The sequence below is a fragment of the Oryza glaberrima genome, chromosome 4 (assembly GCF_000147395.1).
Source record: "Oryza glaberrima chromosome 4, OglaRS2, whole genome shotgun sequence".
NCBI lineage: Eukaryota > Viridiplantae > Streptophyta > Magnoliopsida > Poales > Poaceae > Oryza > Oryza glaberrima.
Window position 1 is genome coordinate 10,463,473 of NC_068329.1, and position 72,089 is coordinate 10,535,561.

General features: G+C 44.5%; 1 protein-coding gene and 1 pseudogene across 1 annotated transcript; both read right to left on the reverse strand.

Moving 5' to 3' along the window:
• Positions 1–475: 475 nt before the first annotated feature.
• Positions 476–1,612, reverse strand: LOC127770757 (uncharacterized). The gene has a single exon (XM_052296565.1). It carries the CDS (start codon positions 1,610–1,612, stop codon positions 476–478), a length of 1,137 nt encoding a protein of 378 aa, XP_052152525.1.
• A 4,574-nt stretch (positions 1,613–6,186) lies between these two features.
• Positions 6,187–14,870, reverse strand: LOC127771683 (probable LRR receptor-like serine/threonine-protein kinase At1g56130; annotated as a pseudogene).
• Between the last annotated feature and the right edge of the window lie 57,219 nt (positions 14,871–72,089).

The window sequence follows — 72,089 nt, forward strand, 5'->3', positions numbered from 1 at the left end:
GGATGGCGTAGAGTGGGCCGGAACTATTGAATCTGGCGACCACAGTCCTGGTACGAAGATCCTTCACAGTAAAGCCAAAGGGGTCAAACTCAGCAGAGCACCAATTATCAATGACAAAGCGACGAACAGATATGAGGTTCTTAATGATAGCTGGAGAGCAAAGAATATCTTTAAGAGTAAAGGAGCGGTTAGGGTGGTGGAGGTTGGTTTGGCCCATGTAAGTTATTGGTATAGTGGAGCCGTTACCGACAATTATATGTGAGGGGTCATGAGAGGTGGGAGGGTGGGTGAAAGAGAGGGTATTGGTATCCGAAGTCATGTGTGCAGTGGCACCCGTATCCATATATCATTCATTTGTCGGCGGTTGTTGCAGCGTCGTGGTGTTGAAGGAGCCGGCGAGGGAGGCCTGATCCCACTGGGAAGGTGCGCCTGGGAACCATCCCGTGGGCTGGGGAGCAAGAGGGGCCTGGGCGGCCTAGCCCATGGGGACGGGCTGCGCAGGGAAGGGGGCCTGCTGTTGCACCTGGAAGCCATTGGGCGGCCCGGTAAGAGTAGCACCAGCAAAAGGAGACACCGGTCGTGGGCCGAGCACCCCACGGCCCAAGGACCCCGGCCACATTTGTATTGTGCCGGCCCAAGGGTTGTACGGGGAAGGCCAGGCTTGCACCGAGCCGGGCTGAGAGGTAGCAGGCCGTGGTGGCCCAGGTTGTTGTTGAGAGCCACCACCGCCTCCGCTGTTGTTGGTGCCGGAGTTGCCGCCGCCGCCGCCGCGGCGTTGGCGATTCCGGTTGTTGTTGGAGGTGTTGGCGCCGAAGCCTGTAGCATGTGCGGGGTTCGGTGTAGTTGGTTGCTTGCCACCTGACGTGCCGGCGAGGAGGACGGTGGAGGTGTTGGTGTTGCGGCTAGCCTTGGATAGCTCTTCCAGGAGAAGCTGCGAGCGCACGTCGGCGAACGACGGAAAAGGACACTGCATGGTGATAATAGTTTTCAAGTTTTCAAATTTGGCACTCAAACCGTTCAGGGTAGCGAGGACGAGGCCGCGATCGGTCACCGGGTCGCCGAGATCGGCGAGGGAGTCAGCCATGGCCTTCATGCGGCGGCAGTAGTCGTTGACGGAGAGGTCACCTGGATGAAAGGTGCGGAACTCCACGGTGAGATTGAGAGCTCGCTGCTCGCTGTTGCTGCGGAACTGAAGTTCCAGTGCGCGCCACACCGAGCGAGCCGTCGCGTCGTGTGCCATGACCTCCTGGAGAAGGTCCGCCGAGATAGTGCCGTAGAGCCACCCAAGCGCTACGCAGTCCATTTGGAGCCAGGACGCGTTGGCAGGGTGATGAGCATCGGAGAGGACGTGATCGGTTAGATCATACTTGCCGAGAGCGACAAGGAACAGACCACGCCACCGGGTGAAGTTGGCGGCGTTCACGTCGAGGATGATTGGCACCAAGGCTTTGACGTTGAGAACGGAGACAGCCTGGGCGTGGAGAGCCGTGCGAGAGTCGTCGTCGAGCACGGGGGCGCCAGCGCGTCGGGAGGCGCCTGAGCCGGACAGGAAAGAACCGGAGCCGGAGCCGGGCAGGAAGGCGCCGGAGCCGGCCGGGAAACCGCCGGGCATGGCATCCTGGTTGTTGTAGCCGCATGCCGCAGGGCCGCTGTGAAGACGGGCGGCGGCAAACAATGTCTCCAGGGACGGAGGAAGCGAGGTCGTGGTCGGCGGCGACGTGGTGACGGTAGCCGACGACGTCGAGATGAACGCCGAAGTGGAGAGTGACGACGTCGAGGTAGATGCCGCAGAGGAGAGGGACGAAGTGGAGAGTGACGCTGTTGTAGAGCCAGATCGATCGTCGGAGGAGCCGGACGACGTGGGCGCGATGAACGCGGCGACAGTGGTGTAGAGGGCGTCGTAGGCTGCTTTGGACGCGCGGGTAGCGGGGACGTTGGCGACAGCAGTTGCGGTGGCTGGGTCGACGTCGACGTTTTCAGATGGGATGAAGGAGGCGCGTACAGCGTCGGCGACGGCACGGGACGCATCGTCGAGCGCAGCAAGGCGGAGTCAGGAAGAGGAGGCTGCGACGTGGTGTCGCTGGGAGGAGACGACATGGCGTCGCTGGGAGTATTAGGGTTTGGTAGGCGGAAGCGGAAGAAAATCTGATACCATGTGGGAAGATATGACTCAACGCGATAGATTGGATTGATCACGGAGCAATTACATATATAGGCTGCACCCTCCTCTATCCACTCAACTGACTTATAGAAATAGAATCAGGAGAATAGGGAGGAGCGCCGTGAGAGGATATGTATGACATATTACACGCTAACAAAATTCATTCCCAAAATATAAACAACACAATGAGGAAGATCCACAACACCAAGTTCACAGAACAGCCAACAAACTTACCTTGTCTCCCATGCATAGGCAGCCAGCAAATCTATATAAACCACACCAAGGCAGCAGCAGCTCGGCTCCTCTCCATTTCTTCTCCTTCTCCTTACTCGAGCTCTGCCCATTGCCACTCCTCTGTCTCGCGCACAAGCTGCCACCTCTCCGCTTGCTCCGCCGCGGCCTGGGCCTCAGTTGAGGCAAGAGGACAGGGAGGCCGCCACGCCTTTGATCACCCGAGAAGGCGAGAACGACTAACTTTGGACAAACTAAACCCCCCTAACATCTAACCCTTTGTTGTTCTGTTGCACTGACTCACTAACCCGCTGGCTCTTTATTTTCGGTTGCACTAACCTCTGACTCACTAACTCACTGATCCCTTCTATTTTCTGTTTCGCTAACACGCAAACCCCTAATCCTTATCTCGCACTAACCTGCTGACATTTATCCCCTAACGCTGTGTGTTCGCTTGTTGCCGACGATCGAACACGTGGTGTGCAAGGATGAACAGCAAACCGAGGATGAACCGCGAGCCGATCATCGACGCCCGTCGACCACGCACGGTGTGCCGCTACCCGGCTGCCGCAAGGTGGGCATCTCCTCCTTCCCTTCCCTTCCCTGCTCTCCCTCCTAACGTCGTTCCTTAGTGTTGTCGATCGCCTCCTCTCTGTTCTTCCAATCACTTGTCGCTGTCTCGGCGCGGTGCCACCATTGTGCGCACCGTCCCTCCTCCACCGCGCCCGGCCGCCGCCCCGCCGACGCCTGGGACTCGCTCTAGGACGCCGCGGTGTGGCCGCGCCAGGTGCGCAGCATCGCCATCGACACCCCCAACCTCGTCGCCCGACTCCTCCTCTCCCTCACGCCGTCGCGCTAAGCTGCACGCGGCCTAGCCACCGCGCCCAACCGTGCCGCCGCGCTCGGCTGATACTCCGCCCAGCCGCCGCCCTCGCGCGGATCGGCCATCACCAGGGTGCCGCACGACGTCGGCGCCTCGCCAGGCACACATCTCCACTGCCGCCCTTCTCTCTCCATTCTCCATCCCCGCGCCAACGTCGCTCGGCCATACCCGAGCCGAGCCGACGCCGCTGCCCCGAGCTCCCCTGTGCCGGCTCTCCCTTTCATCCTCGCCACCGCCGCTACCAGCGTCGCCATGCCGACCCCCGCGCCACCCCTCCCCCGACGCCGCCGAGCCTCCCCCAGGTCGGTGCCCAGCCGCCGCCTAGCCGGCCATGGTTGTGCCTGCGCCGCCCGCTGCGCCAGGCCGCCACCCCGTCGCCGCGCCGCAGCGCGCCACGCCCAGCCGCCCTCGCCTCTCTGTACGCGCTCGAAGAGGAGAAGAAGCAGAGAAAGGGATGAGACCGAGAGGAGGAGAGAGAGAGAGAGGAAGGAAAAAGGAAAAGAAAAGAAGAAATGGGACCCACCTCCTCTAGACTTTTCCTCTCTGAACTCTCTCTCACTCCAAAAGTCTATTTGCACTTCCCCTACTTCTCTGGCCAAGCCCATGAGGTCGATTCCTTGTACAAGTCTGTGTTGGCCCCCCATGTTACGTTCCTCTTCCACCCAAGCCCCTCTGAAAGTCTAGATCATATCCTCTCCCGAGAAGTCCCCCTTCTTTGTTCTTAAATCCTCCCCAAACTTTGGAAATTCATATCTTGTGACCATAACTCCGTTTGACTCCGTTCAACTTCCACAATCTCTCTAAAATCGAGATATATTTAATGGCACACATAGTTTGTATTGAATGTTGCTTTATTTTATTTCCTTAGGATTGTGTGTGGCTTCTTGGGCCGTTTATCGAGCGTGAATATTCTGGTTATTCTTCGATCGTGGGTATTCTAATCATCTAACTGATGCAGATCTCTCGACGGCATTAGGGACCTATAGCATGGCAAGTCACTACGCTCCCTTCCTTGAACATATTGAGCCTATATTTATAAATGTGTTGCTTGCAAATAAAATTGCATGCTATTTATAAATTGCGTACCTACACTTGAATATCGTCTACCCTTGATATTGTTACCGTTATACACTTTTTTATATCAATTGTTGCCTAAGTCTATTTATTTATACGCAGTCAATTATTGACATTGCTTAGTATTGCTATTGTAGACGTTTGTACACTCCATACTTAGATTATATGGATATGGATGTGAGATCGCTCGATGTGAGTGATTTATGATTTACGGGTGGAGACATGAGCGCCACCTGCCACACACAAACCGTTTGCAAAAACCAAAACTTAATAAAACAAAACTATTTCGACTAGGGCGGCATGAGTAGAATATGAGTGGTTTTGGAAACGGTTAGTCGCTGACCTTGGACATTTAAGGACCGAGTCAGGAAGTTATACAGGAAACGAACCGAGTACGACCGCATTTCTTATGTATGGGCAGACCGACGGACTAGGAAGCTCTCGTGGGGCGACACTCCAGTCATGGTAGGTTCTGTATGAGTACGATGTGGATGAGTGCGGTGTCGGGCGTAAAACCTAAAATACACTCTATAAGTATATATGTAGTAAATATCTCCTAATCCCTAGAGCGCCAGGACTCCCCTCACCATCCGACAGTAGGTAGGTTGGAGTGCAGGGGTGCATGGGGGCTCATAGTCCTTGGAGCGAGTGCCGAAATGCAAGAGCGACTGAAAAGCCGGGCCGTGACAAGTCTCATGTGTTGGGACTAGGCTTATGTATTGTGCAAGCCACGGAGTGCGGAATTAAAAGCGTACATCCACTACAGTGTGAGTAAACCAATCTATTCGAATAGCCGTACTCGCGGTTAATGAGCGCCGGGACCTGTACTACCCTTGACTAGACTCATAGATTTTAATATTGCTTAGTGTAGAAATGGTGAGACATGAGAACCTTGCCCAACCCGTGGGAAGGTTGGTATGATAGAGTTGGTATAAAATGAATGTGAGGGTAAACCAAACCAAGCGAGGCTTGGAGATGTGTATGAACCCTGGATAATTACAACTTCAACATTAACACTGTTTTCGAGTTAAAACTGCTAGGTCATAGGTTTGTGAAATGAATTGTAAAAACTAGCTTTATGCAAATAAACCAAGCCATCCTTGAACCCCGGTGTGCATTAGATTCATTTTGTAGTGGTGGTTTGCTGAGTACGTATGTACTCACCCTTGCTTAATTAAATCTTTTAGAAAGGAGTTGGAGTCGATTATATTCATGCAACGCTGCTGTCAAGTACGTGTCGAAGACGATGGATTAGGGACCCTAGGTTCACCAGACATTGCCTGTGGAGTTCGATGGACCGCCGCCGCTTTGCTTCCGCTGTTTCATTTATTTTACTTGGCATTTTGTAATGTATGTGAGCATGCTTGGTCTATTTTGGGACCCGTTTGGGCTACCCATGTATTATTAATGTAGAAACACCTATAAACAATGTCAGTTGTGATATTATACTGTGCTATGTGTGTACTACTTACTGATCCAGGGAATAGTACTATATGACACATGGGATTACCGGTGTATAAAACCGGGGGTTCCCATAGATTTCAATACAAAGCTTAACCCGTTAAAAAGTGGACAATACATCTACTGCATTGTATAACTATACCATAACAGTGCGCATAAATATTAGGACAAAATTTTACCTAAGCGTTGCACTGGCCATTACAGATTAAGGGTTATCTACTAGCTTCTTTTAAGTAGTAAATAGACCACGGTTATTCACTATTTACAAATTATTAGAAGCAAATTATTATTACCATGAATGAAAGAGTTCAGGATAAGTAATTCCATTATTTGCTCTAACTCACGCCGACACAAAATTATGTTAAAAAAAGGGATCTACAATATTGTCATTTCAACCCAATGTCGATAGCCCGGATAATTTCTACTATAAATTCACCTTCAATGGAGACAAACTTTAGTGATATCTTTTCCCTACTAAACTTAGGGCTGGTAGCTGGATTTTCCCTACGAAACTTAGGTCTGGTAGCTGGATCCTGCATAGCTATTGGAGGTGTTAACGTTGTTGCCACCACCCCTGAGCTGCCACTCAGTGATGTAGCTTGGCTTCGTGACCACTTTAGGCGCATCGACATCTCTAGTCAACATTGCCACGACCCTCGACATTGGTGGTCGCTGGTGCGGTGAGCCCTGAGTGCAGAGAAGTGCAACATTGATGACTCTAAAAGCTTCATCCTTGTCAAAATCCTTTATAGTTGGGTCAACAATTTTGAGCGGCTGATCCTTGTCATACATGCCCCATGCCTTTTGTTGAACATAGTTTCAGTAAACGAATGAAAATACACAATGAATTGATGTTTTCTTATATGGGTTGTTTGTAAACTAGCTTACCCATTCAAGGAGATAGATCTTGTTTTCCTCCAGGGAATTGTTGGTGTTCGGTCGCCCAGCGACAATCTCCAGCATGACCACTCCAAATGCAAAAACATCAGCCTTTTCTGACAAATGGCCTCTCATTGCATACTCTGGAGCTAGATAGCCCCTTAAAAATATAAGACAAGTTAATAGTAGGATTCATATTGATGTTACAATCATAATAAGATCAGTGGTAAAATGTTCTTACAATGTGCCTGCAATTCTAGTGCTCACATGAGTTTGCTTCTCATCATAGAGTTTGGCAAGTCCAAAATCAGAGATCTTTGGGGTGAGGTTAGTGTCAAGTAAGACATTGCTAGCTTTGATGTCCCTATGCACAATGCGCACACTTGACTCCTCATGAAGATAAGTTAGACCCCTTGCTATGCCTAAAATGATCTCGAAGCGTGTTACCCAGTCTAGGTTTAAGCTACTATCACCTTTACAAGAAGAAATAGCCCTATTAATATCGGGAATGCAAATTATAACAAAATGCAGAAAAAGGCAAAATCCTTAACTATTATTCATAAAACAAAAAGATTTATTTGTGAATTAGACAAATATAGTTTTATTAGCGCTGCAGGTGTGCTTGCTATTTTGCAGACGTGAACTCACCAAAGATTGCTTGATCTAGGCTTCCATTTTCAAGGTATTCATAAACCAACAAGGGTGTTTTACTGTCAATACAACATCCATGCAATCTCACAAGATTCCGATGTTGCACGGCCGAAATTGTTGCAACCTCTGTCACAAACTCGCCTGTCCCCTGATGAGATGACCGAGAAAGTTGCTTCACAGCTATAACTCTTTTATCGTGTAGCTTACCCTGCCAAATTTGTTACATGTATATTTTGAGCATGGACAAAATATTGCCAAAATGCAACACTCAAAAGCCAAATCACATTAATTTATATCCAATTGTACATGATTAATTATGGGAAACAATAACCTTATACACCGGCCCGAATCCACCTTCCCCTAGGATATTTTGAGAACTGAAATTGTCGGTGGCTAGCTTGAGCTCAGCATAATTGAAAACATCAGGTTGTCCAACCAAACAGTACAGTTCTGCATGTTATTTTTAGGACAGATGAGAAGATTATTCATTTGACAATTTTGATGTTTGAATTATGTACTAACAAATAATACCTTCTTTTTGATATGCCAATGCCCTCCGCTTCTTTAACAGCGTAAACACTCCAAATAATGCTGCTAATACTAAAACTATTGCACCAATAGATATTCCGGCAATTATACCTACTTTACTTTCGCTTTTTGGTATGCCATTTCGCACAGTAGGAGTAAAATCTACAAAGGAATAATATTATTTCTTGGCAGCTAGTGTAGCACTTCCCGATACTATATATAATGTTTCGCTTACTTGGAGTGACACTCAATGCTGAGATCAATGGCCCATAGATTCCCCCGCCCTTACCAACCCAGAATAGATGGATCTCGAGAAAATTTTTAGACACAGTTACCATGAAACTCCTATTAACAACGCTAAAAGACTTTCCACCTGCCGTCTTCCTTATATCAAAATCCTTTTCTTTCAAAGCACCCTATGTAAATGTCAATAATAGTTTCAGATAAAGAATGATAAGATTCAGTAGAAAAACATTATATAAAATGCACTTGATTGGTACCTGAATATATATGTCAAAAACTCTTTTCCCTAAGCTTAGCCAAGTCTGTGAGTCAGGAAAAGCAATTTCTGCAAATCGAAGCAGCACTGTGTAATTTCCATTCTCAAGTCCAAGGCCGTAATACCTCAGAGATGATGGCGACACCCTTCCAGTTTCAAACAACTTTGAATCAACTACATTGTTAAAATTTTGGGAACTATATATAATGTTCTTTGCATCTGTGGCCCGGAAGTAGTGTCCTACACTGCTGACACCCCATCTTGTTTGACCAGTAACATAATATGTTGCAGCTCCAAGATTTGCAGGATCTGCTTCATAAATGGTATTATCTGATCCTCTCGTTGATGTATTACTACCACAGTCAACCGCAAAAGAATAATCTACGATCACAAAATTGTAACAATCATTAAAATTCCTTAGCTCATATTACTGTCTTTGGTTCAATGAAGATTGAGAAATGTACATTTTGGAGATCCACGGAAACAAGGAGTGTCTTGTTGGAGGCAGTTTAGCCCCCAAGGTAGTGTACTGTGCAAATTTGGATTGAAAATTTAAAGTTGTCAGCAAGCATTCTTATAGTGCAATAGCAAAATTATAAGAATTAGAACTAAATTCTTATAGTGCGCTAGCAAAATTAGAACTAAATGTCACAATTAGTACGTACCTGTTACTGGTGCTACCGAGTAAAAAGTTGTTTGCCACCAAATTCCTTTCACAAAACAGAATATTAGAATATCTATTTTTTTTCTCAGCAACACAGATATCATAATATTACACTTACAATTGTAAATTGTTTTGGCTAGCCCAAGAAGGAATGCTCCCAGTGAGTTGATTGTACGAAAAATCTCTGTAAACATTACAGAATTAGATTATACAGGAGTTAATATATTCCATTATGAAAGTAAGTTGTGCTATAATGCCATGTCGATTGTATTTGACATACATCGCTTTTAAGGAAGAGCTTATACCATCAGGCAACCTTCCTGTAAGGCTATTGTTCCCAAGAAACCTGAATTGGGCACAATTCAAGATGATCGAACATGTTCATCTGCTTAATAGGAGCTTCTATCAACAAATTAATGTAAAAAGAATTTCTTACAAGAACTGTAGATTTCCCAAATTCAGGATGGATTGAGAAACTTCCCCTGTGATATTGTTAAAACTTAGGTCCCTGTACCACATGACAACCATATTACTTGAACATATGGTACAGAACTTGAGTTAATGATTAACAATATCATCAATTGGCACCATAGCCTGTAATTGAAAACTTACAGCAAGCTTAACTTTTCAAACATAGAAAAATCTACTGCTCCGAGATCACCGTATATCTTGCAGTTCCTCAATATTCTGTAACAATGAAATCTAACCGTGGTAACTTGCAACTAGACAATATACTGTAAGCTTTGTAGCTGAAATCATCACATACAAGGTGTTCAGAGAAGTCAGATTACTGATAAGAGCCAATGGAGAGATCCCATTTACAATATCTCCAATCCGCCTGCTCATTTATATTTTTCATAAATTAGTTATCAGCCTTGACATTATCAACCTTCAAGAGTATACAATGTCACCTAAAGAGTATACTTACAAGGTTGTTAATTTGGTCAGATTAGACAAACTTTCTGGGATTGGTCCTTCAAATGAATTTCCTTGGAAAGCACTACAATCTCATAATTTTAGAAAAAGGGCATTCCACATTTTAAAATAAGAAAAAGATATATAAGTTCTATATGTGACCAGTCTTAATAAAATCACTGCGTATGTATATGCCACCTGGACAAGTTACTGTGATGCAGCTTTATTCATTTCTATCTAGCGAGGACTGAAATGTGAAAATGCAATTGTTTATAGAAATTTACTTTGGTCCAACAAAAAGTACATCGAGGTACCAGTACCTCATAGTAATAAGTCGCTTATGATCGTTGGATTTAGCTAGGTAGGATGAGCATTGTTAGATCAAAAAAATCAAAAACGATTTGGTATCGTGAGGTACCGGTATCTCGAGATACTTTTTGTTGGAGTGGAGCAGATCTCTTGTTTATAAGTCTGAATGGAAAGAACATGATATACAGAATAATTTATCTTGCACAAATTCATCTCTCTCAAAAATAGGATAGAACATATGAGATATGTTAATAAGTTAATATTAATAATCTTACATTTCTTCCAAATTAGTCATGCTACCTAAATAATCAGGTATTTTCCCTGTGAATCCATTGTCTGATGCTAGACTGCAAACACACCAAAATGTCATTTATCATGAAAGCATGACGAATATAACAGCTGAGGCTATGCTTTTGACTATACAGGATCTGCAGGTTCTGAAGTTTTGAGAACGTTGAAGGGAACGGACCACTGAATCCAGAACTATCAATGTACCTGTTATTGAAAGTTTATTATTGTCATGTTCAACAATAGATCTGGCCATTCCAAATTTTAATTCTTTTAGAAATAGAAATATGAAGTTAGAAATCAATGGAGTATCTTACAATTGCTTAAGTTTGGTCAAGTTGCCTAGTTCTTCAGGAAGGCCACCTGTGAAATTGTTTAAGCTAATGCCCCTAAATGAAAATAAAATATTTCAAGATAAGAAATTATTATCATCAACTAATAGCAGGAAGGGGCATAGTTTTTCCCGATGTGCCATTTGACCCGCAATATTCATCATTACAATATGTTCAAGTTTTTGCTGTTCGATCAACTTTAGTTGATCATTTGAAACAACACATGAACAGGGAAGTTACATTGACGTGCCTATTACATAATATTTAGTACTGAGTAGTAGTTATGATTTTTTTATTACTTTATTGGTCGAACTTATGCGATTGCCATTTGTTGTACTATATTATATTAGTTCATGGAGTCCAAATATCACTAACTACAAAAAATGCACATACAGGTCAACACTATAGGTGCCAGACCAGCTAAAACTGGTAACTATAGTGTTTTTCCCACCTTCCCAGGCTGAAAACATAGAAAAACTAATACCTTTAAGGAATTATAGGTGCTTGTTCTTGAGAAAAACCGACACGTATAATATAGGTGTCAGTTAATTAAAAAACGACACCTAAAATATATTATAGGTGACGGTCAACACTATAGGTGCCAGACCAGCTAAAACCGGTAACTATAGTGTTTTTCCCACCTCCCCAGACTGAAAACATAAAAAACTAATACCTTTAAGGGACTATAGGTGCTTGTTCTTGAGAAAAACCAACATGTATAATATAGGTGTCAGTTAATTAAAAACTGACACCTAAAATATATTATAGGTGACGGTTTTTCAGTAAAACAAGCCGAGAAGAACCGGTGTGCTTTAACCCACCACACCACCACCCACTAGTCCACTCTCTTCTTCCTCCTCTATTCTTCTTCCTTCTATCTTCCTCTCCACTTCTTCCTTCTCCTCTCCTCCTCCATCCATCACGGAGGCAGCGCGGGAGGAGGGGGCATGGCAGTGGGATAGAGGTGGCCCGTGCTGGATCTGGTAGCGTGGTGGTGCTGGCCCCTCCGGCTGCGGGGATCCAGCAGTGGGGCTGCCGGTTGGAGGTGCGGCGCGGCGACGACAGCCGGTGTGGAGGAGGTGCGATGGCGTCGGCGGCCGGCAGATCCGTCTCTTCCCCTCCCTCCCTCTTTGTGATTTGTTGATATAGATGTGATCTATTGCTAATGTAGATGTGATCTAGATGTGTATTATTTGATCTAGTTGTGTTGTTTTTCTAGGGATTATTGACTAAAGTTCATGGATTTGAGGCAATTTTTAGATATGGGTTTTAGTTGGGATCGGCTTGACGGCTCAATGTATCGAGCTGATTTTTTTTGCTTGTGTGCGCCTAAAAGGAGCTGGTTTTGGAACTGGCACCTTTAACCCCGGGTAATCAGTGCCGCCTTCCTGGTGCCGGTTGGGAAACTGACACCTATGATGTTTTCTGTAGTAGTTTATATACTCCATTTTCTTTCGTATTACCTACTATTCAAGTTTTGTTGCAAGTCAAATATATGTACTCTTGGCTATCAAGTTTTACAAATGAGTACAGTTATATATATATATATATATATGTATATATATATATATATACATATATATATATAGATTCATCATGAGAAATATTGTGACAATATATAATTCATACTCAATTGGTTAAAAAAACAACTTCTTGATATTTTACATAGGACAACGAAAAAATGATGAGTAATTTGGAACAGAAGGAGCAGCTGAAGATTAATCCGCATATGAGAAAATATTTCTTACAATGAAATAAGATTGGTGAGGTTTCCAAGTTCCTTTGGAAGTGGTCCAGATAGTGGATTGAAACCCAATGCCCTTTAAATAATTAAGAATAGTTAAGAAACAAGAACGATCAATGGATGAAACATGATATAGAACATGTAACTCCTACAAGTATTTCATTGAAGTGAATTTTCCGATGAATGATGGAATGAAACCAGTCAAGTAATTATAGTTCAAGTCCCTGAAAACAACATAAAAAAATAGAACCAATTAGCCAATGTAAAAAGGATGTTGCATGGCTGACTAAAATGTACCCTGCTGTTCACAAAGAGAATTTGTGTGATTGAATTTATAGTCTGTGAAAAACCTTGATCTACATAACTTTAGTAGCAGGACTAGTTAAGAAGAAAAAGACTTAGATACCATACAAGTTCTCTAGACGGGTGAGATTCTGTAGCTCTGAAGGTATTTGACCAACCACGTCCAACTTATTTACCCTCCTGCATAACAACAGACAAGTAATACCTATAAAAAAATGTGCTTGGGCTATTAGGTGTTGCCCAAAGAGAGTGTGCGTACAGTTTTGTAATGTGGCATAGTGTGTTGTTGCTGAAAGTGCAATCGCATTTGATGAATGGGTTGATGTTGGGATAGTAATCCCAGTCGTTTTTGTCAGCGGCGAAACCGCTGCAGAGATCACCGCTAACATTCCACTCCGATGATGCCTCCTTGCCCCATCGCCTCATGATCGTGTTCAGGGCCACCGCTGCATTCATGGATGATGTTTACTAATTAACTCGCCACTAATAATCATATGGATGATAGTTAGGCCATTAATGAAATCAAATTCCTCTAACTCTTCCACAATAGAAACCGGCACCTATACATGTATCATTCCCTAATAGCATCCCCAGCTTATGCAAATTTCATCCTCCATATTCCCATTTGATGGCCAATATTTTCCTTTTGATTCCAATAGATCATTTATATTACATTCTTCATGTACCAACATCCTATATTTTATTAATATCTTTCAACTACCATACATTTATATTAACTTACTCACCTTTACCACTCCCAAAAATCAAAAATAGACAATGTATGGGAAGAACTGTTGAGAAATTTCATAATTCAACCTCTAAAAAAAACTTCCTCACCTTTCTCTCTCTTATATATCCAATGCTGAGAGCCTGAGAGGATGGGAAGGACATACGAGGAGGGCTGACCACCGACGGGTGGTTCAAGGGGGGGGGGGAGTAACAGCATGTGCGACGGGGAGAGAACTGGCTTGGCGGCATGGGCGGAGGAGCGGCGCGAGCAGGCGCGCAGAGGGTCGGCACAGGTGGCGCGGGGAGAAGTCGCAAGCGGAGGAGCAGTGAGGACGGCAGGGGAGATGCCACAGGCGTCTGCCTACTGAGAGGGGTCTATAGGAGGAGGGGGAGGGCAGAGTCAGATATGTGGGCGCGTGGCGCTTTGGCCGACGGTGGGTGCAGGGTAGGCGCTTGTGACCGATGATGGGAGCTGCCAGCTCATATGACCATGGGCTAGCACACAGGGGCGACGCTCAGGACCGACCGACTAAGGTGGCCACCAGCGCATCCTCTCTCTCTTCTCTACATTCATTCCTTCACCCCTCCATAGCTCGATCCGATGAGGGTGGGAGAACCAGATGGGAGCAACAGTTGTGGGATTGCATGAGGAGAGAGAAACACCATATCCGGCGTTTCTCTCTACGGGATAGTGCATGAGCTATCTTTGGATGCCCAGATGGCGTATCCGCTACAGAGGTGGATTTTCTTCCACCATACACTATTTCATGTAAGGAGGACGGGAGAGAGTATCTACTGGGGATGCTTTAACAGGTGTTCTGTAGTAGTGCGAGGGACATCATATATCGAGGACAACCACAAATTACTACTCCTGCAATCTAGCTATATACATGGAGGAAAACCGAGAGACATTTAACTATTCGTCACTTTTAGGCGTGGCATTAAACAATTTATCATTGTACCCATATGCTATTGATAATTTATTAAATTTCACATCTTAAATATGTAAATGTCAAAAAACGAAAGAAGATAGACATACGTGGTGCGTCAATACACACCGTACATGATTGCTGGCTTGCTTACCTTCGACTGGATCAGTTTTTGGTGCTTGTTGATCCTGAGCTGCTGCAACCCGCCATGACCATACAAACAACAGACACCACACGGAATGGCGAATGACACCTCTGGAAGAACGCATCTCTCTCTCTCTCTGCTGAAACAACACTGCGTGGCTTTGTTTTTTCTTTTTAACACTGCGTGGCTTGTTAAAGACGTACACGACCTCCTATATATTCGTATAATATTTAGAGTATATGCACGTGAAAAATACCGGTCAACTAATTGCACGCGCTGGTTAACCAGACCCGTCACTATTGATAACGATATATAGAGCATGTGTTTAACCCTCCACAATCAATTTAAGGGACTATTTAAAAACTGCCGCAAGTAAAAGCTTTCAAATCTACAATTATACTTCCATTATACCTATACTATAACTATATAATATATATTAAAATAAAATATACAACTTTATATCTAACTTATATTGATATTACAATGCCTTTAGAGTGCACTTATACATTGTAGTTACACTATAAAGATACTATAGTTATACATTATAGTTTTTTGCCCAAAAAATTTGTGACAGTTTTTTTAGCAATTCGGTCAGAAGGCCTTGCAAATTTAAATCCATGCTTTGATAAATCTGACTTATCAAAGACAAAAATAATTGGAAAACAGCTCTAAAACTATAGTGACAGCTATCAATAATCTTGAATCTCAGCATTAGCATTGTTTTGTTCATTTTTTGTCCAACGCGTCGTGTATAGTTAGATCTTAGTCATGCATATGGTTTCAAGTTTTACACCGTTCGTCGACCCACCATTGTTTTGACTGCCTGCAGCCGAAGGAAAACCTTGCCGTGGAAAGGAAAAAGTCTACAAGCAAGCAATCAAGCACAAAGGAGATGGGAACGAAGTCATTGCAGCTCTTATCACCACACATGAGAAACTGTGAAACCATGTGTGGTTTTGATTCATTGTGATGGAAAATTGGCAAGTGCTGGAAGTGGTGGAAATGTGTACGTGGACTAATGTGTGTCAGGTTACGATATCTATACCTAAACAACGGTTGTTTACATATGTCTATAGGTAATACAAGTCAACCACTACTAAAAAACCCTCATAAGGACCGGCCTTATAGGTGCTGGTTCATTTAAAACAAGCACCTATGGGCATTTTCCCACATCCACACGATGAAAAAAATAAAAAACCGATACCTTTAAACACTATAGGTACCGGTTATATATAACAAACCAGCACCAATACTATAGGTGTCCGTTTTTTAAAATAATTGACGCCTATAATATATTTTAAAGGTGCCGGTTTTTGTAAAAAACCAGCACCTTCAAAACCGAGCCGAGCTGAATAGCCGATCGAGCCACGCGTCCTCATCCAATAAAAACTGCACCTTATGCCCCCATCGAGTGATCTAACCTGTCCTCCTCATTTCCTCCCCCGTCCTATTATCCTCTTGACTTCTCTGTTTCCTTCGCGGGGAGCAACGGCCGGCGGCTGCGCCCGAGGGGCAGCAGCGGAGGCACCGGCGGCAACGCCCTCCCCTCGCCGGATCCGGCGGGAGGGGAGGTGGAGGGGCGGCAGTGCGGTAGGTGGTCTCCACGACGAGCGGCACCCTCCCCGTCCTCCTCCTCCTCTACTGCCCCCCTCCAGATCCATGGGCGGCAGCGCTGCCGCCGGTGGCAGCCGTGGTGGACAGCGAGCAGTCTCCACGGCGAAGGCAGCCTCCATGGTGGTGGGCGGCCTCACCGGCAGGAGTGGAGGCGGCGCACCTTGGCGATGGCAACGGCGGCGGCCACGCCCTCCCCATGCGGCGATGACGGTAGGGGTGGAGAAGGATGCCGGTGGCGCGGGCGAGGTGGCAGCCGGTGGCTTGAGTTCTTGAATTTATGAGTTCTCTTTTTGAGTTCTTGAGTTCTTCCCCTCTTTTCTCCTCCTCGATCCATGTCCCGAATGTAATGTGAACCTGTTGAGTTCTTGATGCATGTAGGATTTCTGTTAATGACATTTTCTATTTGTTTGGCCGACGAAGGAAGGATTTTCTGTAGTGGATGGATCCAAAGGGGAGTAGGGCTAGTCTCAAGGGTGACGACGGGCGTGTGGTTGTTGAGTTCAGCTCGATTCGAGCTGGCTAGCTCGATTCGAGTCAGCTCTCTCTCTTTTTTTTTTGGCTCGAGCAAAGCTAAAGGTGTCGGTTCTTTATTCCTCATAAGTGTTGGTTTTGAGTATTGGTGCCGACCAATAGGTGTCGGATGGGAAACCGGCACCTATAGTCGGTTCCCAACCGGCACCTATCACGGTTTCTGTACTAGTGAACCTTGGTCAATGGCATGACCGGGACTATGCTTTGGGAGGAGCAGAGGTCTTGCATGGTCGTGATACTATGTGACAGGGTTGTACCGACGTCACGATCATTGGCGGTCAACCTTGGTCAATGGCAGATCGAGACTAAACTCATGAAGGAGTCGAAGTCCAAAATGGCCAAGGATGCCGGGTGACAAGGTTGAGTACAAGGTGGTGCATGCTGGATAAACAATGTGGTGGGAGGACTTCGCAACGGACTACACAATATCAAGTGTGCAAGTGATGTGTGTCACGAAGAAAATTGATGAAGAAAACGAAAAGGGAGAACACAGAGAGAGGGAGGCGGGAAAAGTACTCTTCCAACCCGTTGGTCTTTCTACTGGCTCAGCTCTCGTGTCTGGTGGATTTTCAATTGTCGCTTTAAACTCGATCGCTGAGAAACAATTAGAGAAGATCCATGAAAATGATCTTTCTCTTATTGCCAAAATGTTTTCAATAGCCTACAAAAATTTGAGAGACGGAAAGAGAGATATGACTAGCCACTCTATCATTTGTTTTGAGCCAAATCATACCAGGGTACATTGTCCCATGTTTAGCAAGCGAAGAACGAACAAATGCATCAAGAAGAAGGTGGTCAACATAGTGCTTGCAGCTTTGGAGGTGAACCTAGGCAACATTGAATCTGAGGGCGAGGATGATCGTGCCACGACGAAGAAGGACAAGGACTTCCTCGACATGTACCATCATGCCACCGATAGTGACTTCACCAACATGTGCCTCATGGCACTTGAGGATGAGAATGACTCAAGAGAGCATCCTAAGGTACATTCTGACAATACCTCATAGGACTTTGAGTGCAAATGATTGCGAACCATGTGCTTTAAGAGCTGGGAATCCCTCTAATGCTAGTATTGCTTGCTCTTTTTCCTATGAAATTAAAGTTGATATGAGCTTGATTGAGATGGAGTTAAAAGAATTGAAAGACAGGTTTGAGCGCATCAATAGAAATTATGAATGTGATATGATAGGTAGTTTGTGAAAACTATCCTATACTCACCAGTGAAAATGATGAATTAAGACAACAAATTGGCATACTCAAAATCATGAATAACTTGCTAGAATCTTCTGCTTCTAAGGAACATGTTCATTCTCCAGGCTTTAATTGTGTTGTATTGAAGACTAAACTAAGTGATGCTAAAATTGATATTGATTCTGCTAAAGCTAAGAATTCCTGTTCATCATTCATTGCACTTAAATTTGATGTTGATTCTGCTAAAAGTGAGTGTTCCAAGTGTGAGGAGTCCCTTGCAGGTCTAACTCAAGAGAATACCTACCTACAGCAATGATTAGAGAGGCTTACCCAGAGAAGAAGAATATGAACATGATCCTAGACCAATCCAAAGGGTCCATAAACAACCAAGGCATAGGCTATGATTTTGCTGAGTCTTTGATGGTAGGTACCCATGATATATTAGGTGTCACTGATGGGATAATAGTGTTGATTTCATAGGAAATACTACCTCTAGTACATCCAAAACATCAGAGTCTAAATTGATACCTATAACAAGCAAGTATAAGCCTATCTCCCTAACGAGATAGCAAAACCCAAAGATCCAAAACATGTTGAGCACAAGAGATATTTGAACCAAACCATGTTTGAGTGTACGTTTTGTGGGAAAGCTAGTCATTTGGTTGGGTTCTGCTTTAGACTTTGAGAGCAAACCATACCACATCTACAAGAGTCCCTAAGAGGATCGATTGTGGGTGTCATCATTGTTCAAGTGGTGTATCTCGCTTTTCTCACCAAGATTTACACCCTCGATGTCACGCCCGGAATTTCTATCCAAAATTCCAAACGCTTACATGTGAGTAAACCCTCGTCCAGGAATCAGCCGAGGCACACAATAACAAATTGATAATAGAGTACAATTATTACTCTAATTAATAAGCGGATAAAATGTCATTACAGAGGTGGATAGTTCCTCTCAATCAAGAAAGTTCTAAGCAGCGGAAAAATAAGATAAACGGCGCAGACGACTCCACTCCACAGGCAACTTGACCAGGGCTACGCCTAATCTTCCACACCATCAGCATCACTATAGAACTCCTCCTCTGATGAATGATTGCAACGTGAGTATATGACATACTCAGCAAGCCACGCAGCAAATATGCAAATGCAGGGGATAACAAAGGAAGGCATAATATAGTCTCATTTGCATAAATAGCATTTAATAAATATTTCAGAATTTCATAAAACAGTAAATTATTAATTAAACAATATTAATCCAACACTATACAACATACCCTGTTGCATAGGCCCAACTATTCTAAACAACCAATCCCGGTTGCACAATTCTATCTCCAAAACAGGAATATACCATTCCAAACCAGGAGCTAACAAGTTATTACCAATTACAGCATCATTTATTATGGTGAGAGGTGTGAAACTAATTACGAAAGGCATTGTTAGACCCGCCCATAACCGCGGGCGCGCTATTCGAATAGTTTAAAACTCTGGCCAGAGGTGTACCACTGTACCCATAAGACACAACCTCAACATCAACATCATGTCAACCATGCATCACGATACTTAACAAGTACCCGAATAGAGATTGTGACAATACCCTCTATATAACACAATTCAAAGCAGTGTACCATTCCCGGATCATAATCACCCCCTTGCAGACAAGGCATGGACTCCCCAGCGACCCCCGTGGGCTTATCACCGCCACTTCACAGTCTGGTGCTCTACAATGAACCATACTATACAGAAAATAAAGCCGTTGCCCACGATGGCTTGTGGTTGGCACGGTTAATGTTTCACAACCGAAAATCGTGAACCGGTCCTTAATTGTCATGAGCACGACCATCAAAACCATGTGCTCACAACCCACCATTATCATATTTTAGTTGGCAAATTAATTAATTAACCAGTCACGATTAACCATCGTGAGCTATCATTAAGCCATCATTAAATAATACTGAATCATAAGTTATCCCATTTATATGAGCTAGTGTCTCTAAGCATGGCTAAGCTTCCTATTCACTTTAGCTAAAACCATATAATGTTCTAGCTAATCAAATTCTTAACCAAGTGACAAAGAATAGGGAATCAATAGCAAAAGGGCTATAGCAAGGCAATAGGTTATTTCCACCCAATGACATTCAAAAATAAATGCAATAGTTGAATAGAAACAATAGCTTTGAACAGGATCAACATGCTCAAAGGGTTGTTTGGGATCTGTGTGACTTGCCTTGCTGGCTTTGGAACTCTTCAAATTCTTCTCCTGCGAAAACGGATTCTCCGGGAACGTCGGAATCTAAGCATAAAAGAGCAAAATCACCAAAACAGCATATAAACAAGCATGAACAGTACATGTGGATATTTTTAACATGTAGATCTCAATTTTAGAAAAATTTAGAGACTTGAATCAACTAAATCCGAGCTAAGATGAATTAGTTATGAATTTTCAAAGATTAAATCGGATTAAATCATTTATATAGATTTTAATTGAATTATGACGCAATAATGAATTATTTTTGAAAAGGAAAAAGAGATTATTGCGTCAGCGGGCTCGGCTCACGGTGGACCGGGTGCACGGCTGCGGTCTACGGATCGGGCGGCCGAGATCTAACCTATCCACAACGAACGGCCGAGATCTATCTAATCCACGGCAGTTCACGGGGCACGGCGACGATGACGTCAGCGGTGACGTCATCACCGGCGACGGCTTGGGCGGCGCATGCTCGCCGGCGAACGACGGCACGGCGGCGCAAACGGAGGGCATCTACGCGTAGAGGGCGTCGCGGCGATCCTTACCAAGGCACGAACGGCGGCGGACGGCAACCGGACGACGACGGCGACGAGGAAGAAGCGGCGGCGACCTTCGGCTTGACGATGACGGCGGTGCTCCGGCGGTCTACGGCGACGATGGAGAGACGGACGAGGTCGGCGACGGCTTAGCGATCATGACAGTGCCCTTCCCGAGCGACGACGACGACCGGAGCGACGGCGGTGCTCGGCTGAACAAGCGGTGGCGACGGCGGCGCACGGGTTGACGCGAAGGGGGCGCTATAGGCGGCTGCGAGCTAAGGCGAGGGTGGCGACGTAGAGAGGAGGTCCCGGGGGTCTTTATATAGGGGCTAGAGCCGGCGACGGAGGCCCATGGCGGCCGGTGACGACGATGGAAAGTTAGGGTTCGGGAAGAGAGACGAATCCGAATCAAACTCGAATCCCACGATTTCCAAACCGAATTAGCGATAGATTCCAAAAGGGAAAAGGTAGAGGAGATCTCGGGGATCATTTCCTCTCAATCGATTTGGCTGGAGAAGGAAAGGCGCAGCCGAATTTGGAAGGACACGGCGGCGCAGCTTGGCTAGGGTTCGGCCAGGCGACGGCGCGACGAAGACGACGGGTCCGACAAGTGTGACCCACCTGTCAGCGAGCGGGAGCGCGCGCGCGCGGGCGGCTGCTCGGCTGCGGGCCGACTTGGGCCGGGGAGAGAGAGAGGAAGGTTTTGGGCCGACTTTCGGCCCAAAGCCAAAAGAGAGATTTTAAAACCTTTTTCAATTAAAATTATTCATGAAATGCAATTCCATTTATTAAAAATACTTCCTTGGCTCAAATAAATCCTAGAAAAATCTAGGAACTATAGAATCAAGTGAAGTATTTAATAAAATTTTATCTAGCCCATTTTTATATTGGAATTTATCATTTAAAATTAGATCTTCTCTTCTAGGCTTTTAAAATTATTTCTAATAATTCCATTTAAACAACAATTTATAAATTTAGGATTTTTAGGGTGTGACACTCGACATGACGTAGCAGGGTTGGATTAGAACAAGCAGGGTCAAAACATGCATTCTTTTGGTTATGCTAACCCTGTTTTTACACCTCATTCGAGCCAGTACTGGATTCCTAAGTTCTTGCTCACTAACCCCAGTTACTAGATCGACGAAGTCTGTTGCTTCTCACATGTGAACTTTCGCGGGGAGGCAGAAGGACACTTGGCTTTGATCACATTGCTGTAGGTATATGCCAATTGTTTATTCTCCCTCAAGCTTGATTGCAATTAGGCCGGGCTTGTACAACTCCATGTGCCTATTTGCTACATTTAGGTCAGACATTGATAGCTCCATGTTCCTGTTTGTAGCATCCATGCCGAACTTTTGCGTGACAGCGTGCCTTTGTGACAGGTTAGTCGATACTTGTTGTTTTTGCACGTCAATTCTCTATTCACCATGTCAGCTTGCCTTGAGGGGAGTTCTATTTCATTGCTTTTTGGACATGGCTTGTGCTCTTGCTTGCTCTTCTAAATGTTTCTGAGCTTTTTCGATGGCTTGCATTTTTGATAGCATTTTGCTTTCCTCGTGATCCTACTTTCCTTGACTTTTGAAATTCTACTGTGACCTATGAGCAGTATAAAATGACAATGGGTTGGAAATCAAACATTCATTTTTAAAGACTTTGCTTCTTATTGAGTTGAGTGATGAGAAGATAAAGGCTTCTACTTGTGGAGATGGCATAAGGAAATTTTGGATTAAAGTAGTTGTTGGTATTTCTTAACAGCATTACTAAGGAACTTAATCCCCAACAATGATACCAAAAATATGGGTTGTAATTCTTTACGTTTACAGAGAAGAATCCGCAAGCTCATGGGTTTACTGATGTAGTATTTCACCCGGGAATATATTCAAGGTATCGTATTTTTAATCCTAAGGAAGGAGATGATAAGAGAGAACTTTATTATTTCATTTCATGGCTATGACAGATCAAATGTAGGGGTTAATGATATCCAGACAAAGTATTGGTTGGCACATAAAACACCAAGAAGAGCTACTCTCATACTAAAATAATAAGCTTAGTATAGTGGAAAGAAACTAGCAAAGAAATCTATTTGTACTTCAGTATAATGTTGTCTAGTATATACATTAATTATACACTATTCGTACCGCCAATACCCCCTAACTACGCCCTCTAGGTTCCTGATTGCCGAGTTCCTTATGACAACCAGTCATGGCCATTTGACCGATAATGAATACGGAGGAGTACCTACACCAGGAAAGTGTCTTAGGATTATATACGACGTGGAGGAATACCCGTACTGAGCTGTCACCATCAGCGGCCCACCTCTACTAACCCACAGCATATAACCCAAACTAATGGTATCTAATAATCTAAGCACCGCGCTTACATTACTAAATACTACTCTACATCCATGCATCCGATATAGAGCAACCGAATACTCGGACATTGAACCAATACTAATGTGTATCTCTGTTAAGCTACCCATACGATTAACACATGATAAATTTATACCAAAGCAAATAATTAAACTATATAAGTATAGCATAATACTACAACTATATATAAAGAAGAGTATTTCATTATATAATAAAGTATTGCAAAGGAAGAGTATACTACTAGAGTGTAACACCCTGAATATTCGACCAATAAAACGAAACCGAAATTGAGTACTTTCAAAAACTTTTATATAAATTGCATCATGCCGATGTTATTGGTGCTTTTGTTGTGCATCATGCTGGATGTTATGGTTGTTATTGCTTGCCAAACTATAAATTGTGACAAATGAAAATTAAGCTAAAGCTATACAACTACGTAACAATTATAAAAGTAAGATATTTATTATAAACCCTGTAAATATTTACGCACAACAAAACGAAGCCATTCAAAGAGAAGGTTAATTACTAATTTAATTTATAGGTCAAATGTTAAATACTTGAACCATTTTGACAAGTATCATGACATCTAAGTACACATGAATAGTCACCACTACAACGACCATATATATGAAGGAGTGTTTCACTGGAATAATTAAGTTGATATTTATAACTCTCAGTGAGTCTCTCATGGAATAAAATTCACTCACATAAAATAATTAGTCATGTAAATAAATTGAGTTCTAAATATAAAAAGGGCTTATAGGAGTATCCGATTCAATGTTTAGACCAATATTGCACCAAGTCTCATAATACCTTCATAATAAACTTAAATAAATTAAATCTATCTGTGCAAAATATATTACTATACAAATAAACTCGATCAATGTGCCATCGTATCTGTAGGGACACATCGGAATATATAATCCAATGTTATTCTCAAATCTCCAAAATATATAAGTTCACATTAGGTGAAAAATCCAAATTAATCTAAAACAATTAATTTGTGATAGAAATAAATAAATAAATAAATATTCAAATCAAATATTGGAATTCTTAAACCCAAAATGTATAGGTTACATCTCAATTCAAAATTCCAATCCAAGACATTTTGCAGTTTGGCCCCTCCATCTTTTCCTTTTCCCTTTTCTTCCTTTTTTTCTCTTTTTCCCAGCTGCCACTTTTCCGGTTCCGCCAGGTGCTCGACCAGAGCAGTAGCCCAAGCCCCACACACAGTGCCACACCTCCGAGCCGCGACCACGTCGCGCACGACCGGTGCGCCCTCCCGGTCACCTTGCATTGTGCGCCGCACCGTGTGCCGCGCCACGCCGCGTGGGCCCACCGCCCGACCAAGCCGCCGAAATCCCGCACAAAGGCAGCGTCGTCACGAGCGCTTGCGTCATCCCATCTCATTGCTAGTGGCCATCTAGCTGAGGGATAATAGCCGCCACGATACCCTGCGTCACCCTAGGGCATAGGCCTGCGCCTCCCTACTGCGGCCGTTAACACTGCACGTTGCCGCCATTCTTGTCGCCATCGCATCACCATTGCGTCGCCATCTCGTTGCCCCCGGTTGAGACCGCTGGATAATGCGGTGCCTCTTTCCACAGCTAGCAATTCCTCTCCTGCAATCCTACCGCATAGGTAATCATGCCCGACCGATTCAAAGAATCCGAATCCTGGGAGAGATCGAAGCTTAGCCGCGTCAACCTCCCTAAACCTAGGCCGTAGACAGCCATCGAGCGCGCCTATCATCGACCTTATCCTCCACGCCATTCTGGCTTATCCCCAAGCCAAACCCCCATAAAAAAACCCCATCCCTCTCTGCCTTTTTCCACAAATTCGTTTCATCGAACACCTTGTGTGCATGCTTCACCATCACTGGTTGGAGCCGAAGCCGACGTAGCTGACCACGGGAACCGTGGCTCGGGCCGCCTCTGCTGCTGCTGCTGCCTTGGACAAACGCCGGGTGCCGCTGGAGCCCGAGGACCTGCTGTCGAACGCCTGCGCGCTCGCCGCCGTCGGCATCCTCTGCTTCCTTACCGCCTCCCCAGGGACCCCAAGGACCCCACCGCGACGCCGCGTTTCGCCGACTCGCCATCCCACGGTGAGCCCTCGCGCCCGTAGCGTCCTCTACCCTACTATTAGCTAACCCCGGTTCCGATTTTACCGATTAGCACCCATGGCCGTGCCGGCCCGGCTGCTGTTTCCACCGCCGGCGAGGTCCCCATGGACATGCTATCCAGGAGGCTTTCCCTTCCATCTTGTTAGAAAAACCGAACCACCATACACTGTAGAAGCTTGCGCACCCATCAATTTGGTTGGAACCTAGCCCTACCGCCCTATCCCCTTGCACCCCGGAGGTCGGCCATGACGGCCATGCCGCGCCGCTCGCCCCCGCGCCGTCCTGCGCCGTGGCTTTCGGCGGGAGGTCGCCGGAGATTCGCCTCATCCTCCCCGGCCGCCGCTGTCGCGCCGTCCCGGCATGCGCGCTAGGCGCATGGCGCGGCTGCCTCTGCCTGGCGAGAGGTAGAAGACGACGGGAAAAAAAGTAAGGAACGAGAGAGAGAAACCGTGTGGGGCCCACATCTAATTAGCGCACAGTAATCCTCCACCTAATGGTGATTAACCCACTCAATGACATGTGGGGTCCCTGTTATTAAAATCTAAGAAAACTTAATTATAGATTTTGTGTCCGTGACAGGAGGGACCCGCCGGCAAATATATGGCCGGCTTGACCTCAGTCAACAGGGGCCGGACCCTCCTGTCAGTTGCACATCACATTTCCCTTAGTAGAATAAAGATAAAGAAAAGAAAATAAGAGTGGACCTACCTGTCAGTCACTACCACTTACTGTTAATGCTGGAATAAAAATAAATCAATTATGAACAGTACCGTTTCACAATTATTGGAATTAATTCAAATTTGAATCTTTAAACTAGCATAACTCACTCATTTTAACTCGGATTCGAATAAAACTTGAACCTAAATTTATCTAAAATCAACTGTTGGTACCACTTTCTCAATTTAATTTGTACTGTTTGAATTTTTGGTGATTTTATTTGAATTCTAATTGAATTCAAATCAAATCTTTCGCACGTAAATTTAGATTCTGAAGGAGTTGCTGAGTTAATCGAAGGTCCGGTTCAACAAATCTATGAGCAAGGCAAGTCATCACTAATCTTTGAGTATGTTGGACCTATAGCGAACTTATTTTGATTTAAATAAAGTTTGCATGCTATTTATATGTGAATGTCCTACTTTGTTATATGCCATATCTTTGATATTGATTATCCGAGCAGGGTTCTTTGTAGCTTTTCTTAACCTCCTACTAGATCTAGCTTGTCACATAACTATGGTCTAAGGGAAATATTTGATAGAAATTTTAAACGAGTATTATGGGGGAAGAATTTTTGTACGCTATATTCATCCCCCCACTATAGCGGGTAGAGGTCAAAAAAACAGCCGAGTTTTTCTGGACTTACATACTTACATATGGATGGATGTGCTGTAGCCTTCTGAGCGGTGGAAGATATCTCAAGAGAATTAACCAAAGCCTTTCGAGAGTAATAGGTTTTTTTATCTACATGCCATGGTGCATCTAAGAGATCGGCTTTACCTAAATCGGTAATAGCAAGTATGTGTACCTTTGGTTGAGGATTTATATTGCTCCTCCTTATTACTGTCTCTATTTATTAGAAAAAACATTTTTGCAAATGGGACAAAGCGATTTTTCCAGACGACCATCCACTCCGTATGAACTTCAAGGCCTGTGAAAATACACGATTTTTGCAGGCAGACATTTGTCTCTCCTGCAAAAATGATTTTCACAGGCGGCATCTCCATATTCGTAGGCGCTATAGCCACCAGCCTACGAAAATGTTCTCGGCGAAAAAAAAAGCCACCTCCAACCCGCCGCCGCCCTCCCCCCCTCCGGCCATGCTACCGCCTTCGGCCCCTCCACTAGATCTGGGAGTGAAACGGAGAGGGAGGGTAGGGGAGCCGCACCACCGCTGCCACCAAAGAGGGGCTGCTGCGTCCATGACGACGAGGAAGACCACCATGACAACGAGGAAGATGACCACGCCCGTCGCTTGATCCGCCACTTTCGCGCGTCGCTGTCGCAGGAACATCCGCTGCCTGTCGCCATCGCTAGCTGCCGAGGTAGAGTAGAGCTGAGGGAGTGGAGAGGGAGGGGAGCTGCACCACCCCTCCCCTCTGGCCGTGCTACCACGCCGATCCCCTCCCCTCGGTCTACGCCTCCGCCGACGCTCCTCCCCTTCGGCCAAGCCACGCTGACACCACTCCTTGTCGCCGGTACCCCCACCCACACCTCCCCTCTGGCCACGTTGCCGCCATCGCCCATCCCCTTCGCCCGCGCCGCTGCAAACGCCCCACCCCTCTACCCGCGCCACCGCCGACACCCCTCCCCTCCGCCCGAGCTGCCACCGACGCCGCTCCTCGTCGCCGATACCCCCGCTACCCACACCAGTCCTCCTCGGAGCCACCGCCGACGGTGCCGCTCGTCGGAACGACCACTGACGCCACCCCTACCCCAGACGACGCTCCTCCTCAGAGTCGACGCCGCCCCTGCCCTCTGAGCCGTGCGTGAGAGAGAGAAGAAAGGTGGAGAGGATAAGGATAAGTATGGTGGAGAGAAATGAGTGGTGGATGGTAGAGGAAAGGATAAGATGGGACATAATATTATTTTTGGTGATCGTAGAGGGACGGTAGTCTCAGCCCCCGTTATCATTTTCCTAGGTGGCCATTTGGTTCCAAGATGCGTATCCGCCTGAAAAAAAAATATTATCGTCTGAAAAATGGTTTTTCTAGTAGTGAATATTTGATATTGGTTAGTTCGAAATTGAAAAGGTATGGCTGCCACGATACCCTTTGCAGGAGTCTATGTTCCCGATTATTTCATTTTTCGTGATCTACTTTTTTTTTGAGAAAAGATAATGGATAAAAATCTGATGTTTATATACACAGAAGTGGTTGTACACAATCGAAAGATACATGATTAATACTTGAACTACATGTCTCATAAGAAAGAGAAGAAAAACAAAAAACAAAACTACACGACTAAACTTCGAAACTACATTCGTTTTTCTGTCCTGCTTTCACAAGACAACACTGAAGCGATCTTGATAGAATTCCTGAACGGATCCACATGTCCTGACACATATTGCCTTCGCCCACCGACGCTTTCTAGCAGAGACAGAGTAGAAGAGGCCCCGCCAATACCATTTGCGTTCCACGATTGGATGGGTCACAAACACCTCAGATCCAGTGGGACTTAAGCCAGATCTAACATCGTTCCTTAACCATTGTCAACACCTCCAAAAAGCCTTTCGTGCACTCCTCGCCGTCCTCACAAGAAAGCTAGCTGTATCTAGCCATTAGACCGAATCCAGTCTCCCCGGTTGCCGCTAGCACCGTCACTGAGCTTATTGTTATCCTACCAAAGCCCCTCCTTGTTGTCCTACCAGATCTAGCAATGATCTGGCAGCCAGTACACCTAGGGCCACTAGAATGGGATCGCTTATCTGTGACGGGCTGAAAGCATCATCACTATCGGGTAAGGCCTCCGTCCCTGGGCAAAGGTCACTGATGTAAGGAAAAATCTCAATCGGGCAAAGGTCACTGATGTTATCTCAATCGGGCCGAAAACAAAGCCCGTCACATATGAGTATGACCAGTCAAACCAGCGTAGTTAGGAGCCCGTCACGGATCACTAATCTCAATCGGGCACACCACTAAGCCCGTCACGGATGACTAGTCATCTCAATCGGGCATTTAGATAGAGCCCGTCATCGATTGGTTTGACCCCACATGTTGAGTCAAACGAGTCCCGGCTCAGATGACTTATCTCTATCGGGCTTACTCTAAAAGCCCGTCACGGATGACTTAGCTCTATTGGGCTTATTCTAAAAGCCCGTCACGGATGACTTATCTCTTTCGGGCATTATTAATATGCCCGTCAGGGATGAGTTTGGAAAAAAAAATAAAATTTTATAATTTAGCTAGCCTCAGGCCTTTGCTAGCCATGCCCGCTGCAAAAATTGACAGAAGCACATATCTATAGTCCCATTCCCAGCAACCCCATTCCCAGCATCACAGTATTCACAGCCAATTCACAACATTTATATTCCCAGCATCGCAGCATTTACATTCCATCACAAAACATGCATTCACAGCCAATTCACAACTCATTCACATTTGTTTCCATCACAACACATGCATTCACATCACATATACTCCCTCTGTTTCACAATCTAAGGCTTTCTAGCATTGGCCACATACATATAGATGTTAATAAATTTAGACACATACATATGTCTAGATTCATTAACATCTAAATGAATGTGGCAATGCTAGAAAGTCTTACATTGTGAAAAAGAGGAAGTATATGTCATTCACATCCTTTTTTCTCTCCAAAACTGCCGACATGCATTAAAACCTGCAAAACTAAGTTATAAATTGGAACAATTTTATATGTAACTAGAAATGCAAGTATATACAGAGACGAGCTACCTAGGACTTTACTCTAAAGAATATAATTGTATTACAAAGAATATTTACAAAAATCAAATGTTTGTTGCATATGCATTGCAAATGTTCTGCCATTCCGAGACGAGCTACCTAGGACTTCACTCTAAACATCCCTTTCGGTGACAAGATATCATCTAGTATGAATTGTGCTATCTCCTCTCTAATGATTTCAAAGTTGATTTCCGGAATCCTTGAAATAAATTCTTGCATGTTCGGTGCCAAGTTAGTCTACATACTTGTAAATTTGTCGTCCTATGTGTGTATAAACAATTGAATTACACACCTCAAGGTCGAGCAATGTCACCTTTTCTGCGAAGCTCCTCATGTTATGGCAGACATGGAACCTGCACTGGTCACCAACTTGTTGACGTATTGGGAAGTCTTTCTTATGACCGAGTTTGGGATGCCCATCCTTATGCCTCCCGCCTCTTGCCACGTATTGGTCCCATGCATCGTTCAAGGTAGATTCGATGGCCGACCAATCGTATATTTCTAGCTTGATATTAGAGTTAAAGTAGTGTACAGAACTCCACTTTGGCGTTATTACCAGAAGAATCCAATGTCGCCTGCTGTCGGAGATATGGGCCTGGGGTATGCAAAGTGAGGAGGAGTTCTCTTCCCATCCTCACACGTGGCTCTACTGCCTGGCCCTATCCCCGCACCTCGCGAGTTGCAGACGTGGCCGGGGGACCTCGGGGTGCCACGTCATGCCCCTCGGGGTGCCACGTCAGGCCCCTCAGGCCCTCGCCCAGCTGCCATATGGCGGGGGGAGCGTGAGGGGAGGGAGGCCAGGCTGAGCAGCCATTAATGCGCGGCGCCCCAACCGTCCCTCACCGCGTTTAATGCGGTAAGGGCGGACGTGCGGTGCCGCACCACTGGCTAGCGTCAAATCGGGTGTGACCAGTCTATGACCGGCCTGTCGCCGGTGACGTCCGATTGACGCGCGGCCGTGCCCCCACGTCGCCTCTGTCTCCGCCGGAGTGGAGGTAGGTATGTCCCATCACATCGGGGCGCCATCCGGAGTCCTCTCCACGTGAGGAGGACAGCCACCGGTCTTCGCCCATTTAAGAGCGAATGACAGGGCTGTCCCCCGTGTCAGGTAGGGGCGGCGCTGGGTCCCACTGAAGGGCCAACCGCGGGTTAGCTTCCGGGCGAAGGCACAGACCGTGGTCTGGTCAAGGTAGAGTGGGCCCCCCTCCCATAGAAAAGTAGGTAGAGGCGGTGCATGTGGTATCCCCTTGAACTATAAAAGGAGGACCTTGCTCACCGAAAAGGAGGAGGAGACTCAATAGACCTAAACTCGAGAAGGAGAAAGCGGGTAAGCTCTCCGGAGTTTAGGAACCCTTGTAACACACATCCATAATTCCACACACAGGAGTAGGGTATTACGCTCCATAGCGGCCCGAACCTGTATAATCTTGGTGCCCGTGTGCGTTTCAGTAGCATTCAGAGCTGATACAAGATCTCCCTAAGCGAGCCTCTTCCCCCGGCCGAACTCACAAAAGGGGGATCTCACGATCTCCCGCTAGAGAGGATCATTCCTCGACACCTGCGAAATTATTAAATTGCCAGTTACATACTACAGTTGTACGCGTCGAGTATTTGAGTATAAGTACGGTACACGCTTACTGTTGATTGTAGGCACACATAATGAAGTCCTTGTCTTGACGGGCAAATAAGTAGTCCTTGATATAGCCCACCATGTTTGCTCAATTGTTTTTCAGCGTTGTCTCGTTGACGACAGCTGGATCGAGTAAGGCAACATGGGGTGCTTTACGATGGACATGCTTCCAGGTTAACCTACGAGCAAGACAAGACTCAAGGTAAGCGTAATTTACGGACAGTAACTACCATATCGCGTACCAAGAAATACTTACAAGGAGTAGCACTTAAGGAGGTTGGTGTCGATCGCTCGCACCTTGTAGAGGTCCCATAGATCTTTGAAGCCTACGGCAAAGAAGGCAGTAGGCCCGAGGAACGGCTGACCATCGTGCTGGCCCAACATGGAGGTCTCTCTATTCTTCCTTCTTGCGTTGGACTTCTCCATGTAGTACCCGTGCAACTCCTTGCATGCAGGGCCCATCTTGAATAAGGCATCGTCTCCGACCAATGGCATGCCCAATGTGAATTCGGCTGGAGGCTTTGGAGGAGCTACTGGCGCCTTGCCAAGATCAAGCTTCTTTGGGGCTAATGGCACCTTTACTTTTCCTCTCCCTGTTCGAGCAGCTTTTCTACGTGTGTCAAGCTTGGGTGGAGAAGATTTCGCCCTCTTGCTCCTTTCGGCAGGAGGGGGGAGGTGCGGCCTGCTGCCAACCTCCATACCGTCGTCCCCAAAATCAGCATCATACTGTAATTGGATATCTTCATCTCTTTGTTCAACGGCAGGAAGGAGATACAACAGTTGGATGGGGACGTGTCACGCCCGGAATTTCAATCCAAAATTTCAAACGCTTACATGTGTGTACATCCTCGTCCAGGAATCAGCCGAGGCACACAATAATAAATTGATAATAGAGTACAATTACTACTCTAATTAATAAGCGAATATAATGTCATTACAGAGGTAGATAGTTCCTCTCAAACAACAAAGTTCTAAGCAGCGGAAAATAAGATAAACAGCGCAGACGACTCCATCCCACAAGCAGCTCGACCAGGGCTACGCCTAATCATCTACACCTTCGGCATCACTGTAGAACTCCTCCTCTGATGAATGATTGCAAGGTGAGTATATGACATACTCAGTAAGCCACGCAGCAAATATGCAAATGCAGGGGATAACAAAGGATGGCATAATATAGTCTCATTTGCATAAACAGCATTTAACAAGCATTTGAGAGAATAGTAAAATAGTTGCGTAATTAAGCAAGATTAAGTAAACACTATACAACACACCCGTGTTGCATAGGCCCAACCATTCTGAACAACCAATCCCGGCTGCTCAGTTCTATCTCCAAACGAGAAATATACCATTCCAAACCAGGAGCTAAACAAATTATTATCATCATCATTTATTATGATGAGAGGTATGAAACTAATCACGAAAGACATTGTTAGAGCCGCCCATATCCGCGGGCACGGCTATTCGAATAGTTTTACTCTAGCTAGAGGTGTACCACTGTACCCACAAGACACAACCTCAACATCATGTCAACCATGCGTCGCGATACTTAACAAGTACCCAAATAGAGATTGTGACAATACCCTCTGCATAATCACCCCCTTGTAAACAAGGCATGGACTCCCCAGCGACCCCGTGGGCTTATCTCTGCCACTTCACTGTCTGGTGCTCTACAATGAACCATACTATATAGAAAGTAAAGCCGTTGCCCACGATGGCTTGTGGTTGGCACGGTTAATGTTTCACAACCGAAAATCGTGAACCGGTCCTTAATTGTCATGAGCACGACCATCAAAACCATGTGCTCACAACCCACCATTATCATATTTTAGTTGGCAAATTAATTATTTAACCAATCACGATTAACCATCGAGCTATCATTAAGCCATCATTAAATAATAGTAATCATAAGTATCCCATTTATATGAGCTAGTGTCTCTAAGCATGGCTAAGCATCCTAAACACTTTAGCTAAAACCATATAATGTTCTAGCTAATCCAATTATTAACCAAGTGATAAAGAATAGGTAATCAATATCAAAAGGGCTATAACAAGGCAATAGGTTATTCCCACCCAATGACATTCAAAAATAAATGCAATAGTTGAATAGAAACAATAGCTTTAAACGGGATCAACATGCTCAAAGGGTTGTTTGGGATCTGTGTGACTTGCCTTGCTGGCCTTGGAACTCTTCAAAGTCTTCTCCTGCAAAATCGGACTCTCCGGGAACGTCGGAATCTAAGGAGAAAAGAGCAAAATCACCAAAACAGCACATAAACAAGCATGAACAGTACATGTGGATATTTTTAACATGCAGACCTCAATTTTAGAAAAATTTAGAGACTTGAACCAACTAAATCTGAGCTAAGATGAATTAGTTATGAATTTTCAAAGATTAAATCGGATTAAATCATTTATATAGATTTTAATTGAATTATGACGCAATAATGAATTATTTTTGAAAAGGAAAAAAGGATTATTGCGTCAGCGGCTCGGGTTCACGGTGGACCGGGTGCACGGCGGTGGTCTACGGAAACGAACGGCCGAGATCTATCCTATCCAAAACGAACGGCCGAGATCTATTCGATCTATCACGGGTCTACGGATGACGTGGCGCTGACGTCAGCGATGACGTCATCATCGGCGGCGGCTCGGCCACTCATGCTTGCCGGCGAACGACGGCGCGGTGGCGCAAACGAAGGGCACCAACGGGTTGTGGGTGACGCGGCGATCCTTACCGAGGCATGAACGGCGGCGGACGGCGACCGGACGACAACGGCGACGAGGAAGAAGCGGCGGCGACGGTCGGGTTGACGACGACGGCGGTGTTCCGGCGATCCTCGGTGAAAACGGAGGACGGGACGAGGACGGCGATGACTTGGCGATCCCGACGGCGGCCTTTCCGAGCGACGATGACGACCGAAACGGCGGCGGCGCACGGCTGGACTTGCGGCGGCGACGACGGCGCACAGGTTGAACGCGGAGACGGCTCTACAAGCGGCGGCGAGCTAAGGCGAAGTTGGCGGCGGACGGAGGAGGTGCCGGGGGTTCTTTTAAAGGGGCTAGGGGCGGCGACAAAGGCCCACGGCGGCCGGCGGCGGGAAGGAAAGTTAGGGTTCGGGAGAGAGAAAACGAATCCAATTTGAGATCGAATCCACCGATTTCCAAACCGAATTAGGCGATGATTCCAAAAGAGAAAAGATAGAGGGGATCCCGAGGATCATTTTCCCTCAATTGATTTCGCCAGAGAAGGAATGGAGCGACGGAATTGGAAGGGTGGCGGCAGCGCGGCTCGGCTAGGGTTCGGGCGCGAGGAGGACGACGAGTCCGACAGGTGGGCCCCACCTGTCAGTGAGCGGGAACGCGCGCGCGCGGGCGGCTGCAGGCTGACTTGGGCCAGGGAGAGAGAGAGGAAGGTTTTGGGCCGACTTTCGGCCCAAAGCCAAAAGAAGACTTTTAAAACCTTTTTCTATTAAAATTATTCATGAAATGCAATTCCATTTATTAAAAATATTTCATTGGCTCAAATAAATCCCAGAAAAATCTAGGAACTATAGAATCAAGTAAAGTATTTAATAAAATTTTATCTAGCCCATTTTTATATTGGAATTTATTATTTAAAATTAGATCTTCTCTTCTAGGCTTTTTAAAATCATTTCTAATAATTCCATTTAAACAACAATTTATAAATGTTGGATTTTAGGGTGTGACAAACCTACCCCTCTTAAACAGAATCTCGTCCTCGAGATTCGGAAGAACTGGCAAAAAGATGCGGATGAGCTGACTTTAATTCATCTTCTCGCTCCTAGGTAGCTTCTTCTTCCGAGTGATTACTGCATTGGACCTTGCAGAAACGGATAACTCTATTCCTGGTTCTTCTCTCATCTGTCTCCAAGATACGGATTGGTTTCTCAACATATGTCAGATCCTCTTGAATTTCAATATGCTCCAGATTGGCTTCTTCAGTAGGTACCCTTAAACACTTTTTGAACTGTGACACGTGAAACACATTATGAACACCTGCCAAAGATTGAGGTAACTCCAACTGATAAGCGACCTCTCCTCTTCTACTGACAATCTTATAAGGTCCCACAAAACGCGATGCCAATTTCCCTTTGGTGTGAAAACAATGAACCCCTCGGAGAGGCGTGACATGAAGGTACACATGATCTCCTTCCTCAAAACTTAAATCTCTGCGGCGATTGTCGGCATAACTCTTATGACGAGACTGAGCCACACGCAATCTTTCTTGAATGATCTTTACCTTCTCTTCTGCTTCCCTTAGGATATCAGTCCCAAAAACCTGAAGTTCTCCCGTTTGATCCCACAAAAGCGGAGTGCGGCACTTCCGACCATACAGTGCTTCGTAAGGGGCCATTTGAAGACTAGCTTGATAACTGTTGTTGTATGAGAATTCCGCGTAAGGCAGATTCTTATCCCAACTTCCACTGAAGTCTAAAGCACAAGCTCTCAACATGTCTTCCAAAATCTGATTTACCCTTTCAGTTTGTCCGTCTGTCTGCGGATGATAAGCAGTACTAAAGTTCAGCTTAGAACCCATCTCTTCCTGAAGTTTCTTCCAAAACCTTGAATTAAACTGGCTACCTCGATCTGACACTATTTTCTTAGGGACACCATGCAAACACACAATCCTTGCCATATACAATTCCGCCAAACGACTTCCGGAATGTCCTCATAGGGATAAAATGAGCAACTTTGGTAAGCCTATCGACTATCACCCAAATAGAGTCATGACCCGATGACATTCTGGGTAGACCAGTGATGAAATCCATCCCAATTTCCTCCCACTTCCATTCAGGTATCTTTAAAGGTTGCAGCAAACCTGTGGGTTTCTGATGTTCTGCCTTGACTCGCTGACATACATCACACACAGCTACATATTCTGCTATCTCACGCTTCATAATCGCCCACCAAAATTTCTCCTTGAGATCTTGGTACATCTTGGTAATACCAGGGTGAATGGAGTATAAAGTGTCATGAGCTTCCTTCAGGATTGCATCTTTTAACTCCTTGTTGTCTGGGACACAGATTCTTTCGCCCAACCATACAGTTCCTTGCTCATCTTCTAAGAAACCGATAGCTTTTTCCCTTCTCATATTCTTCTTGATTTCCCGAATATCCGAATCATTGATTTGGGATTCTCTAACTTGATCAATAAGAGTGGGCTTTGCTTCTAAAGCTGCAACAAAACCTCTACTGACAATCCCCAAATTCAGTCTCTCAAATTCTTTGCATAACTCCGACGGCAACTGTCGTCCTTCCGTAGCATTGCAATAGCCTTTCCTGCTGAGAGCATCTGCTACAACATTAGCCTTTCCAGGGTGATAATGAATTCCCATGTCATAATCCTTAATTAATTCCAACCATCTTTGTTGCCTCATGTTCAGATCTGGCTGGGTAAAGATATACTTCAAGCTCTTGTGATCGGTGTACACCTCCGTACGAGTACCAAAAAGATAGTGACGCCAAATCTTCAATGCATGAACCACTGCGGCTAACTCAAGATCATGAGTAGGGTAGTTCTTCTCATGCGGACATAACTGACGAGATGCATAGGCAACCACCTTCCCATCTTGCATCAGAACACAACCTAACCCAAGCTTAGATGCATCGCAATACACTTAGAAACCCTTCTTTGGATCAGGCAAAATCAGAATGGGTGCTGATATTAAGCGACTTTTCAACTCTTGAAAACTCTGCTCACATTCTTCTAACCACTTGTACTTCACGTCTTTCTGAAGCAGTCATGTCATGGGCTTAGCAATCTTGGAGAAATTCTCTATAAACCTCCGGTAATAGCCTGCAATACCCAGGAAACTACGAATCTCTGAAACTGTCTTCGGTTGTTTCTAGTTGGTTACAGATTCCACATTACTCGGATCAACAGCAACTCCTCCGGCAGAGATGACGTGTCCAAGGAACTTCACTTCAGACAACCAAAATTCACATTTGCTAAACTTGGCATACAGTTGATGCTCTCGTAACTTCTCTAGTGCAAGGCGAAGATGTTCCTCATGCTCTTCTTTAGTTCGAGAGTAGATAAGGATGTCATCAATAAAGACCACCACGAACTTGTCCAGGTAATCCATAAACACCTTATTCATCAAGTTCATGAAGAAAGCAGGGGCATTGGTAAGTCCAAAAGACATAACAGTACATTCAAACAACCCATACCGAGTGGTGAAAGCCGTCTTAGGTATATTTTCCTCTTTGATCCTCAACTGGTGATATCCTGATCGAAGATCGATCTTGGAGAAAACGGTGGCACCTTTAAACTGATCAAACAGATCATCAATTCTGGGCAGCGGATACTTATTCTTGATAGTCACATCATTTAGTGCACGATAATCCACACACATCCTCTGGGTATGATCTTTCTTTTCCACAAAGATGACTAGAGCTCCCTATGGAGACGAACTTGGTCTGATGTAACCTTTCTGAAGCAAATCATCAACTTGCCTCTTGACTTCTGCTAATTCATTGGCTGCCATTCTATAAGGTCTCTTATGTATCGGAGTTGTTCCTGGTACCAAATCTATTCTAAACTCTATATCTCTTTTAGGCGGCATACCAGGTAAATCATCAGGGAACACATCTGGGTATTCCTGTACTATGGGAATCTCTTCCAAAACTATTTGGTTCAAACTTGGCCTTGAGGGCTCAGAAGGCAATGCATGAACAGTTACAACTTGACCATCATTGCTGGTGAGGGTTACTTTTCTATTGGCACAGTCTATCACACCTTTATATCTGGCTAACCAGTCCATCCCTAGGATGACATCAAGGTCTTTGGATTCTAACAGAATGAGGTTGGCTAGAAATGGTACACCTTGAATCTCTATTCTGACAGAGGGGCTACGTTGTGATGAGAGTGCTTGATTACTCGGGGTACTAACCATCAAAGGACGTCTAAGATCTTCTATCTCCATCCCATGATTTCCCGCAAAACTCATAGATAAAAAATGAATGTGTAGCACCAGAATCGAAAAGCACTGTTGCAGGAACTGAGTTAACAAAGAACGTACCCAAAATCACATCTGGAGCACCTTGGGCTTCTGCAGCAGCAACATGGTTGACACGAGCCTTTGTCGCTGGTGCGGTGGAGTTGTTCTGGGCAGAGACAACCTTCGCACGTCGGGGCTTCGGACACTTGTTAGAGTAATGTCCTGGTTCACCACAGTTGAAACACACTCCTGGCTTGTTTCCTTGCTCTCTCTTGGCAGGTTGGTGCTGGACTGAAGTTGCAACAGGACGTGGGGCTTGGTTGCGATTGTTGTTGCCAGAATTGTTGTTGAAGAACTAACGCTGCGGACGAGCAACAGACGAAGATCCACCCTGTGACACTGCCTAAGGTCCCATAGCAAGACGCGGCCTCTGACTATTCCCCTGCTGAGCTTTGAAGTGAGCAATTCTGCATTTCTTCTGCTCCATTCGGTTGTACTTGTCCTCCTGGCGAATGGCCTTATCCACCAACTTCTGGAAATCATGATAATCCCCAGTCATTAATGGGTAAGAGAGCTCATCATTCAATCCTTCCAAGAACTTCTCTTGATGCTCTTCATCTGTACGTACATCTTCCAGAGCATAGCGAGCCAGACGATTGAATTCATGCAAGTATTCGGTGACTGAACGAGATCGCTAAGTGAGCGCCCTGAACTCCTTCTTCTTGAGAGACACCACTCCCGATGGTATGTGTGTCTTACGAAAAGCAGCAGTGAACTCAAGCCAAGTGATAGGTTCCGCCGTGGTCCTGTTGAGACGGAAGTGATCCCACCACTCAGAGGCGGGGCCATGAAGCTGATGTGAAGCAAAGGAGACTTTTTCTTGATCAGTGCACTGAAGCAGGTCCAACTTCTTCTCTATGGCGTGCAGCCAATCACCAGCCTCCACTGGATTATAGTACTGGCAAAAGTGGGAGGCTTCACACGAAGAAATTCTGCTAACTTGTTCTGGGGAGGTGCCTGATTGTTTCCCTGATTCTTTTCCCTGATTCTGTTGGTTTTGGAGTTGCTGCATCATCATGTTCATAAGTTGAGCTTGTTGAGCTAGGACTTGGGCAAGCGTGGGATTCTCTCCATTGTTGTTGTTGTGGGGACCATTCCTGTAACGTCCCGCCTTCCCCCAGGCCGGGCCGGAAGAATTTCCCGGTCGGTCACCCATCCCAAATTGCTCCAGGCCAAGCACGCTTAACCCTGGAGTTCTTTGGAGATTGGCTCCCGGAAAAGAAGTTGCAACTTGTTGATATGAGTATTCTATTAATCCTATTAAGCCCTAGGCCAGGATGTTACAATTCCCATTGCTGCGAGTAAGCACCATCTGGCATAGGCAGGAGCACAAGAAGAGAAACAGGGAAAAAACTATTTAGAATAGAGGATTTAATTTTTACTAACTTGACTTTTATTGATCTTAACTGGGTTTCATTATTACATATATCTGAAGACTCTCACACCACTTAACTCACCAACTTCCTAACACTCGAAAGCAAACAAATGCATGCACTTACATCCCACCAATGATGTAAACCACATGCAAGACCCACACACACAACCAAACTTAAACAAGCAACTAACACAACGATCTAAGGCAACGACTTAACAAGGCATCTAGGTCTTCCGGGCATCGGAGTTGATTGAAGGCTCGTTTGACTCGTCCTCATCATCTTGAGTAGCTCCCCACTCGACCTTTGAATGGGTGCACTTCGATTCTTCTCCTTCATCATCACTTATGTTGATGACCGGAGGATCCGCTGGGGCTGGGGTAGCTTCTTTTTCCACCACACGAACCTTTGGCGCCAACTGATAGCGAGGGACAAATAGAGCTCTCTTCCTTGCGGTAAGACGAACCCTGGCCTTTTGTGGTGGTGCTTCTCCCTTCAATGCGGCTAGTTCCTTCTCCAAACGATCCACGTTGTCCTGCAACTTGCAAATCTTACCACGATTCCAGTCTTCGCGATCTTGAGCTGCTATCACAATCTCAGTGCGGGACTCATCCATGGCCCACAGCATCTCGACCAAATGTCTTGTGGTAGCATCATTCTCAATTCCTTCAGGATCAATATAGCAGCCACGGTCACTTCCCTGGAGTTCGCGAGGATGGTAGCGATACTCAGTGTCGGCCAACTGATCATTGTAGCGTTTGCGGAACGCTCCTATGGCGATCCTTGCCACCTCCTGACAAGCATCAATGTAGCTTCCCCCTCCAGCCTCGAGCATCACCGATGGGATATCTTCACGATTACTATTCAAGGTGACTTTGACACGGCACTTCTCTTCATCACGGTCATGAGGAATCTGGGCATACAAAGGGGCAGTCCCGAATCCTATGGCGAAGGACATCGTACGCAACTCCTGGACAAATCCCTCAGTACCGAACAAGTACTCAGGCTTGAAACGCGGCATCTAAAGACAAGTGAAAGGAGGGAGTTAAGGCATTTATCCAATTAATAGCACAAGTTTTCGGATTAATTTGAATAAAACTAGAAAATCAAAGTAAAAGGTAAATAAATAAAGTAAACCAATCTTACAAGATAAGTTGAAACAGTTAGAAACAGGATCACCAGTTTTGCACTTTTGAATAGCAGGTTTCAAAAGAAATAAAATAAAAGAGAGTTATAAAATCAACATGCTAAGTTTATTACATTGCAGCAAGATTAAAAAGACAATGTTGTAAAACCTTTGCTGGTAAATAGGCCATTACTACAGTAATAGATGTACAGTACTAACAACACATGAAAAATAAATTTTGAATGAAAACAATTTAAGAGACCATAAACTGCATGTGCCATTAGCTTGGTTTAATTAAAAGAGAAAGAGAGGAGAAACAGTTCTATTTTTCCAATATTTTTAGAGGGCTTCTATGGGTAACCATTTGGCATAACCTAGGGTTAAGGAGGCTCTGATACCAACTTGTCACGCCCGGATTTTCTATCCACAATTCCAAACGCTAACATGTGTGTACACCCTTGTCCAGGAATCAGCCGAGGCACACAATAACAAATTGATAATAGAGTACAATTACTACTCTAATTAATAAGCGAATATAATGTCGTTACAGAGGTAGATAGTTCCTCTCAAATAATAAAGTTTTAAGCAGCGGAAAATAAGATAAACAGCGCAGACGACTCCATCCCACAAGCAGCTCGACCAGGGCTACGCCTAATCATCCACACCTTCGGCATCACTGTAGAACTCCTCCTCTGATGAATGATTGCAAGGTGAGTATATGACATACTCAGTAAGCCACGCAGCAAATATGCAAATGCAGGGGATAACAAAGGATGGCATAATACATTCTCATTTGCATAAACAGCATTTAACAAGCATTTGAGAGAATAGTAAAACAGTTGCGTAATTAAGCAAGATTAAGTAAACACTATACAACACACCAGTGTTGCATAGGCCCAACCATTCCGAAAAACCAATCCCGGCTGCTCAGTTCTATCTCCAAACCAGGAATATACCATTCCAAACTAGGAGCTAAACAAATTATTATCATCATCATTTATTATGATGAGAGGTATGAAACTAATCACGAAAGACATTGTTAGAGCCGCCCATATCTACAGGCACGGCTATTCGAATAGTGTTACTCTGGCTAGAGGTGTACCACTGTACCCACAAGACACAACCTCAACATCATGTCAACCATGCGTCGCGATACTTAACAAGTACCCGAATAGAGATTGTGACAATACCCTCTGCATAATCACCCCCTTGTAAACAAGGCATGGACTCCCCAGCGACCCCAGTGGACTTATCTCTGCCACTTCACTGTCTGGTGCTCTACAATGAACCATACTATACAGAAAGTAAAGCCGTTGCCCACGCTAGCTTGTGGTTGGCACGGTTAATGTTTCACAACCAAAAATCGTGAACCGATCCTTAATTGTCATGAGCACGACCATCAAAACCATGTGCTCACAACCCAGCATTATCATATTTTAGTTGGCAAATTAATTATTTAACCAATCACGATTAACCATCGAGCTATCATTAAGCCATCATTAAATAATAGTGAATCATAAGTATCCCATTTATATGAGCTAGTGTCTCTAAGCATGGCTAAGCATCCTATACACTTTAGCTAAAACCATATAATGTTCTAGCTAATCCAATTATTAACCAATTGATAAAGAATAGGTAATCAATATCAAAAGGGCTATAACAAGGCAATAGGTTATTCCCACCCAATGACATTCAAAAATAAATGCAATAGTTGAATAGAAACAATAGCTTTAAACGGGATCAACATGCTCAAAGGGTTGTTTGGGATCTGTGTGACTTGCCTTGCTGGCCTTGGAACTCTTCAAAGTCTTCTCCTGCAAAATCAGACTCTCCGGGAACATCGGAATCTAAGGAGAAAAGAGCAAAATCACCAAAACAGCACATAAACAAGCATGAACAGTACATGTGGATATTTTTAACATGCACTTCTCAATTTTTGAAAAATTTAGAGACTTGAACCAACTAAATCCGAGCTAAGATGAATTAGTTATGAATTTTCAAAGATTAAATCGGATTAAATCATTTATATAGATTTTAATTGAATTTTGACGCAATAATGAATTATTTTTGAAAAGGAAAAGAGGATTATTGTGTCAGCGGCTCGGGTTCACGGTGGACCGGGTGCACGGCGGTGGTCTACGGAAACGAACGGCCGAGATCTATCCTAGGCGACGCGGCGATCCTTACGGCGGCGGCGGACCGGACGATAACGGCGACGAGGAAGAAGCGGCGGCGACGGTCGGGTTGACAACGACGGCGGTCTTCCGGCGATCCTCAGTGAAAACGGAGGACGGGACGAGGACGGCGACGACTTGGCGATCCCGACGGCGGCCTTTCCGAGCGACGAGGACGACCGAAACGGCGGCGGCGCACGCTGGACTTGCGGCGGTGACGACGGCGCACAGGTTGAACGCGGAGACGGCGCTTCAGGCGGCGGCGAGCTAAGGCGAAGGTGGCGGCGGACAGAGGAGGTCCCGGGGGCTAGGGGCGGCGACAAAGGCCCACGGCTGCCGGCGGCGGGAAGGAAAGTTAGGGTTCGGGAGAGAGAAAACGAATCCGATTTGAGATCGAATCCACCGATTTCCAAACCGAATTAGGCGACGATTCCAAAAGAGAAAAGATAGAGGGGATCCCGAGGATCATTTCCCCTCAATTGATTTCGCCGGAGAAGGAATGGAGCGACGGAATTGGAAGGGCGGCGGCGGCGAGGCTCGGCTAGGGTTTGGGCGTGAGGAGGATGACGAGTCTGACAGGTGGGCCACACCTGTCAGCGAGCGGGAATGCGCCCGCGCGGGCGGCTGCGGGCTGACTTGGGCCGGGGAGAGAGAGAGGAAGGTTTTGGGCCGACTTTCGGCCCAAAGCCAAAAGAAGACTTTTAAAACCTTTTTCTACTAAAATTATTCATGTAATGCAATTCCATTTATTAAAAATACTTCCTTGGCTCAAATAAATCCCAGAAAAATCTAGAAACTATAGAATCAAGTAAAGTATTTAATAAAATTTTATCTAGCCCATTTTTATATTGGAATTTATTATTTAAAATTAGATCTTCTCTTCTAGTCTTTTTAAAATCATTTCTAATAATTCCATTTAAACAACAATTTATAAATTTAGGATTTTAGGGTGTGACAGGACGCATCGGCGGCGGACGAGAACTTGCTGCTGGCCTTGGAGTTATATTGATCTCAATGCTATGCTTAGGCCATTGAATAAAGGTCCCACGTGCAGCCCCCCAAGGGTCAGAATCTCGTCATTAGGTGGGTGTGGGATAGTGTAGCCAACTCAATCGGGCTTCACTAAGTCCACCTGAACTTTGGCATTGCCGGCTAGCAGCTGCGCCCCATGAACTCAGGTCTCCGGGGTAGGCTTGAATGCTTGACCCTCTGCGACAGGAATTGCTAATCCTGGTGTCACCCTAACGACTTAGGGTACACGATGTGGGTTCCTGCGATAGATTCATTAGTGTCCTTTGTATATGTTGCAATGTATTGTGGTGCTAATACAATATATGCGTTATTAAGTTGTTTTTACCGTTATGTGGTCCACCGCGGCGGGGCCTTCAGGCTGTTCTGCCGGAGCCTCAGTTGATGCGCAGCTGCTACGCCGCTGCGTGGGGCTCACCTATACTATGGGACCGGGAGTGGCATCAGTCGACCTATCCCTGATGCGTGCCTCCATCTGAGCCTCCATACATAACAGCTCGGCAGTAAGCTCTTCTCTAAGGTCTTCTTTAAGCTCCTCCCGAAGTTGGGCCTTAATGCGTGCAGCTTTCTACTCCTTGGAAAGCTTGTGCTTCTTGTACTGCCATGCGTATTGGGGAAACCCAAACTTCCATGGAACATTGGAGCCAATGCCCCTTGTTCGTCCACGGTGTTCTTCGTTTCCCAACGCTTTCGTGAGGATGTCATCCTCACATTTTTGTGAGCAGACCTCTTGGGAGGCCTGTCTCTCAGCATTCAGTTCGACCTGGGGTACAGTAGGACGCGTTAGACAAAGAATACGATACAACATAATGAAACTTATTCTATGTGTTCAACTTACAATTTTCTGGTACACCGCTTGATCTTCAGGATTTGGGAACGAAAGAGTTCCGTCACTATTCTTCTACACCCTTGCCCTTGCCCAGTTCCTTGCCCGCTGGACCGGGATATCAGCAAGCACTTGCGGGGTGTTAGATTCCACTGCAGCTTCATCCTCCTTGTCCCATTCTGCCTATTTCCTCGCGTAGCCTCCAGTGCCAGGCCGGTGTGGGTGAAGGTTCCTTGCCTGCAGATAACGGTAGGCCTGGCTTTTTGCCCGAGACTCTTTCGTTGATTTGGCGGCATGGAACTCATCCCACACGGGTCGGGTGATGAATGGGTATTTCCCAAATGGTTCTGGCTGGGCGAGGTTGAGGACGTACTCCGTGACCAGCGTTGTCTTGAAATTTTTCCAACAATTCCCCATCTTGCGGATAGCCTACCGCTTGAGTCCTGCCTCGGCCTCTGTAGGGTATCGGAAGCTTTCGTTGAACTGCCTCCAGGCCTCTTCTTTTTCTTCTTGAGGGACTAGATCAATGTGGTCCTTCAGAATAGTGATGTTCCGCCTCCCTAGGACTCCACATATCGTAGGGAACTTTTTGACAGCTTTCGTCGGAGCCGTCGGATATCCAACATCGTCCACCTCGGTTATGGTGTAGACTTCCTTAGGAATCTTATTCTGGGTCCTAGGATACCGGCTCGAAGTAGTCCTAGTAGTGGTCGTCGACATTGGTTCGCCTTGTTGCGACATGTCCTATGTCACTGTTGTATGGGGAGAAAGTTCTTTTTAAACCCAAAATTGCATCTACACACATTCTCTGATGGTTTGATATACCTCTATCTCCTACCTGCGTTCGCCTCGTCGATGGAACCATAGCATCCATGCTCAATAGGGCCGGAGTAGCCGGGAACTCGACCTCGACATCAGTATCCCACTCTAACTTGCTATCAATGTCACTACCATAAAATAGTGGCAACGATAGCAAGTTCTAGTAGGATATGGATGTCGAGGTCGAGATCCCGTCTGCTCCGGCCCTAAGGAACATGGATGCTACATATCTGCTGACGAGGCGGACGCAGATAGAACACACAGGCAACCAAAACCCTTCCTATCCAAGATCCCTAATGTTATCATTAGCAAACTCCTAGATTGCGTCCAAGATCATTTCGTTAGGGAACCCTTATTCCCATAGATACAACAACCATGTTTGGATACTGAATTTATGGAATGGGGTTCCCTAAAGAAATGACCTTGAAAGCAATCTAGGATATTGGTAACGATAACATATTTCTACAAATGTTGTATTTGAACGAAATGTTCTGTTTACCAATTTGTCTTGGTCGGTACCGTGCAGGCAGTAACCCGACCAAACCAGATTTGGCAACTGGGACACTTCGTATTCTCCTAAATGCCATAATTTCAGTAACTTCATTTAATAACAGATTTCTATGCATATCCATCCCTATTCCCTCAAAATCACCCAAAACAGCCCATACTACACAAGTCACATATATATTATTTTTGTACCTAAAAAAACACAAGTCATGACATATAATAAGTTTGGCCTCAGTTTTGCTCAGAAATTATGCGTCAATTACCATCATTTGCAACTGCCCCCACCCCCAAAAGAAATTAAGAACAAGTGTAGAGGGTCTATCCATATGCAAAAAAGAAACAGCCATATAAAAACAGCCATAATAATTCAACCATCACAGCCCACATCAATTCATCCATCCCATTGGACCCAAAATATCCCAAAAATTTTGCAAAGAACCGTATAAGAACAAGTCTAGAGGGTCTGTCCTTATGCAAAAAAAAAAAAACAGCCATATAAAATATCCCATACTACCACTCCCCCCCAAATAAAATGAACAAGTGTAGATGGTCTGTTCTTATTGAAAAAACACAAAAATCACAAGTGTATATGGTATGTTCTGATGCATTAAAAACCCACATTTAAACCTAAACAAGAACAAGAGTGAGGCCAGCCCAAAAATGCATCCATTTTGCAAAACATCCCATACTGCCACTCCCCCCAGATAAAATGAACAAGTGTAGATGGTCTGTTCTTATTGAAAAAACCCCAAAAATCTCAAGTGTATAGGGTCTGTTCTTGAGCAATCATCATTGGCCATTCATCACAAATACATCCATCATAGCCCACAGCATACCAAGATGGCATTTCCCCCCAAAAATCACAAATTAATTCCATCACAGCCCACTGCATCCCAACATGGCATTTCTCCCAAAAATCACAAATTAATTCCATCACAGCCCAATGCATCCCAACATGGCATTTCCCCTAAAAATCACAAATTAATTCCATCACAGCCCACTGCATCCCAACATGGCATTTCCCCCAAAAATCACAAATTAATTCCATCACAGCCCACTGCATCCAACATGGCATTTCCCCCAAAAATCATGCAAAATTCATCCACTGCATAGCAATATCTAATTCATCCAACTATACAATGCAAAAAACATCCACTGCATCCACTGCATCCATACATCTAATTCATCCATACACTGCATCCACAATGCATAAAAAAAACGAGGGAGAGGAAGCGTACCTGGGAGGAGAAGAAGTGGCGGAGAGGAGGCCGGTGGTGGCGGCGGACTTGGAGAGGAGGCCGGCGGCATCGGGCTTGATGTCAGACTTGGCGGCGGGCTTGACGACGGTCGCTGAAGCGGCCGTGGCGTCGGTCTTGACGACTTGGCGGAGAGGAAGCTGGCGGCGGTGGACTTGGAGAGGAGGCTGGCGGTGGCGGTCTTGGTCGTGGAGGAGGCGCTAGCGGTCGGGGAGGGCAGATCTTGAACCGGGAGGCGGCGGCGGTAGTTAGGACGGCCGGATCCTCGACTAGGGAGGAGGCATCAGTGGATCTTGAACCGGGAGGCGGTGGCGGCGTCGAGGAGGAGGAGGTGGTGGTGGATCTTGAACTGGGAGGCGTGGAGGGAGGCAGTGGCGGTCGGGAGGTGACAGCTTGGAGGAGGAGGCGGCGGCGTTGGATCTTGAACCAGGGGGCGTGGAGGGAGGCGGTGGTGGATCTTGAACTAGGAGGCGTGGAGGGAGGCGGCGGCGGTCGGGAGGCGATGGCTTGGAGGAGGAGGAGGCGGCGTCAGCGGCGGCGGAGGAGGAGGAGGCGCCGGCGGCGGTGGATCTGAGAGAGTGAGAGGCGGCGTCGGCGGTGGATAAGGACCCGTGGATGAGGATTGACTAAGTAAACCCTAGTCAATCCTCATCTCTATCGGGTAGACTACTATGCCCGATGCGGATGACACTCATCCGTGATGGGCGTTAGTACTCTACCCGATACGGATGATACCTATCCGTGACAGGCATTAGAACTAAGCCTGATAGAGATGGAATAACCTCTATCGAGCATAGTACTAAAGCCTGTCACAGATGACTTATTAAAATATTTTTAAGTTATAACAATCATTTATAATTAACTTCTACCTGATTTAAAATTGCTATTACATTTGATTTATCACAAATAATTAACAAATGTCTTATTTACATAGTTTAAAATTCCTATTAATTTTTTAAAATCATATAATTGATAATTGCCTTTCTCACATATAGTTTAAAATTTCTATGAATTTTTTAAAAACATCTAATTGACAAATGCCTTTCTCACATATAGTTTATAATTCATATTACTTTTTTAAATTCATATAATTAACAATTGGCTATCTCACATATAGTTTAAAATAACAAGTATAATTTTTTAAAACCAAATAATTAACAAATCCATTTCTTCAAAGAGTTTTAACTAGAATGGCTCCAATACAAATTAAATACATTATTCACAGAGATTTGCCTTCCGAATGGTCTGAACGAACGTAAGCCACTTCGTTTTCGGGATCATCGTCAAGGTCGATCTGAGGTCTGACATGAAGATTCTTGTTGTATTCTTCTTCATCGATGACGTTGTCCACCCCCACAATTCTTCGCTTGCCATCCCTTACGACGTGCATCTTCTTGTTTGCGGGGTCTTTTATGTAGAAAATCTGTTCGACCTGCTTCGCTAGTACGAATGGTTCGTCTGCGTATCCAACCTTGGCCAGGTCCAGTAATGTGAAGCCTTCCTTGTCGACCTTGACACCTGTGCGGATATTCACCCAACTGCAACGAAACAAAGGGACTTTGAAGTTCAGATAGTTCAGCTCCCATATCTACTCTATGCGGCCATAGTATGTGCTCGATCTACCCTGATCCTGATATGCATCTATACGGACTGCACTGTTTTGCACTGTGCTTTTCTCATCTTGTGTGACGGTGTAAAATGTGTATCCATTGATATCGTACCCTTGCCATGTGTCAACATCCCAAGATGGACCCCTTGCCAACCTTTGTAATATCTCACTTGGGCCATCGGTCGACCGTGCTACACGATCCTTGAACCATTCGTTGAAGCGAGCACCATGTGCTCTGTTGATCCAAATATCTGATTGACCAATATTGTCCTATCGGACCTTCGCTAAATGCTCCTCAAAGTATGGGGTTACTTCAGCCATATGTTGCAGCACTGCGAAATGAGCCTGCGCATAGGAAGCTTGATCGGGAACAATTCTTTTTCTGCCAGTTGTGCCGACACCTGCCAACCTTCCTTCGTGGCGAGACGCAGGAACTCCGATAGGATCAGTCTCGGCCATGTAATCGATACAAAACTCAATGGCTTCCTCGGTCGTGTAACCTTCAATGATGCTCCCCTCTGGTTTTGCTCTGTTCCGAACATAGGACTTCAGAATTCCCATGTACCTCTCGAATGGCAACATTTCTCTCATAAAAGCCAGCCCACATATTTTTGTTTGCTTCACTAAGTGAACAGTGAGATGAACCATGATATCAAAGAAAGCCAGTGGAAAATACATCTCCAAGTGACACAGGGTACTGACAATATCGGCCTGCAACCCATCTTGGTCTTCTGGATCTATAATCCTCTGACCGATTGCATTGAAGAAGGCACAAAGCCGTTGGATCGTGTGACGGATTTGTGGTGGTAGAATGGCTCTGATAGCAACTGGCAAGATCTGTATGATTAGCACGTGGCAATCGTGAGACTTCATTCCAACCAGCTTTAGATCCTCCAATTTAATGCACATACTTATTCTCGCGCAATAGCCCGAAGGAACTTTAATATCTGCCAGACATGGTAGCATTTCGATCTTCTCATCCTTCGACAATGTGAGGCAAACTGGTGGGAGGTACACTCTTCCTGTCTTCTCATCTGTAACAGGCTGAAGTTCACTGCGAATGTTCATCTCCTATAGATCGAGACGCGCATTCAACCTGTCCTTTGTCTTGCCAGGCATATTCAACAATAGCCCCAGCAAGCTATCGCACACATTCTTCTCTACGTGCATCAGATCAATACAATGACGGACCTCAAGATCTTCCCAGTAAGGTAGCCGCCAAAATATGGATTTTTTTCTTCCACATCCTCTTCTTGTCCTCCTTGCTACATTTTCTTTTCTTCCCAAATTCGTTAGTAATGTCCTTCACCATGTTGTGTACCTGATCTCCGGACAAATCCGCAGGGGCAGACCCAAGTTCTTTTCTTACCATTGAAAATTTTCTTCTTTCTTCTTAAGGCGTGCCGTAGGGGGAGCCATCTCCTATGACCCATGTAAACCATCTTTCTTGATTTCTTCAGCCACCTACTGCGTGTATGTTCCATACAGTCAGAGCATGCCTTCTTTCCTTTCACGGTTTGTCCAGAAAGATTACCCAGCGCGGGATAATCATTAATGGTGCAGAACAATAGAACTCGTAGCGTGAAGTTCTCCTGACCATATGCATCCTAAGTTTCCACACCCTCTTTCCACAAAATCTCAAGGTCATCGATAACAGGCTCCAAGAAGACATCGATGTCATTGCCCGATTGTCTTGGACCTTGGATTAACAAGCACAACATAATATATTTCCTTTTGAGCACAACCATGGCGGGAGGTTATAGTTCGCAATAAGAACTGGCCAAGTGCTGTGAGAACTGCTCATGTCTCCGAAAGGATTCATGCCATCCGTACACAAACATGTCATCATGTTTCTAGGGTCGGCAGCAAAGTCTTTGTGCTTTCGATCGATATTCCTCCATTGAATCGAATCCGCAGAGTGTCTTAGCAAACCGTCATTCCTTCTCTCTGTGGCATGCCAACGTACTAACTTTGCTTCATTAGGGTTGGCAAATATTCTCTTGAAATGATCAATGATTGGTAGATACCACACAACCTTCGCCAGACCACCCCGCTTTGACTTCTTTCCCTCCCCCGTGCTCTTCTTTCGCTTGTATCGAGAAGCCTTGCAGACAGGACAAGCATCTAAGTCCGCGTATAGCTTGTGGTACAATATGCAATCGTTTGTACATGCGTGAATTCTCCGGACCTCTAACCCTAGGGGACACAGAACCTGTTTTGCTTCATATGTCGTCTCGGGCAATGTGTTCTCCTGAGGAAGCATGTCCTTCAGTATTCCCAAAAGTTCTATAAAACTCTTGTCTGACCATCCACTACTAGCCTTCAACTTCATTAGGTCTAATGTTGCTGATAATTTGGTGTGCTTTGGCTTGCATCCTGTGTATAGAGGAGTCTCCGAGTCACTGACCAACCTGCTGAACTTCATGGAATCTCTCTTGTTCATAGCTGGGTCATCAACGTCACGTAACATGTCTTGCAGCATATCAGGGTCCACATCAACCATTTCACTGCCCAATGGAGATGGGACAAACATGTCATGCTCTTCTTCATCTCCTTCTTCATGATTGCTTGCACCACTTCCGTCTGCAGCTGCACCATCAGTACCCAGATCTTACTCTCCATGCTTCACCCAGCATGTGTATCTCTCCATGAATCCCCGGTGTATCAAGTGAGCGTGAACTTCCTTTTCATCGTCCAACCAAATCTCATTCCTGCAATCGCTACATGGACAACACATGTACTTGTCGTTTCTTCTTATCCTATCCTCCACTGTGGCTTTCATAAAACTTAATACGCCATCTCTATACTCTTTGTACTGACGCCTCAAGCCAGTCGTGTACATCCATCTTCGATCCATCGCTGAACAATGAACAAAATATTAGTTAACATCTCATAACATAAGTACTACTAAATTAATAGGAAATGATTAGTACTATTTTACTTACTTTTATGATTTTCCTGTTTTTCTTTGCAAAAAGATTACAAAAATTCGCCCCCTTCAACCTCCCACCAAAATAGTGAACAGTGGGATAACTACAGACAACGGATTGCTGGAGTATATATAGTGTGCAAAGTATATCTCAATCGGGCCAAAAAAATATCATCTCTAACGGGCACACACTAATCTCTAACGGGCAGAAATAGAAGCCCGACACCGATAAGAGTCATCGATGACGAACATTCAGGCCTTCTCAATAGGGCCTTATTTGGAGCCCGTCACCGATGACACTCATCTGTGACGGGCTCAGTATTTGGGCCCGATTGAGATAGTGGAGGTCATTTCAATTGGGCCTAACTTCGAGCCCGTCACAGATGAGTGTCATTGGTGACAGGCTATAGGAATATGCACCCCGACGAGTACATCTACAAAGGCAAAAATTTAGGCCCGATTGAGATGACTTCGTTCTGACGGCCCACGTTGCCCAGGCATGTGATGGGCCGTCACAGATGAGAGGATCTGTACTAGTGGGCCCTCGCCGCTGACCATCGTCACCGCCGTCCACGCCACAACGTTGAAATGTACAGGCTGCCACATTGAGGAAGCCGTCCCTCCAACAGGAATTGACGCCGTCACCCGCCTTCAATTATCTTGTGCCACCCCACCAGTCAGAACCGGTGCCATAGCCCCTACCAATACCGTCTAACCACCGCCTCCATCGCAGCCTCACCACCTTGCCAAGCAAAGCCAAGACTAATGCCCGTCTCCAACGTCATTGTGCCCCCACCATTTGGAGCCAAGCCAAAGCCTCACCACCACCATCCTAGCAGTTGTGAAGTAGCGGCTACCCAAGGTGAATGGCGAGACAAAGGGGAGACATGACCCTCCACCCAACTGCCTGCCACCATAATAATCAGGTGCTGCCTGTCAGCCTATATAGGCGTGCCACCACCAAAGTCAAGAGTGAGTCATAGTGGATATGGATCTAGAAGAGAGAGTGATAAGGACACGGCTACGGTGCCCGGACCAATCTTTCACCGTAATCAAAAGATAGCTGATAATACAAATCACAATATATGTATCAACAATATATATAAATTGAGCAGCAATTAATTCTCAAACAAACTAGCGGAACCAAATAGCCACGCCATAAAATATACTGACAAAATAGTTGTGCAAATCTTGCAAATATACTCCAACCGTGCGGCAAGGAAGTCACATGATCAGAGAACGAAGACTTTTGTAGAACTCCAAGATGTGCCCAAGAAATTGATTCCCGATCACACTCCTCCAAACCCGAACTTTTGGCTGGCGGCTTCAATGGATTATGGTCGATGGATTCACCATTAACCTGTTAGACTTTGCTCTAGGATCTGTTAACGACCAAATTTGGTAACTTCAATATCGGAGATGAAGGTCGGACCGAAGCGGAATCCAAGACGAAGATTGTTGCGGAAACAGGGCAAGAATCGGCTGCAATCTAAATCAGCTACGGTCAGGATCGACAGAGTTTGAGTCGGACAGAGCTAGCCGATACAGCCGATTCCGACAATACGACTCGGTGTACGTCATCGTGTTGAGTTAATGTGCTTCATGGTGATTGCCACGCAAGGATAGAGTCCTGAGAAGGCAATTGTTTCTATTAATTAGGATATTCTATGTAATTTCCTTAGAGATATGTTTGGGCAAAAGTCTGCCGTAAAGACTTATGATATCTTAGAGTTTGTTAGAGGTAATAGTCGTGTCCGGTATGGACATATCTTGTAATTCTCGGGTATAAATAGACCCCGAGCCCTATGTAAAAAACACACATTCAATACAATCTCGGCACATCACCACCCTTTTGCTTTAGTTTTATTTCGACGAGTTCTTGCTTTCATGTTGAGCTGCATCGGTTTCGATCTTCAACAAGAGGTAAAACTTGTTATGACGACTTGTGTTCTCAGGATTAGTGCTTCCATCTTCATGACACTCTAATCTTGTTTATGTAATTCGTCGAGTTATCATATATCTCACATAATCTTTGATAACATCATTATCTAACCTATAATCGGCTAATATCTGTTAATGGAAGGCAGCCGATTAGGTTAGACAACGACGTTAACTTAGACTACGTGATATATCTACCACTCTATGAAACATCCAGCGGCTTGATTGTCTAGATATTGTTCTTCTTTTCATACTTAATGTTGCATCAGTTGAGTTTGATCTATTAAGTCGTGCTTAGAACTGTAATCTCTAGCCTGCTTTCTGGTTGCTGATTAGGGTAGTATCGGAGTTTCAGCCGATCTTACCTCATTTGACTACTTTTATTCTATATGCTTAATCTATATGTTAAATCTTCCCTTTATGTTAAGATCTTGTCGCATCTAAGTATATTAAGCTTCCGTTTGATATATTCTACTTGCTTTAATATCTTAATATAGAGTGGTATCGAAGTATTAGCCGATACACGCTAGATTTATCTGATCGGCTATGTTATGAATATATATAATCCCACTATTAATATATATTTCGATCTAAGTGATTTATACTGTCTCGGCAAGGCGACCGATCTATCCCAATCACTTGATTTAAGTATATATTGATATAAGGATTATATATCATTAATATCTACAGCCGATCGAGTAGATTTAGTTCTGAGTTGTTTATTAACACACGCCGACCGATGTATATATGACATCGGCTTAAAATAAATGATATGTCATCGGCTACCTCTAAAACCAGGGATTAGACCGCACCAGCAGCCTCCGAGGAGATGCAAAGCCGATATGCTTGAACCTGTCAAGGCTGAAATCAAACGTTTGTATGATGCTGGTTTTATTTGTCCTTGCCGATATGCTGAATGGGTTTCTAGTATAGTTCCTGTTATCAAGAAGAACGGTAAGGTGAGGGTATGCATTGATTTCAGAGATTTGAATAGAGCTACCCCAAAGGACGAATATCCAATGCCAGTGGCCGATCAGTTGGTTGATGCTGCTTCAGGGCATAAGATATTAGGTTTTATGGATGGAAACGCGGGATATAATCAAATCTTTATGGCCGAGGAAGATATACATAAGATGGCTTTTAGGTGTCCTGGTGCAATTGGCTTGTTTGAGTGGGTTGTAATGACTTTCGGCTTGAAGAGTGCTGGAGCTACGTACCAAAGAGCTATGAATTATATATATCATAATTTGATCGGCTGGTTGGTTGAAGTCTATATTGATGATGTGGTTGTTAAATCAAAAGAAATAGAGGACCACATAGCCGATTTGAGAAAGGTTTTCGAGAGGACTAGGAAATATGGCTTGAAGATGAATCCGACAAAATGTGCTTTTGGTGTATCGGCTGGCCAGTTCTTGGGATTTCTTGTTCACAAGAGGGGGATTGAAATAACTCAGAGAAGTATCAATGCGATCAAGAAGATTAAGCCTCCGGAAAACAAGACAGAGTTGCAGGAGATGATCGGCAAAATTAATTTTGTTCGAAGGTTTATCCCTAATTTATCTGGAAGGCTGGAACCTTTTACACCATTATTAAGATTGAAGGCCGATCAGCAATTTACTTGGGAGGTAGAACAACAGAAGGCTTTGGATAATATTAAAGAATATTTGAGTTCTCCTCCGGTGTTGATTCCTCCGCAAAAAGGGATTCCTTTCCGGTTATATTTGTCGGCCGGTGATAAGTCAATCGGCTCGGTCTTGATTCAGGAGTTAGAAGGAAAAGAGAGGGTTGTGTTCTATTGAAGCCGTCGGCTCTTGGATGCAGAGACTAGATATTCTCCTGTGGAGAAGTTATGCTTGTGTTTGTATTTTTCATGTACAAGGTTAAGGCATTATTTAATCTCCAACGAATGCACTGTTATATGCAAAGCCGATGTTGTCAACTATATGTTATCGGCTCCTATTTTGAAAGGAAGGGTTGGAAAGTGGATATTTTCCTTGACTGAGTTTGATCATCAGTATGAGTCACCGGAGGCGATCAAAGGACAAGCTGTAGCCGATTTTATTGTTGATCATCGTGATGATTCCATCGGCTCTGTTGAGGTTGTGCCATGGACTTTATTCTTCGATGGGTCAGTTTGTACTCATGGTTGTGGTATCGGCTTAGTTATAATTTCCCCTCGGGGGGCATGCTTTGAGTTTGCTTATACTATTAAACCTTATGCGACTAATAATCAAGCTGAGTATGAGGCAATTCTAAAGGGGTTGCAGTTGCTCAAGGAAGTTGAAGCCGATACTATTGAGATCGTGGGGGATTCTTTGTTGGTAATCAGTCAATTGGCAGGAGAATATGAATGCAAGAATGACACGTTAATGGTTTATAATGAGAAATGCCAAGAACTGATGAAGGAATTTTGGCTGGTAACTTTGAAACACGTGTCCCGAGAGCAGAATGTTGAAGCTAATGACTTAGCCCAAGGGGCATCGGGATATAAGCCGATGATCAAAGATATTCAGATTGAAGTCGCTGCCATAACAGCCGATGATTGGAGATATGATGTCCATCGGTACTTGCAGGATCCATCTCAGTCGGCTTCTCGGAAGTTAAGATATAAAGCGTTCAAGTATACATTGTTGGATGATGAGCTTTATTATCGGACGATTGATGGGGTATTTCTTAAGTGTTTGAGTGCCGATCAGGCGAAGGTTGCAATCGGTGAAGTTTATGAAGGGATATGCGGCACTCATCAGTCGGCTCATAAAATGAAGTGGTTGCTTCGACGTGCCGGATATTTTTGGCCAACGATGCTGCAGGATTGTTTCAGATATTATAAAGCTTGTCAAGATTGTCAGAAATTTGGAGCGATCCAGAGAGCGCCGGCATCGGCTATGAATCCTATTATTAACCCATGGCCTTTTAGAGGTTGGAGAATTGATATGATCGGCATGATTAATCCACCCTCGAGTAAAGGACATAAATTTATATTGGTGGCAACCGATTATTTTACCAAGTGGGTAGAGGCGATTCCTTTAAAGAAAGCTGATTCTGGGGACGATATACAGTTCGTTCAAGAGCATATAATCTATCGATTTGGTATCCCTTAAACTATTATGACCGACCAAGGTTCAATTTTCGTATCCGATGAGTTTGTTCAGTTTGCCGATAGCATGGGAATTAAATTGTTGAATTCTTCACCGTATTATGCACAAGCTAATGGGCAGGCCGAGGCATCTAATAAGAGCTTGATCAAGTTGATTAAGAAGAAAATTTCTGATTATCCTCGGCAATGGCATACTCGGTTAGCTGAAGCATTGTGGTCTTATCGGATGGCTTGTCAAGGATCGATACAGGTTCCTCCATATAAACTTGTTTAAGGTCATGAAGCTGTTTTACCATAGGAAGTTAGAATCGGCTCGAGAAGAACGGAGCTGCAAAATACTTTAACAGCCGATGAGTATTATAACCTTATGGCCGATGAAAGGGAAGATCTGGTTCAATCGCGGTTGCGAGCCCTTGCAAAGGTTACTAAGGATAAGGAGCGAGTTGACCGGCATTATAATAAGAAAGTAGTGCCCAAGGATTTTTCGGAAGGTGAACTTGTATGGAAGTTGATTCTGCCGATTGGGACTCGGGATAGCAAATTCGGCAAGTGGTCACCGAATTGGGAAGGACCGTTCCAAATTCATAAAGTGGTATCTATGGGAACTTATATGTTGCAAGGACTCGATGGGGAAGTTTATGGCAGAGCATTAAATGGCAAATACTTGAAGAAATATTATCCCAGTGTTTGGGTTAACGCATGATCAGCTAGTGTTGCCGATACATGATAGCCGATGTGTTTACATCGCCTTGAGATGGCCGATATTGTTATATCGCCCTTAGTTGTTTTTCAATATTGTAATCAGTTATGGTTTGCCGATGTACAAATGGCCGATATTGTTATATCGCCCTTAGTTGTTTTTCACTATTGTAATCGGTTGTGGTTTGCCGATGTACAAATGGCCGATATTGTTATATCGCCCTTAGTTGTTTTTCACTATTGTAATCGGTTGTGGTTTGCCGATGTACAAATGGCCGATATTATTATATCGCCCTTAGTTGTTTTTCAATATTGTAATCGGTTGTGGTTTGCCGATGTACAAATGGCCGATAATTGTTATATCGCCCTTAGTTGTTTTTATAATTTTATCAATGTTTTTGACATTGTAAAATTCAGGGGGCATATATAGGAGTGATGGAAATTTTTGAGCAAATTTTACAGTTGTATTAATCGGCACAAGGGGTTATAAAGACAGCAAAGTAATTAGAGTATCTTAGCTGATTACAAAAGAATCTTCTAAAGTCTATTACATAGAAAGTCATTGAGACAAGTATCGTTGGATAGCTGAAATGGCCCTTTGCCTAATTTGTTCTATTCCTTCAATAGCTTGGGCATCTTGAGCATCAGTTTCAGGGATGACTTTCAGGGACTTGGTCATATCAGCAACATTCTTGATAGCCGATTTTAACCTTGCTTTTTGTTTTCCGATGGATTGAGGGAGATCGGCTAACTTCTTGTGCTCTAGATCCAGCTCAGCATTGCATTTTTGAAGTTGTGTCAAGAGGTCAATCTTGCGAGCTTCAAGCCGATCAATATTGGATTTGATCGGGCCTTCAGATAACCGATCAAGCTTGGCTTTCTCTTCATGAACAAGCTGCCGATTGGCCTGGATTGTGGCTTCAATGTCTTTACGCTCTCGACGCTCGGCTAATCTCAGCTTGGCCTTTTCCAGCTTAAATTGATGCTGCTCAAGATAAACAGCTGGAGTAAGGATATCGACTAACTCATCTGGGATTTGAGTTTGGACCTCATGAAGCCGAGTCCTAATTGATCCACAGTCGGCTATCTACCGACGATGCCTCTAGCCGATGAGAGATATCTTCAAGAGTTTTTTTTCACATCATCGGACAAAGGAGCTAGAGCTTTGCTGGTGGTGTCAGCTTCTGTCTCTTCATCAAGATAATCTCTAATATCAAAAGAGAAAAGATCGGCTAAAACCTGCAGTGATGATTCAAAGAGAGTTAGAAGATCAAATAGGCATAGCCGATCTACATATGTTGGTCATAAGAAACTTACTGGGATAGTAGGAGCAGTTGGTTGAACTTCTTCTTCTATATGATGACTCCCTGCAACCGATGGGGTCCGATCACTTGATGATTGTTGAACAGGAGGAGAAGGAGGCTGAAAATAGACAAGTGTTATACAAAATCGGTTGAGATTAACTGATGAAAGAATTAAGACTATTTTACCGGTGGAGCTGGTTTAGATGTCATTGCAGCCGATTTCTTCTTCACAGCAGTCTTCTTTTTCTGCAGTTATCAAGTATGTGAGTAATCGGCCATAAAATGAAATGATTACAAAAGTGGTCAGAGAAAGCTGCTTACTCCTGAAAAGTGAGCTGGAGCAGAGGGAGTTGGAGGGGCCTGCTTAGGCGAAGCCGATGGTGTTCTTTCAGTATCGCTCACTTCGACTGCAGCTTGGTCAACGTCTTCCTCGATTTCCTCTTCATCCAGAGCTTGTTCAATGGATGGATCTAGGGTAGGCAAATCATCAGCTGGTTTAGCTTTCTTTGTCTTAGTCTTCTTCTTTGGAGCCGGGGCTAAAATATCTACAGCCGATGATCTGGTTTTCCTCTTCTTGCCGGCATCAGCTGGTTCTCTGATGAGTCCTTGAAGAAGAGCTGAAGTCTTGGGGGCATCGTAGCCGATGACAGGGGTGATGGCCCACCTCCATTGGGAATCAAGCCTGGGGCATACTCAATGTCTTTACCTCTATTGCTTTGACGAGGAGGGGAGGATTCTGTTGTCTACAAATCAAAAACAAGATTAGTTAAGATTAGTCGGCTAAGCAGTTATTCAAATGAAATCAAGTGAGTTAAGACTACTTGAGGGACAAAATCTGGGAAGAGGTTTGTCATGTACATTGAAGCAGGTTGATGAAACAGATGCAGCTTCCATTCACCCCACCATCTGTAGAAGTTTCTACTCCTGAATTTTGCCGACTCTATGCTTTCAATGCTGCTCAATGGAGGTCCCTGAAGGTTGAGCAGCCGATCCATCATTAAGGTTGATGAAATCTCTCCTCGGCATTGGATCTTATCGGCAAAAAATAAGCCGATTGGGAGTTGGCCCATTCCAAATTGTCTAGCTGAACTCATTGGGTGATAGAATTCATAAGAAGCTTAGATGTTTCTTCCCTGATGGATGCCGACCTGAAGAATGCATGGGCTGATTGCAGCTGTGAAGACTTCCCTGGATTTTTGGTACCTTTCATGATTAATATCTTCGAATCTGAAATCTGATGGGAGCTCGAAGTCTGCCAAGTTTTCATAAGGGAACCAAACTCGAGCATCTTTTTGAAAACCTTCATAAAAGCTGCAGAACCAGTCTTTGAGCAGTTCGGCTGATAATTTTGCTCCAGCATCGGCCGGTGTGGATGCGTATTCTCCATATGACATACATCGGCGATGAGTGCGTTCGTCGTCATCTTCTATGATCGGCTCTAGTCTTGGGAATTCGGCTTCTGTTACGGATGGCCGATTGACAACTTTCATGACTACTAGATTTAGCCAAGTCTGCAGTAGCCACCATGGTCCACCTGCTCCAACTACTAAGCCAATAGCCAACTTAGCCGATGCACTGTTTAGCATTTGGTACAAGTAGCCAAGGAGGATCTTTCCTAAAGGGAATTGTTTCTTTGTCTCCAGGGCTTCGGCTATAAACTGCCAGTTGGTTGTAGGGCCACAGCTTGATCCACAGAAGAGGAATTTCTCTAGCCACATTAACAAGAAAGCTGCATGTTCTCGGGGGGTGACTAAACCTTGGCCCATGTATGCTGCGACATAACCTGACCAACCTCCTATGCTCTTGGTTTTGAAGTCATATTGGTTCTTTATGTTCAGATTCATGGGATTATCCGATGAAGTGATATCCAAACCCTTGATCATAATGATGTCTACGAGAGTTGGGGTCATCGGCCCTTGGTTAAATAAGAAGGCATTGATAGTGTTTGACCAGAAATAGGAGGCAGCTGACATTAGGGGTTCATCTTTGGCTGGTGTTTGCTATGGTTAGGTCAAGTGCTTGGCCGATTCCGATTTCATCCCAGTGAACTCTTTTGCTAGCCGACATACGCCTGAACCATGTAATCCAACTTTTCTCGGGTGGAGTTTTTTCTAGAGACGGTCAAGATTTGAAGGTATTCTTCCAGTGACCTAGATCTGGGTTGGTTAATCTGAAGGGAATCCTATTGGTTTCACCAATGATAAACTCGGTGGGATCAGGGTTGCCGACTGGGCCAAGAAAATAGTGGTTTTCATGGGACAAGCTTGGAATTGCTACCAGATTGGACAGGTGCTACAGATTTAAACAAGAATAGAGAGAAAGAAAACAAGATAAGGCGAGAGAAAACCAATCTGCTGCAAAAGAGGGGGATCTAGCCAATAGGAACTTACCTCAGCGTACTCAGCTGACGGCGCGGCAGACGGGCTGGCGGAAGAAGACATCATCACAGGCGGAGGTCTGGCCAGAGATGAAGTCGCCTAGGGATCACCTTGCATGTCGGGGAAATCGTCGGAGAGAGAAGACGGAATTCGCTTAAGCGGTGAAAACGGAAGTCACGGTGTGTAAATTCTCGGGGGCAATGGTTAGTATTTAAAGCACTGTGTAACGGTCGGAAAACGGCGAGTGCGATTTTCACTCAGAGTCGGTGTATGGCAAATCCGAAACATTATCTAATACTCCGGACTTAGGGGGCATGTGTAAACGACCAAATTTGGTAACTTCAATATCGGAGATGAAGGTCGGACTGAAGCGGAATCCAAGACGAAGATTGTTGCGGAAACAGGCAAGAATCGGCTGCAATCTAAATCGGCTACGGTCAGGATCGACAGAGTTTGAGTCGGACAGATCTAGCTGATACAGTCGATTCCGACAATACGACTCGGTGTACGTCATCGGGTTGAGTTAATGTGCTTCATGGTGATTGCCACGCAAGGATAGAGTCCTGAGAAGGCAATTGTATGTATTAATTAGGATATTCTATGTAATTTCCTTAGAGATATGTTTGGGCAAAAGTTTGCCGTAAAGACTTATGATATCTTAGAGTTTGTTAGAGATAATAGTCGTGTCTGGTATGGACATATCTTGTAATTCTCGGGTATAAATAGACCCCGAGCCCTATGTAAAAAACACACATTCAATACAATCTCGGCGCATCGCCACCCTTTTGCTTTAGTTTTATTTCGACGAGTTCTTGCTTTCAGGTTGAGCTGCATCGGTTTCGATCTTCAACAAGAGGTAAAACTGGTTATGACGACTTGTGTTCTCAGGATTAGTGCTTCCATCTTCATGACACTCTAATCTTGTTTATGTAATTCATCAAGTTATCATATATCTCACATAATCTTTGATAACATCATTATCTAACCTATAATCGGCTAATATCTGTTAATGGAAGGCAGCCGATTAGGTTAGACAACGACGTTAACTTGGACTACGTGATATATCTACCACTCTATGAAACATCTAGCGGCTTGATTATCTAGATATTGTTCTTCTTTTCATACTTAATGCTGCATCAGTTGATTTCGATCTATTAAGTCGTGCTTAGAACTGCAATCTCTAGCCTGCTTTCTGATTGCCGATTAGGGTAGTATCGGAGTTTCAGCCGATCTTACCTAATTTGACTACTTTTATTCCATTTGCTTAATCTATATGTTAAATCTGCCCTTTATGTTAAGATCTTGTCGCATCTAAGTATATTAAGCTTCCGTTTGATATATTCTACTTACTTTAATATCTTAATATAGAGTGGTATCGGAGTATTAGCCGATACACGCTAGATCTATCTGATCGGCTATGTTATGAATATATATAATCCCACTATTAATATATATTTCGATCTAAGTGATTTATACTGTCTCGGCAAGGCGACCGATCTATCCCAATCACTTGATTTAAGTATATATTGATATAAGGATTATATATCATTAATATCTACAGCCGATCGAGTAGATTTAGTTCTGAGTTGTTTATTAACACACGCCGACCGATGTATATATGACATCGGCTTAAAATAAATGATATGTCATCGGCACCTAGCCGATCGGCTATCATTTATGGATTTGACTACGGTTTCTTTGTTTTTATTTCTTGTTAATTGCAGGATCAAATCAACTGGCACGCTCATACATCTGAAGGCGAGTTTTGGACCTACACTGGAGTTAAGCAGATCTCCCAGGCCTCGTGTTTTCTGTCAACTAGATCAGCTAGGTTTAGATCTAGTCGGGTGGATCTATTGGTTTGATGTTTGAACAATAGAGATTGAAAACGGGAGAGGGTTTAGATAGACCGACCGGTTGAGGTGTTGGAGGATGAAGAAGTGCCGGCCGTCGTCGTCGTCATCGCGTGTTTGTCGTGGATGCGGCGCCGGTGAGGTCGACGGCGATGACCGCTGCGGCAGTGGTGGTTGTAGTCATCCCGGCGAGGCGTGGCACGGCGGTGGCGTCTTCCTATCACTGGCTGCGCCCCCTCTCGATCGGTTAGGGTTTTGTGGGGTGGAGTGGCGGCGGCGACGAACCTCATACCGTGTGCCACCCCGGCCTCCACCCCCTTTTATATGGCGCAGTGTGACGGGGGCTCACCAGCCATTGGGCTGGGCGCCCCCGATATGGGCGTGGGTCAAGGCCCCCTTTAGCCGTTGGGCTCAAGGGGAGGGAGATCCATCTAACATTCTCCCCCTTGATATCACTATTTCTTTTAGCCTTTTTCTATTCCATCACAGATTTGCACATAGAGCATGTTTCATCGTCATGGTCAATCACCGATGGATTCGATAGCCACTATACACATCTCTATTCAAAAACAGATATTTTAACTTTTTCGGCCCTGTAGTCCAGGATTCATAAGGCTTCCCTTAAACCCTTGCCGGCTACATGTTCCTTGAACACGTTGGGTGGTAGGCCTTTCGTGAGCGGATCCGCGAGCATCCTTTCTATTCTAATGTGCTCTAGACTGATTGTTTGATCCCGGACTTTGTCCTTCACAACATAGTACTTTATGTCAATGTGTTTGGCAGCACCACTTGACTGATTGTTGTGAGCGTACATTACTGCGGGTTCGTTGTCGCAGTATAACATTAGTGGTTTCTCAATACTGTCAACCACCTTTAAACCGGGTATGAACTTCTTTAGCCAGTTCACCTGCTCCGTTGCCTCATAACATGCTATAAACTCGGCATACATAGTAGACCCTGCAGTGATAGTCTGTTCTGAGCTTTTCCATGAAATAGCTCCTCCTGCTAGGGTGAACACGTATCCCGATGTTAACTTTGTATTATCTTTTGCAAGGTCAGAATCTGAATACCCCACTATCTGGAGCGATTCTGATCTTCTGTAAGACAACATGAGGCCTTTTGTTCCTTGCAAATAACGCAAGACTTTCTTTACCAATTCATTTCTAGTGCTCTAGGCCTGAATTACTGTAGTCAGGTCGTGTGCACACTTGCACGTACTGTAGGCTTCCTACAGCTGACGCATATGGCTTTGTTTTCATTTCATTGAGCTCATACTGATTTCTGGGACATTGCGATGCCCCATACTTTTCCCCTTTGACTATAGGAGCAGGTGTAGCACTGCATCTGTACATGTTGAATTTCTTCAACACCTTTTCTATATGTCTTTTGAGAAAGTCCCAATGCATACTTTGTTCTATCTCGGTGAATCTCTATGCCCAAAACATATGAAGCCTCACCGAGGTCTTTCATGTCAAAGTTTGAGGACAAGAATTTCTTTGTTTCCTGTAGTAGACTGACATCACTACTAGCCAGTAGAATGTCATCCACATACAGAATTAGGAAAATAAATCTCCCATTCTTAAACTTTGAATAAATACAGTTGTCCTCGACATTCTCTTGAAACCCAAATTTCTTTATTGTTCCATCAAACTTCAAGTACCACTGTCTCGAAGCTTGCTTTAATCCATAAATGGATCTCTTTAGATGGCATCCCATATTTTCGTTTCCTTTCATGACAAAACCTTTCGGTTGTGCCATGTATACTTTTTCCTCCAAATCTCCATTTAGAAATGCCGTTTTTACATCCATCTGATGTAATTCCAAATCATAATGTGCCACCAGTGCCATTATAATCCTGAAGGAATCTTTACAAGAGACAGGAGAAAATGTCTCATTGTAATCAATCCCTTCTCGTTGCGTGAAGCCTTTTGCCACAAGTCGCGCTTTAAACTTTTCTATATTCCCTCTGGAGTCATATTTGGTTTTGTAGACCCATTTACAGCCTACTGTTTTGGCTCCTTTAGGAATTTCTTCTAAATCCCAAACATCGTTTAGTTTCATTGATTTCATTTCATCTTTCATGGCTTCCAACCATTCAGATGAGCGAGCACTTCTCATGGCCTCTTTATATGAGGTGGGATCATCCTCCATATGCGACTCTTCTATATTATAAACTTTATAGTCATCACGGATAGCCGATCTTCTGACTCTTTCAGACCTTCTAGGGGCCTCCACATTTAGCACATCATGTACCTAAAGCTCTTGTTCAGTCTCCTGTACTGGCACATTATCTGTTTGAGGCTGTTGCAGCTCCTCCTCTGGTGTGGCAACCATTTCTGTTGAATCCTGTATAACAGGTTCCTCATTTTCATTCATTGTTGCCACAGGAGAGGTAACAACAGGTGCTGGTACTGCAATGACACGCATTGCAGGCACAACATCAGCAGGTAGAGAGAAGAAAGGTTCCTGAGTCGACGGAGTGGGTACAGACACCCGCCTCTCCTCAAGATCTATTTCTCAAACTACCGAGCTCCCCCTAATCATTTCGTCTTCAAAGAAGACATCATGTCTCGTTTCTACAAACTTTGTATAACTGTTTGGACAGTAGAAACAATAGCCCTTTGATCTTTCAAGATAGCCAATAAAATGGCAGCTAACTGTTTTGGGGTCCAACTTCCCAATATTTGGGTTAAATACTTTAGCCTCTGCAGGACTCCCCCACACACGGAGGTGAGCTAGCAAGGGTACTCTTCCTATCCATAGCTCATATGTTGTTTTGGGCACCGATTTGCTTGGAACTCTGTTGAGAATATCAATGGCGGTTTTTAACGCCTCCATCCATAAACCCAGTGGTAGTGTGGAGTAGCTCATCATGCTGCGCACCATATCCATAAGGGTACGGTTGCGCCTTTCAGCTACCCCATTCTGTTGAGGTTCGCCCGGTGTTGAATACTAGGCTACTATTCCATTCTCTAACAAGAACCTTGCAAAAGGTCCAGGGACTTGCCCATAAGGCGTATGTCGACCATAGTACTCCCCCCCCCCCCCCCACGGTCAGGTCTTACTACTTTAATCTTTATATCATGCTGATTTTCAACTTCAGCTTTGAATATCTTAAATTTATCCAATGCTTCTGATCGCTCTTTAATTGGATAAATATAACCATAGCAGGAGTAATCATATCTGAATGTTATGAACGAGTCATAGCCATCCACACTTTTCACAGGAAATGGACCACAAATATCTGTATGAATGATCTCTAAAATTCCTGCGCTTCGTTTTGCACCCTTTTTTATGCTCTTTACAAATTTTCCTTTAATGCATTCTATGCAGAGAACTCCAATTGAGGAAGAATTTCATTCTTAACTAGTCTCTCAATTCTCCCCCTCGAAATATGGCCCAAACGAAAGTGCCATAATTTCGATGAGACATCGGGAGTTCTCTTTCTTTTCTTGTTTTCTTTTGTCAACAAGGACACAACATTAGATAACAAATAAAGCTTGTCTCGCAACACAGCAAGACCAATACATGCATTATTATACCATAGGTCACATTTGCCACTTCCAAAGCGGCAATCATATCCATCAAAATCCAATTTGGATACACTTATAAAATTTCTTTGCAAAGAAGGAACATGAAAGACATCTCAAAGTAAAAGTGTGAAGCCATTCGCGAGCTCTAGAGGAAGATCTCCAACAGCTTTAACTTTTTCTTCAACTCCATTGGCAACTCTAATGGAGCTTTCGCTTCTTTGCGTAGTCCTCGTTGAACGGAATGCCTTTAAACAATTACAAGCATGAATAGTTGCTCCATAATCAATCCACCATGTGGATCTAGAGTAACCAACATAATGAGATTCATTTACAAATGTAATAATATTCTCACCTTTCCTTGCCATGATCATTTTCAGAAAGTCAGGACAATCTTTCTTGTAATGTCCTGTCTTCTTGCAGTGGAGACACTGATCTTTCTCAATAGCGAACTGTTGTTGCTGAGGCAGATGCTGAGACTGTTTAGCTTTTGAGGTGGGAGACTTGTGGTTCTTTTTCTTGTTATCTTTAACATAGTTAATTGAACCACCATTTGACTCTTTGATTCTCTCCTCCTCTTGCACACAATTAGCGATGAGCTTTTCAAAGTTCCATTTCTCTGGACTTATGTTGTAGTTGACAATAAAATTGTCAAAATGCTTTGGCAATGAGGCCATAACCAGATGGACCAGAAAGTCATCTGTTATGCCCAAATCCATTGGCTTCAACTTGGAAGCCATGTTGCTCATCCTAAGAATGTCGTCTCTAACACCACCTCCATGGTACCTCTCTATCACAAGCTGCTTGATCAGCTGTGTAGCATAAGTCTTTGAAGAGCTAGTAAACTGACTCTTTATTCTTTCAAGGTACTCTGAGACAGCGTCACACTCTGGGATTGAGCCTAATATGGCTGGCTCAATCGTGTTCTTTACCACAGCTAAACATTTCTTGTTGGCTAAGGACCATTTCTTATATTCAATGTCATACGACATGATGAGGGGAGCATTGTCCCTCTCTCTTTTTTACCAGTCAGCATCTGACTCTTTGTCACCTCTGACAAGTGCAGCAGGTTCTATAGGACATGGGGTAGTCAACACTCAGTCCACCTCTCCCAAGATGAAAGCAAGGTCGAGTTTTCTTTTCCATTCTGCGTAGTTATCTCCTTTTAGGGTCGGGATCTTTAATGCAACCCATCAAGGAGTAGCCACCTGCAATAATCATGTGCGGTGAGAACAAAATTAACATTAAAATATTATGCATTAAGCCTACATCACCGTTGGGCAGAATTAGACATAACACATAGCCATAACTATAATATTGCAATTAACAATGTTGGTTAGAAAATTACAACATCATAGCACATAATTAATATTCCTAAAATTAAATTCTCCCGTTGGTTCGAAATTTAATTTTAGAAACACTAATTTTCATCAATTTTATCTATTTGCAGCGGAAAAACTATATAAAATTCATATGAACAGTAGCAAAACTCTGTTAATTACTCTCTGTAAAAATTCTCCCGTTGGTTCAAATTTAAACAGAGGTAAAACATGCAAAAACAATTCAAAATTCTATTGGAATTTGCATGAAAATAGACAAAATATAATGAAAAATGCTATTGTTCCTTTCCTTTCTTTTGTTCCATCGGGAGAGGCAGCCCACGGCCGAGCACGCGCGCTCACGTGCAGCCGCAATGTGGGCCCGGGCCAGGAAAGAACCCCCGCCCCCCGGCGCGCCCTCTTGGGCCGATTTTGGCTCGGCCAGCGCCGGCCGTCCGATCAGCTAGGGTTTCGATCGGACGGCCGAACAGGGAGATTGGGAGATCAAAACCCAATCCCCAGCCGCCGGCCGAACCCTAGCCTCTTCTCTGCTCTCTCACGCGTGCGCGTGTGGTCGACGCCGGCAGCCCTTGCACCACCGCGCCATGGCTGGCGACCTCGCGCCGCCGCGCGCGCTCTTTTCTCTTCTCCCCCCACCGTCTCACCCCTCCACGCGAGTGAAGAGTGAGAGATCGGCGACGATGGAGATGGTGGCGCCACCGTGGGCCCCCTCGCCGGCATGCGCGTGCACCAGCGGGTGCACGATCGGCCATCGAGTGGCTCCTAGGCGGTGCCTCTTAGCCCCTCCCCCTCTCCGTTGCCGGCGTCGACGACGACTGGCGACGAGGTAAGAATTAGGGTTAGGGTTTTCGGTTCTCTTGATCCGTGCGATCTTGTGCTTTTCTTTCTTTTTCTCTCCCAGTTTCTTTCCCCGATCCGATCTAAGCGCTAGGGTGCTCTGATACCATTGTTAGGCTTTGCTCTAGGATCACCTAGGTTTAGATCTAGTCGGGTGGATCTATTGGTTTGATGTTTGAACAATAGAGATTGAAAATGTTACAGGGTTTAGATAGACTGACCGGTTGAGGTGTTGGAGGATGAAGAAGTGCCGGCCATCGTCGTTGTCGTCGCGCGGTTGTCGTGGATGCGGCGCCAGTGAGGTCGACGGCGATGACGGCTGCGGCAGTGGCGGTTGTAGACGTCCCGGCGATGCGTGGCGCGGCGGTGGCGTCTTCCCGTCACTGGCTGCGCCCCCTCTCGATCGATTAGGGTTTTGTGGGGTGGAGTGGCGGCGGCGACGAACCTCGTACCGTGTGCCGCCCCGGCCTCCACCCCTTTTATATGGCGCAGTATGACGGGGGCCCACCAGCCATTGGGCTGGGCGCTCCCGATCAGGGCGCGGGTCAAGGACCCCTTGAGCCGTTGGGCTCAAGGGAAGGGAGATCCATGTAACATAACCAGCTCAGCGGGGACGATAACTCTATATGCAAAAACTTCGACAAAAGATCAACCTCTCCCTGTTGCATGACCTGAGCCTAATATATATATGCACGCATGCACTTGTAGGGTCTAAGCCAAACTAGATATTCCAGGTCATGTTCGGATACTATTGCTTAATTAAGCTAAACTGTAATTAACTTGATAATCATGCTGCTAATCAGCTATACATATATGGCTCAAACAATACGAACCGACTGATCCTACTAGCTAGTTAATAAAACGTACTAATAATTCCACGCTTTATATTATTCAATTAATTTTCAGAATTCCTTGCAACTGATATTTGGTTTAGTCATGGCCATGAGAGAGAGAGAGAGAAATTGGAAGGGAAAGGGATAAGCCAATGGAGGGAGTAATTAAGAGCGCACCGCTGCCAACGGAGCAGTGCTAGCAGCGGTGGTGAGGTAGGTTTGCTGCGGTGGTTGTTTCGATGAGCACTGTACAATACTTCTTCGGGACAAAATGGTAGGCTATAAAAAAACTATAATATTATAATATTATGTGAAGGAGAGAGATAAAAAAACAAGAAGGGTTAACTCACATATAAGAGCTAGCTCCACACATATTCCAAAAAACAATTGCATTAAATACATAAGAAAATACAAAGATGACATTATATAATATTGTGTGAAGGAGAGAGATAAAAAAATAAGAAGGGTTAACTCATATGCAAAAACTAGTTCCACACATGTTCCAAAAAACAATTGCATTAAATACATAAGAAAATACAAAGATGACATTATAGCTAAGTTATTATACCTGTTAGTTCCAATACACACTAACTTTGTCTGAGTTTTCTTCCTGGTTTACTGCTGTTGAATCGTACGCTGGGTTTATAGGATTTGGGGCTATATAACGAGTAGATAGTATTCTTTTCAACTAAGTGCATATATGTTTTAAGCATTAAAATTTATACCGAATATAGCCACTTGTCTATCAACATTATCGGAGAAGTGATCTTTGCTAGTCCCGGTTAAAAAGGCTAGGGTACTTTTTCATTTTTAGTCCCGGTTGGTAACCCCCGGTTTAATAGTTGTCAGGCCCCCAACAAACTTTAGTCGATCTCTGGTTGGTATCACCAACCGGGACTAAAGATCTTACCTTTAATCAACCGGAGCTAAATATCTCTCTCCCACGTCATCGGCATCTCTCGCTCTCTCTGTTCCTTATCTTCTGGCATCGCAGCCTATCTTCTCCTCCTCTATACTTATCATCTCCTCCTCTTCTCTCTCTATCTTCGTTTTCTTCTTCTCCACTCCTCCCCCCTCCGCTCTCCTCCGATCCCTGCCCCCTCAGTGGATGGCAGCGGCGGGCGGCGGGCCATGGCACACAACAGGAGACAGCACCAGAAATTTTTTTTTTTTAGAATTTATGATGTATTTGATCTGTGATGTATTTGTGATGTATTTTTTTTTAGAATTTGTGATGTTATTACTATGATTTGGGGAAGTAGGGAGCAACTTGATTTGCGAAAATCAATATGCAAGCAGAAAAAAATAAAAAAAAACAAAAATCCTTTAGTCTTGGTTGGTAACACCAACCGGGATTAAAGATCCATCCTAGTTATTTCAACCATAGTCAACCGGTAGTAAAAGATGGGTTTCCCAGCTGTGCTACTATCTTATCTTAACTAATCACAAATAGTGTCCTGTGGTAGTGGGTAGTCCGTGGAAAAAATACGTCAGACCTATACTCTTAAAAAGTTTAAAAATTGAACTGAAGAAATATATTGCGATGATATAATTACTTAATTAAATGTTACTACCAGACATATAAATCCAAACTGAATCTATACTTGGGAAAGATCAGGCCTTGTTTAGTTCCAATATTTTTTTCCCAAAAACATCATATAAAATATTTGGACACATGTATAGAGCATTAAATATAGATAAAAAAAAAACTAATTGCACAATTTGCATACAAATCGCGAAACGAATCTTTTGAGCCTAATTAGTCCATGATTAGCCATAAGTGATACAGTAACCCACATATGTTAATGACGGATTAATTTGGCTTAATAAATTCGTCTCGCGGTTTCCAGGCGAGTTATAAAACTAGTTTTTTTATTCGTGTCCGAAAACCCTTCCGACATTCGGTCAAACGTCCGATGTGACACACAAAAATTTTCTTTTCACGAACTAAACAGGGCCTCAATAACAAATTGTAACATGCACATCTATTATACATTAGCCGTAAGATTTTATCATTTTTGTTTCTTCAAATAGAGAACAAATTTAGTCCTAAACTTTTGTATAGACTTAACCTGTCATTAGTTATATCAAAATCAATATTACTATTTTCTACAATTTTTTGATTTTTTTTTCCACAACAGTGTTAGGTGGGGTGCAACAGTAGCGTTGTGCTATATATGGTTTTTTGCCACTCAGACAATATTTAGAAGATTGACAATGATATCT

Bases quoted from the DNA above. Each gene is read 5' to 3' on its own strand.
- LOC127770757 (XM_052296565.1), bottom strand. From the start codon at position 1,612: ATGCCCGGCGGTTTCCCGGCCGGCTCCGGCGCCTTCCTGCCCGGCTCC.